Source organism: Procambarus clarkii, chromosome 20 (genome assembly GCF_040958095.1).
Source record: "Procambarus clarkii isolate CNS0578487 chromosome 20, FALCON_Pclarkii_2.0, whole genome shotgun sequence".
Classification (NCBI taxonomy): domain Eukaryota; kingdom Metazoa; phylum Arthropoda; class Malacostraca; order Decapoda; family Cambaridae; genus Procambarus; species Procambarus clarkii.
In genome coordinates this window covers 10,539,786-10,611,874 of record NC_091169.1, presented here as the reverse complement: position 1 = coordinate 10,611,874, position 72,089 = coordinate 10,539,786, and the positions used below count along the sequence as shown (strand labels likewise).

General features: G+C 41.7%; 1 protein-coding gene across 1 annotated transcript; it reads right to left on the bottom strand.

Annotated features, from left to right (window-relative positions):
- Positions 1-42,109: 42,109 nt before the first annotated feature.
- On the bottom strand, positions 42,110-42,940 carry LOC138366692 (uncharacterized). The gene has a single exon (XM_069327960.1). The coding sequence runs from the start codon at positions 42,938-42,940 to the stop codon at positions 42,110-42,112; it is 831 nt and encodes a 276-aa protein (XP_069184061.1).
- Positions 42,941-72,089: the final 29,149 nt, after the last annotated feature.

Sequence of the window (72,089 nt, the reverse complement as noted above, 5' to 3'; positions counted from 1 at the left end):
GGGTGTGAGACCTGGCATTAGTTACATGTCAGACCTGAGGGTATGTTCTCGCTAGGGGGTCTTGAGGAAAATGAGGTGAGAGGCAATGAGACGTAATATTTTTTGTAAACTAGTGGGTGGACCTCCTCACCCCCACCCTCCCCCCTTCCCTACCTTGCATCCAGAGCGTTAAGAAGCGGCGGCATATACCCACCACATAGGCCTGAGGAGTTTTGCCACATGGCACATGCCCACATGGCACATAGTGGGTCACCTCTTTGAAGGCCGAGGCGGGACTGCGGTGAATGACAGCAATACCCTCTACCATACCCACTCCAGCCCCAACCACTTGACACCCCTCAGAGGTGTATAGGAAGCACATACCACCACCATCACAACCACATAGCACCACCACATAGTGGGGCGAGCGTTTGGGCGGGCTGACCATTTGATCGGTGGGCTGTAGCCTGGTCTTGTGTTTTGAATGGGTAGTCTGTCCTATCTCACAGCAGGCAGAACTTAAACATTATGTCGCGGGGAATATTCACATGGCCCCTGTGTCACACGTCTCATAGCTGATGGGGTGGGGCGCTCCTTGATGTTTGTCATCTGACTGACTGAGGAAACTGACCACATTACCTCCCACCATATCCTGCCCCTACGCTTAGCACCGTTTATAAGCCGCCTCATACGTTGTGGCATTTCATGCATCTCTGTATTCATAACAAATAATGACTGTAGCCTGAGGTATAAATCTTTTAATTGCGCTTAGACTCTTCAATTTTCTTCTATCAAATCAATGCCATCATCTAAATAGTATTTAGCATCACTCAGTAAACACAGTAAAAGCAGTCAGTCAATCACTCAGCATGGGCCAACAACAAGCTGACTGTGTATACAAAGATCCAGGTTTACAGAGCCTGTGTCCTGAGCACTCTCCTATATGGCAGTGAGTCTTGGACACTCCGCGCCCATCAGGAAAGACAGCTGAATGCCTACCACATGCTCTATTCCCGACACATCTTGGACATCACCTGGCAGGACAAGGTAAAACCCAACAGCGTCCTTGGAAGAGCTAGTATCACCAGCATGTACACAATGCTGAAGCAGAGACGAATGCGCTGGCTCGGGCACGTGGTGCGAATGGGGGATGGAAGGATCTCCTGTATGGAGAGCTGACACAGGAAAAGCGGCCAACAGGCAAACCCCAGCTACGGTATCAAGGCATATGCAAGAGGGACCTGAGAGCCATGGACGGCGATCTTGCTACGTGGGAAACACTGGCCGCAGACCGTTCAGCCTGGTGGCAGTCTGTTCATAGAGGTCTCTCCAAGTTCGAGGAGTCACTTGCAAAGAAATCGGAGGCTAAGAGATAGAGAAGGAAAGCCGGTAGCCAGGAAGACAGACCAGAATCAGATTTAGTTTGTGCTCATTGTGGGATGAACTGCCACTCTCGGATTGGCTTCATCACTCACACCAGACGCTGCACCAGGATTGACAACCAGAGCGCAACTCCTTAGTCTCCCGAGACTTAATTATTAGGAGGCCTAATACTATATATATGTTCAGAAAACGCCTACAGAGTATGGACTCGTATTATTGTGGGGCCTATGCTATGTTTTTCGTCTATTAGCTATGTCGCTTGAAGTTAAGAGTTGCACTACATAAATTTGAAACATTGTTTGAGTACGGCGAATATGATATGAATGACAGAAAGATAATTAAATTTTGAAATGTCTAACTGCAAAAATAGTATTTTGCATAGATGGGCAGGAAAATGCCTATCACCGTGTGATGAGACCTAATATTACTAAGCGGTAAGTATGGCTTTTTGGATGTTTGCTATAATATCTTTTAATTTTAATATTGTATTATTATTATTATTATTATTTTTATTATTATTTGTCTGTGTTGCTCATATGGTTTTATTTATATTATTCTTGAATTGATATGATAGAGGATCTACAGTAGATCTCCCTGCAATGAAGCACCAGTGCGAGTACTGACCCCGTCATCTAGAATATTGTGTTTCCAACGTTATATATTTGGATATAAAACTAGAATGAAAACTTTTATTAGTAATAAAATAATAAAATGTATAAAATCTATATTCTTTAACCCTTGGTGAGGTTAGGTTTGGGATGGTTAGTTTTTTTGACATTTGAAGAATAATAACATGTATGATTATTAATAAACATCGAATATAATACAAATAAGCAAGATACTAGTTGAACAAAATATCATTGCATAGATTGTGACGTAACCTACTACTAAAGTGTTGAACTGCTAAGAGATTCTCATAACCATGCTAATGAGAGGATAAACAAATCCTTCATTGGAACTGCTTTGTGACGTCATGCCCCCAGCTAAGGCAGCGTTTCCAGTTGGTGGAACAAACGCTATGGAGTTGATGATGTATCAATTTAGGATCATAAGAACATAAAAATGAAGGTAACTACAGAAGGCCTATTTTACCCATACGAGGTAGCTCTTATTTATATCCTCCCACTCACGTATACACTGAACGAATATTTTGATAGTGTATAGATGGATTTATGTTACATTGAGGGGTGTGTGGATATTTTTAGGAGAATTAATAAGGTGTACAAGGATTAGCATTGATGGAGGGTTTTAAAAAATTAAATATTCAAGTGCTGATACAGCTGGTTTTTGAAAATTATATATTTTAGGAAAATAAGTATGATGTGGGGAATCTTGGATGGAGACTTCAACAGGACGTTGAGTAACGATCTTTGCATTTTTGAACTGGGAGGAAAAATATGTGAGCTGGGAGCATAGCGAATCTTTTTTCATGTCTTTAAATTAGCCTCCTCTATATGTATTGAACGAATAAGCTATTCCATAGTTAGGTGAATAGAGAATGAATGGGTTTTCTGCATGTTTATATAGGTGACATGTTTGAATGGTTTAAGTAGATGCAAAGGGATGACGATAGGGTATAATTAATCATTAAATAAATTTTATAGTTTATTTGGGGAATGATATGGGTAAATACAGGTGTGTACATTGTGCTATTTCCAGGCTTCTCATCCATGGCCATTTCTGCAGTTTCAACTAATAGGGACAGTTGATGTTTTGGTTTAAAATTGGCTGTAAGTAAATGGGAGATCATGTTTGGTCCACTACAATGGCCTTCTGCAGTTTATCTAGTAGGGGCAGTGGATGTTTTGGTTCACATGGACTGGAAACAAATAGGGGTTCCTGTATGGTCCCCTACAAAAGACTTGTGTTGTTTAATTTATTATGTTCAATATGCAATCTTAGCTAGAAATGATCTATAAAAATAGGAAACAATATGATTTGGGTTTAAATATGCAATTACTGAAAACGGGCTTAATGTGGGAAGATTGGGCTAAATACACTATCACAGAAAATGGGCTTATTGTGGGTAGATGATGGATGAAGTCATTAATCATTAAGCTTGACGGAAGGCGGCTCTTTAATTCCCTTGATATAATTATTGAAAATGGGAATAATTATGAAAATGGGGTTAAACACGTTATTACAGAAAACGGAACTTGTTGATTGAATACTGACTGGTTGATGATGATTACATTGACCATTAAGGATTAACTGTGCCTGTGCGGGTCACCGAGGTAGCTGTATTTCGGGATGACGGGAGGTGGTCGTTTAATCTCTACGGAGAAATATACTACACCAAATCATGGCTGTTTAATCTCCACGAAAAAAACACCTAGGCCAAATACCGGCCATCGAGTCCCACGGAACTTTTTCCGTACACAAAATCGCTGCCATCACCGATGTTACTAAAACACGTACGCCAAATCATGGCCAGTGGGAAAAGCAAAACGGCTGGGATTTGGTGTACTTTCCACTATTAGCGAGTGAGGTACCCGACACCTATAGTGCGGCAGGCGAGCAAAGATAACCCTACTCTCAAAGTGACGACAGCTTTACTTATCAAGACTAATGAAGCCACTCAACCCATGATAAAGATGATCTTCAAAACAGCAGAACAGGCCCCGGAAGTTGTAAAGAACGGGTTCAAGTGCTATGAAATCACCTCTTCCTTTAAACCATATCGCCAAGGAAAATATTTACAACGTGATACAGTGCTACAAATGTTTCAGCTATGAAAACTTCTCCAATAAATGCCCAGAACAAACGGCTAAGTGCGGCTCATGCTCTGGCACTCACAACTAAAAGGACTGTGCCACCACCACTAAGAAATGCGCAAACTGTGGAGACCAGCACCCCGCCACCTACTACCTCTGCACAAAAAGGAAGGAGGAACTTTTTATGACCTAGTGCTCCCCAGTATTGCTGGAAAACATAGCCTGGCCAAATATCATATAAGTCTAGGATATACAAAGGCTAGCAAAGATTATTCCATTTTACTGGGGCATATAACATAGGTCACCGTAAAATAATAACAAAACTACAAGTCTCTACCCTATCACATTCTGTCATATTATCTAGCTTCTTAAAGCTTTGCATGGTCATCAACAGGCCTCAAAACTGTATATACTTAGCACTAGCCTGACACCGAGGCTCTATCCTGGTGCAGTGGGACACTAGTGCCTAATATGTTGATATTACCAATACAGGATTGTTGTGTCACAATCATTAACAAATGAGGTTGAGGAATCAATATCATACACAGCACAATGACATCACTTAAGATCCTCAGGTACCCACCTCAATAATACATATAAAAGCACCTACCACCTGGCATAAATGATGTACGTCGGTAGAAATGATCAATGTTAAACACTACTGCATAATCTTAAATATTCTAGCTGTCAATTAACACAAATAAGGCCACTAAACCAGAACCGGGCACGACACATATTCACCTGAAGTGGGAAGATCAAAGAGTACTGACCACTCAGGGGGGCCAGACAGGCCGGGCGTGACACTGTATCCACTTCTACTAGTCAGTTGACTCTCCTCTTTCAAATATCACAAGCTCATATACAGACAATTATCACTCAAGAACTTCTAATTCATACAATAACTCAACAAGGGTTATAATGCACAACCTTACTTAACTCCTCAACTGCTTGGCTTCCAAATGTGACCCTCCCCCCCCCAAGTGCGCAGGAAATAAATTCTCTGGAAAAAAATTATTTTTTTTGTTTTGAAAGTGCAAAAACCCTTCCCTGGTTATGGGTATAGTAACAGAAGGTCGAAATTGTACGTACTTTGGCTGCTATGGAGTTCGTAAGTTCGCTCATGACATCATCATTCCCTAGTCATCCGTGGCGTACGCCCTACCATGACATATATGAACCATGGTACGCCCTACCATGACATATGTTGCACATATTTCCCTTGCATCATGCTAATTTATGTATATATATGCAATCTATTTACACACTATACACTATCACACACTATATACATTCACCATCAACACACTCAGAACTCTGCGAGTATCAGCTGCCACTCCCTCACTCCGCCAACATCCAGTCTCTCCCTCACTCCTCCAACATCTTACTCGCCAACATTGCTCCTCCCACCATACTGTTATTGTTTTTATTACACTATTTACACATGTTATGTATACCTATCTACATGTTTTATTCACCAGAACTATGAAAGTAAGCTGGTATTGTGTCCAAACTTTACAGTGGCCACCATACACTGCATGAGAAATCACATAGCAGCCAGCAGACGACGCTACGATTACGTCACCTCCCTCGCCAAAATAGCTCTTCCCAATATACTCCTGTTTCTGGTATTACACTATATACACACATTGTATATACCCATGTACAAATGTGTTCACCATAGCGAACGACTAAACTAGTATGATGAGCAAAACAAGAGTGGCTGCCACAGACACACACACACAGTCATTTCTCTCCCTCCCTCCCTCCTTCACAATTCCAACTCCCACAATACTACACACATATGTACAAGGATATATATACACCTTTTGTATATACCCATGTACATATATGTTCACCATAGCGAACCACTAAGCTGGTATGATGAGCAAAACAAGAGTGGCTGCCACATACACACAGTGAGGCTACCTCGATTCTCTCCCTCCCTCCCTCATCATAATTCCTCCTCCCACAATACTACGCACAGTGCTTACTATCACCACAATCCTGCTGTTATCACAATACTGGTCAATACTGGTTTTTTTTTTTTATCTTTATTTGTATTTGTTCTCAACACTTTTTATTCTTTATGCTCAATTAGTATTAAGTTCTAGATATTAATGTTTTTCTTGCCCGAAACGCATTGCGTAATAGTGGCTTTAGGCATTGTATGTACTAGCTCTATCTATATATCAATCCATTAATGTAACATCACTTGTATGTATATACCTTACCTGAATAAACATCTGAATCTGAATCTGAATAAATCCTGTAAATGAATAATTGACCACAAGATTATTTTGTAAAAGAACTTAGGAAGTCGTTTGAAGATTCTTAGATGGACGAAATAATGCTGTGGTGCATTATTTCGATTTTGAACATTGTACACAGGCATTATTACACTCAGGCTCTTCTGTAATACTATTATGGCTAAATAATACAAGTTATATATATATTTTGACATTATTAGGCGATGCTGTGGTCACAAGCTGAACAGCAGTGCTATGAGCTCATGCTGTGAGTACCAGCCTTGGTTGCTCATTCAGTACTGAGGCTCTCACACCCGGGAATGTGGCCCACGATTTTTTTTAAGATGGCGTCTGTTTACAAGAGCCCTGAGGAAGCTGATGTGAATCCCGTGTAACCGCGGGAGTTTTGAATGGAATGTGAAAAATACAAATACCCGGAGGCGCGTTGTGCAAACCAGACGAGGGCCTTCAGGTGCGTTGTTACGCAGTTTAAGGGTTAATAATACATATCAATAAATCAATACATAAAATATTATATCATGATATATAGGTATGTCAATAGGGAATCCATATTAGCAAAGCATGGTAACACTTGCTGGAGACGGTACACAAGGGGGGGAGGGGAGGGAAAGGGGGGGGGGGGTTAACGGAAGATTTCAAGATGATACCGGTCAGCCACTATACATATGTATACATGAAATAAAGAAAAGCATCATATGCCAACATAAGTATCAAAACCTTGCCTCTGTGGTATACATCTCACAGTACTAGAATATAATTTACTGACATGACAAGAGGACAATCCAATGAAAAGTACTGAAATAGGATATTTCACTGTATACATGCTAATCAGACATCAGATACCTAAATGTAAACATTCTACATCATGACATACTGTCCTATGCAGCAATACGTAGCATTCCTTACTATTAACACATAATGGTGTTTTCCAAGCTACATGACATTAGGCTTCTGCTATTCACTTGCTAACTTGCCAGGAATATGATGTATGTGGAGATTAAATTCCTGCAAATACAACGACCACCTCAAAATTTTCTGATTAGGAATTTAAATTTTGTCAATGAATATTAACGGGTTATGGTCAGTATACACATCAACCTTATTCCCCTGGAGATATACCTCAAACTTCTTGCATGCCAACACAAGAGTATAAACCTCCTTTTTAACAACAGAGTCATTCCTCTCTGTACTAGAGAACTTTCTTGAAAAATAGTATACAGGATGCTTAACATTATCACATCCAACTTGGAGTAGGAGAGCACCTGCATCCAAATCGGAAGCATCTATATTGATTACAAAAGGCTTATTAAAATTAGGACTAGCAAGGACTGGGAATGAAGATATTTTTTAACCCATCAAAGGCTTCTTGACGCTGGGTAGTCCACTTAAATTTACTTCTCTGCTGCAACAAATCAGTCAAAGGTGACGCTTCTATAGAGAAGTTTTTAGAGTATCTACGGTAGTAGGCACTCATCCCTAAAATCACTGAACTTGTTTCTTGTTAGTCAAGATAGGATAATTAACAATGTCATTAATTTTATCATGTAAAGGTATCACCCTACCTTGACCAACCTCGTGCCCTAGATAGACAATTGTACCTCTGGACAAATTTCATTTCTGGGGGTTAACAGTAAGATTGGCCTTATGCAACTTGCCAAACAACAATTTTAAAACCTGTAACTGGTTCTGTCAGAAATCACTAAATAAAACAATGTCTTCTAAATAAGCACCGCAATTGGAAATATCCTGCAACAGAAAATTCATCAACCACTGGAAAGTTGCTGGGGCATTCTTAAGACCAAAGGGTCTCAAAGACATTATACTATAAACAGCCATCAGGTGTTATAAAAGCTGAAACTTCACTAGCTCGAATTGTCAAGGGCACTTGATGATAACCTTTTGACAAATCGAGTTTTGATGTAAATTAACAGTGACCAATCTGGTCAATACAATCCTCAAGCAATGATAATGGAAATGTATCTACTGCAGTTACCTTATTCAATCGCCTGTAGTCAGTACAAAGGCGCCACTTCCCATCCGGTTTAGGAACTAGTAAGCATAGCAAACACCAGGAACTTTGACTGGGCTTAACTAGAATATTATCAAGGAGGAACTCCAGTTCCTTCCTGATAATATCACTCTTTTCCGGTGATATTCTATACAAGTATCATGTATCACAAAGTATCTATACAAGCATGCAAATAGGGGTGGTGTCTGTGAGCTGAATATCATAGCTAATGACATGGGTCTGGATAGGTACTTCTCCAAACATATTAACATGCGTGTGCAGTAAGGTTCTCAACTCTCTCTGTTTCTCCTCATCCAAGTGTCCCAACATCTCCTCAAAACTAGAATGAGAAAGGGTAGGATTTGACAAGTCATCAGTTATATTGTTCTCAGGGGTGACTGTGTCCTGTACCACACATAACACTGGCCGGGAGTCTTGAAACGCTGTCAATCTGTTAATGTGTATTACTAAAACTTTGGAAGGGTCCTGCAGACTTTTAATTTTATAAGTTAACTCAGAGCGTCTGCAAATAACTTCAAAGGGACCTTCAAAATGATGTGCTAACGCAGCCACCACTCTGGATTTCAAAACGAGAACAAGATTACCTGGCTGGAAACATCTCAACTTCACCCTAAACGTCTTGCCATGGTGTTGTTTAATCTTAAACTGCGACTTATTAAGATACTCACTCGCCACGTCTTGGTACTTCTTCAACTTGGACTGGATTTTACTCAACAACCGACTTCCATCAGGTAAAGGAACGTTTCCCATCATCCTCTCACGCAGCAACTAGTTCGGGCCTCTCACTTGATGTCCGAAAACTAATTGGAAAGGAGGACACCCAAACGAATGCTGTAACCCATTACGAGCTGCAAATAATATAAAGGGTAAGTCCTTGTCCCAATTTCGTCTGGAGTCTTCGCCAACAGTCCGTAACATCTGCTTCATGGTCTGGTGAAATCTCTCCAAGACACCTTGAGTCTGTGGATGATAAGTACTGGACACACGATGTTATATATTGTACTTCACACAAAATCGTTGGAACTCTGCAGAACGGAAGTTACTACCGTTATCCGACTGGATCGCTCGAGGTGGTCCAAACAAGGTACAAAACTTTATCAAATGATGGATGACATCTTTGCTCTTATATTACGTACAGGGTCAGCCTCTGGGAACTTGGATGTGGCACACAGTAAGGTTATCAAAAATACATGATCTGACTTGATCCTATTCAAAGGGCCTACACAATCAACAATGATGTGGGAAAAAGGTTCACTTGGAACTACAATTGGATGCAGGGGAGCTTTAGGTACACTTTGACTAGGTTCACCCACCATTTGACAGGTTACAATGTTTGCCATATCCTTCTTAAGACTGAGCCAATAGAAATACCTAGTTACCTGATATAACATTCGACTGATCCCTTGGTGACCACTTAATGGATCGTCGTGGGCAGCTGAGAAGACTTGTTCACGGTATGCCTTAGGGACCACAAGCTGGGTAACACTCCCACAGTCTTCTGAAGAGGGAAACATCTTCGATCTCTATCATCTCATCAGCATCTGATCTTGGAGGAAATATCCAACATCATCTGCCAAAGCATCCTCCTCCTTAACAGCTTCAGAAAAACATGCATGTAAATTAGGGTCACTGTTGAAGTTGGGCTAAAGTGTGAGATTTTACACAAAAAAATTGGGGGAGAGGTAGTAACAGGAGGTACAACTTCATAACATGACACAACTCCCTCAACTCCACTAACCTCATCCAAACGAGCTATAAAAGTGTCTGCCAATTTGATTTCCTGTTCCAGCCTGCGCAATCACCAGATCTCAAGTCGCCAAGTCGTTGGAGGTTTTCCATCCCTCCGGTTGTAGGGTTGGAAACATCACTCTGGGACTTGGCGACTTGAGATCTGGTGATTGCGCAGGCTGGATACACTTCAGGAGCAATCTCACTCGTTTCTGAGAGAACTCTACCTGGGTCACTGAACATGATGGGGAGATGACTGTTTATCAAGGTGCCAACAATGTCATTTCCTATAATTATATCGGCACCATGTATGGGTAAGGTATCGCACACACATACAGAACATAGCCCAGAAATATAGGGAGGATTTAATGTATACCTGCATAAGGAGAACACATTGCACTACCCTAACTATACCCTGTACAAGCATTACTTCGTCCAGGTCAACCTTCTTGACCTTGGAAAATATACTGGAAGTAATCAACGTTGTCCCTAAACATAACTATAGGAACCCACGTTAGCATGTGGTGAGGGGATGGTTACTAGTTACGACATATATATATATATATATATATATATATATATATATATATATATATATATATATATATATATATATATATATATATATATAATATATATATATATATATATATAATATATATATATATATATATATATATATATATATATATATATATATATATATATAATATATATATATATATATATATATATATATATATATATATATATATATATATATATATATATATATATATATATATATATATATATATATATATGTCGTACCTAGTAGCCAGAACGCACTTCTCAGCCTACTATGCAAGGCCCGATTTGCCTAATAGGCCAAGTTTTCATGAATTAATTGCTTTTCGACTACCTAACCTACCTAACCTAACCTAACTTTTTCGACTACCTAACCAAACCTAACCTATAAAGATAGGTTAGGTTAGGTTAGGTAGGGTTGGTTGGGTTCGGTCATATATCTAAGTTAATTTTAACTCCAATAAAAAAAAAATTGACCTCGTACATAATGAAATGGGTAGCTTTATCATTTAATAAGAAAAAAATTAGAGAAAATATATTAATTCAGGAAAACTTGGCTTATTAGGCAAATCGGGCCTTGCATAGTAGGCCAAAAAGTGCGTTCTGGCTACTAGGTACGACATTATATATATATATATATATATATATATATATATATATATATATATATATATATATATATATATATATATATGTATATATATATATATATATATATATATATATATATATATATATATATATATATATATATATATATATACTGAAAACTCACACCCCAAGAAGTGACTCGAACCCATACTGCCAGGAGCAACGCAACTGGTATGTACAGGACGCCTTAATCCACTTGACCATCACGACCAGACAAAAGGGAGTGATAGCAGAAGTTATTTGAACCACTTCCTCGCCGGCACTCAGATGGTAATCTTGGGCATAGCATTTTATCAAATCACCTCATTCTTTGGGGCACACGTGAGGAACACAAATGTGAACAAGCCTGAATGGTCCCCAGGACTATATGCAACTGAAAACTCACACCCCAGAAGTGACTCGAACCCATACTGCCAGGAGCAACGCAACTGGTATGTACAGGACGCCTTAATCCACTTGACCATCACGACTGGACAAAATGAAGTTATAGCCGAAGCTATTTGAACCACTTCCCCGCCGTCACTCGGATGGTAATCTTGGGCATAGCATTTTATCAAATTACCTCATTCTTTGGGGCACACATGAGAAACACAAATGCGAACAAGCCTGAATGTATATATATATATCTCAGTCGCATTTGTGTTCCTCACGTTCTGTAACTCTCTGATCAGATGCACACTTGAGACCTCTAAACTTTTATCTTAGTGCCACTGCATTGAGTTCAAATGCTTGCAAAATCCGCTTTTTAACTGTGGGGTAGTGAAAGCTGTCTTCAAAAGGGAGCGAGGCAAAAATCTCTTGTGCCTTCCCACGCAACTGACCTTGCATAATGGTCACCCAAGACTCCTCTGGTAATTTCAAACTATTAGCTAATTTTGAAAAATGCAAGAAAAATAATTTGGGGTTCTTCTCATCAAATTGGGGTAATTCAAACCCTTTAGGGAAGTAAAGTCCACTACTGTGACTACTACCTGAACTTCCCTTAGAACCCTTACTACTAATAGCGGCACCAAAAACTAGCTTTTTCTCCTCAATACCTAATTTGCGCCTCAGCCATTTGCTCTTTAATTCTAACTGTCTCTAACTATTTCTTTCTGCCTAGTTTCCTCTTCTCCTCTGAGTCTACCTAACTCTAACTCGGCTTCTCTCTGCCTAGTTTCCTCATCTCTGAGTCTAGCTACTTCTAACTCAGCTTCTCTTTGCCTAGTTACCTCTTCTCTTGAGTCTAGCTACATCTAACTCAGTTTCTCTTCTGAGTCTAGCTACCTCTGACTCAGCTTCTCTTTGCTCAGTGTTTTCTTCACACTTAAACCTCTCTAGTTCAACTTGCCTTAGCTGAAGTTCTAATTCCTGCCTTCTCAGTCTAGCAGTACTCTCAGCCTCGTCAGGGTTTTCCTCTAATACCTCATCACTCAACATGGCATCTTCTAGTAGATGCAAAAAAAATATTCACAATAATTTAGCTTTAGTTATTCTGGGTGCCACATCTAACTCTAGGGTTTTTCCCATACAAACCAACACTAATATAGTTAAGGTCTTAATCCTGTCCACTGATGGATTCTGCAAAATCTCTTTTACTACTTGCTCCATATTAATTAATTAATTAGACACTTTCTACAAAAAATACTATTACTAAAATAAGAATATACTAGATTAGCATGCCCCACAGACGCAAAACATGGAACACTTACCTCTGGCGTGCAGCGTTGCCAGTGCAGTATTAATTGGGGTCACATAGGACTGCCAGCTGAATCATACGGAGAGACACAAGTCATTAAAGCGTCTCCTACAAATGATACCAGAACATTCACTTCAAAGGCACAACAAACTAGAAGATAAGCATAGATCAGTCTAACTGAGTCATACGCAATATTAATCCTGAACACTAGGATTACAACAATAAAGGTCCTGAACACAGGAGTTACGTCATAATAATCCTGAACAACAGGAGTTACCTGATTGAGATCACGGAAAGGGCCCCCATATAATATTATGACCTAGTGCTCCACAGCATCGCTGGAAAACAGAGCCTGGCCAAATATCATACAAGTCTAGGGTATATGAAGGTTGGCAAAAAATATTCCAGTTTACTGAGGCATATAACATAGGTCACTGTAAAATAATAAGAAAACTACAAGTCACTACAATTTACATTCTATCACATTATCTAGCTTGTTAAAGCTTTGCATGATCATCAACAGGCCTGAAAACTGTATAACCGTGGCACTAGCTGACACGAGGCTCTATCCTGGTGCAGTGGGACACTAGTGCCTAATATGTTGATATTACCAGTACAGGATTGTTGTCACAATTATTAACAAATGTGGTTGAGGAATCAATATCATACACAGCACAATGACATCACTTAAGATCCTCAGGTACCCACCTCAATAATACATATAAAAGCACCTACCACCTGGCATAAATGGTGTACGTCGGTAGAAATTATCAATGTTAAACACTACTGCATAATCTTAAATATCCTAGCTGTCAATTAACACAAATAAGGCCACTAAAACAGAACCGGGTGCGACACACATCTGCCCGACTAGGAAGATCAAAGAGTAGTGACCGCTCAGGGGCCAGACAGGCTGGGCGCGACACTGTTCATATACAGACATTTATCACTCAATAACTTCTAATTCATACAATAACTCAACAAGGGTTATGATACACAACCCTACACAATAATATATATCCATAAATCAGTACACTAAAGATTATATCATGATATATAAATATGTTAACAGGGAATTCATATTAGCAAGACATGGTAACACTGGTTGGAGACGGTACGGAAGGGGGGGGGAGGGGAATGGGGGGGGGTTAAGGGAGGACTTCAAGACTAGATGGCTGACGTTACCGGTCAGCCGTTATACATAAGTATACATGAAATAAAGAAAAGCATCATATACCAACATAAGTATCAAAACCTTGCCTCTGTGGTATACCTCTCACAGTACTAGGATATAATTTACAGACATGACAAGAGAACAATGCAATGAACAATACTGAAATGGATATCTCACAGTATACATGCTAGTCAGACATCAGATACTGAAGCGTAAACATTCTACATTATGATATACATATCATGTCCTATACAGCAATATGTAGCATTTCATGCTATAAGCACATAATGGAGTTTTCCAAGCTACATGATATTAGGCTTCTGCTATTCACTACACTTCCAATATATATCCACAAATACATGGCAAATTCCTTTGATACTGAAATATAATATGCATAGGTATATTAGACATACATTGCCAATACACAATTTATACTAGTATATTGTCGAAAGAAGATTGGATAAATATAATAATATTCGTGATACTAGGCTAATCAGCCAGGATATCACTATACAACTATACAGTTTGAACACATCATACACCAGCCACAGTATGATCAAACTAGTGTACGTGTGGTCATAACAGCTGAAGAAAATTAAAGAGAAAACCACCACGCCACCTACCACCCAGAGTCAAGTCGCCATTACCTTAGACCTTGGACTTGACCAGTTCCTGAGCCTTCCTTCTACAATCCAGATGCAAACTACGACCGTTCCAGCCCTACCAATCAGTGGCTCCTCCTAAGAGATCATCCGGCCTCCATACAGAACCTAAGGACCAACCAGCACCCTCACAGTCCCTTGCCACACATACAGGCATTATCCCTGGTCTTATTCGACTAGTGGAGAGGCTTGCCGGACCAGATAATCAATGATTCGTCAAAGCACTCAACGTACTGTACATAGCCATCAGCCTGGACCTCATCACCGCCCCGGATGCAAGACTTACTGTCTCCACTATCACTTTGGAGACTGCTACCAGGACTACCATGAGGTCGATCTCAACACAGACTCTAGAACCACCCAATACCCGGGTGGCACAGAGGTATTTTCCTCTCCAGCTCCTAACACTTCTACCATCACCATCTCAGCAGACGTGCTAACAGATGTGCTGTCTACAAATACTAACAGCACCACCAACGCTCCTGAAATAGCTTCTACCAATAATCCATGACACCTGAGCCTACCTCAGGCTGCGAGACGAAAGACAAAACCACCAACTACGAATGTTACGGACTCCCCAGACTAGGAAATCTTAAAAGGAACTCCGCCGCTGCAGCACAAATACGACACCTACTCGGTACAAGACTTCCTCATGGAGGCCATCTCACCATACTCCAACGACAGCATAGCCATATCAACTTACAGCAAGGCCCAGCCAAACACAGAGCCAAAGTAGCGGAAGGAAGATCCACTGCGATGTGGTATGAAAAAGCCATTGGGTACTACTTTTCTCAAGCCTGGCAAAAAGATATCCAGAGACATTGCAGTAGCCATACACAGACTCAGACTTGGTTACAAGTGCTGCTGGGAGGTAATAAACCCAATAGTTAAAGAGTGTAATATCTGTGGAACAGATGCAGAGGCACCACTATTGCATTACTTACTGGAATGTGAAGCAACTGAAGCCCTGCACATCAAACTGAACATAAATCCAACGAGAGCAGCTGCACAAGATGCAAATTCCACAGAGACTACAATGATTAGAAAAGCAGTTCACGAATGGGACATACTAATGAACATTCTGCATCTACATCCGCCACCAAGATAATGTTATAAAAACAAGACTAAAACCAGTTCACTAAAACAGAAGCAAAAAAGAAACAGGGAAAAAGAAGGAAACCCCATCTCCATTTAAAAACTGACCCAAATATCACAGTAACAAGGTTATGACGAATAACCAAACTCAATTACGGACTCACGGACTCACGGCCCGTGCTACATGGACATTTCGTTCTGAGTAGCTAAATCTAATACAACAACAACAACAACAACAGCTCAAAGAAAGAAAAAACAGAAGACCTAGAGGTCTACACTAACCCACCAGCTCCATAACTGGTACAATCAGCACCATCCCCAGATCTCCAGTATCAGCTATTGATACAGATAATGGCTCCAAAGAACCTCCACTTACGGGCTCACCACAGCCCATGCTGCTTGAAACTTTTTGTTATGAGCAGCTGAATTTAAAACAATAACAACAGCAACTCTGCTTCAGTTACACGGCTTGATATTGGTCCAGACGGATCGAAACTTCGACATTTCTTCATTTTCTGATGTATTCACCTAGTTGTGCTTGTGGTGGTTGAGCTCTGCTCTTTCGGCCCGCCTCTCAACTGTCAATCAACTGTTTCTAAATACTACTACTATTTTTTTTCACATCACAAAAACAAACACACACACACACACACATTCTGGGGCCTCGTAGCCTGGTGGATAGCGCGCAGGACTCAGTAAATAGGTACCTGGGCAGTAAATAGGTACCTGGGAGTTAGTCAGCTGTCACGGGCTGCTTCCTGGGGTGTGTGTGTGTGTGTGTGTGTGTTTGGTGTGGGAAAAAAAAAAGTAGTTAGTAAACAGTTGATTGACAGTTGAGAGGCGGGCCGAAAGAGCAAAGCTCAACCCCCGCAAAAACACAACTAGTAAACACACACACACACACACACAGTCTTGGGTCAGCTTTGATTGTGAGCAGACGTGTAGGGTCAGCGGTCGCGTTAACCGAGGGAACAATAGGGTTCAAGGGAGCGGGTGTACTGTGCAGTGAGAATCGGGACCGTGTAAATTGAACAGTGGCATTGTTATGCAACACATTGATCACATCTCGTGGTGAATTATCTTAGTGAATTTAGAGAAGATAGCTAGTGAATATCGACTTCTTGAAGAAGCAGCAGTCGCATCAGCCGGGATACAAGTGGAGACCTGAAGACCTCACAGGATTACCGACGACACGCCGTGTATTCACCTAGAGTGCTTGCGGGGGGCTGGCTGGTAAGTGTCTCTCATAAGTCTCCAACAGTGTACAAGGTTTATATAATATCATGTCATATAGACACTATTGCATTCCATTCAATAATACAATCGTGGTAGACAGGTAACAGGGACAGCAACTGTGAGCTCACTGGGAACCCAGATAAGCAGCTAATCCTCCCCCACCCGCCGTAATCTGAAGACTACACCTCACCCTTCTCTTAACCCACCTTCTCATTATCCCACCACACTCCCCCCCCACCACCACTCCCACTCTCCCAAAACACTCCCCCCCCCCCACCACACCCACTCACACTAGGACTATTCTTGCTCTCTTTCTCTTGACAAGGGCAACATGGCAGGTGGACGCAACAGGGACACAGGGAACAGCCAAATTGATCAAACGAGGGACATGTTAACCCAAGTTCTGGAGGGATTCAGGAAGGAGATGCAGGAAATGAGGATTACAATTAACAACCTGCAAAGTGAGCTGACATCAGCAAGAGAGGAGATCAAATCCCACACAGAAAAAAATAAAAAGACCGAGCATCAGATTATCATCCAAAGGGAAGGTGGGAATGTTACATTGGAAGGAAATGCCTCTGTACCTGAAACATTTGCAGACATACTGAAAAAGAGCTCAGAAGCAATGGACACAGTGAGGGAGGTAGCGATGCAAGCAGCCACCTCACAGGAAGCAGCAAGATGCACCACTCAGCTGCTGGAGAGAAAAAGATCAGTGGTAGTTGTAGGCATAAAAGAACAGGAAGGATCCAACAGGCAAGAATGGAATAGCAAGGATAGAGAGGCAGTACAGGGGCTACTGAAGGGGTTACAGATGGAAGGGGCTGAACGAAACATTGAGAAGGTTTTCAGGTTGGGCTGGTACAACAAGGACAGAAACCGACTTGTAAAGGTGGTGTTTACAAACGAAACCACGAAGGAGGACATTCTCGAAAGGAAGAGTCGACTGCAGCATGTGGAGGGATACAAGAAAGTATTCCTGCAGAGGGACAGGACGAAGGAGGAGAGAGCCAGGGCAGCAGAGGCAAGGAGGAAGCACAGGGAGGGAGAAGCAAACCAGGAAATCACAGCCCCCAACACAACAGTCCTAGAGACAAGAGGCGAACCCAAAACCAGCATCCCAGCAACACCAGAGGGGAGGGCAACCCCACCACTCCCCTCTGCATAGAAACCATCCCTTCCCCTCACCCTACCTGCCCCCACCCAACCCTCCCACCCCATTCTTACCCTGTCATCCCTTCCCCATTCCCATCATGTCCCCCCTCCCACCTTTCCCCCCTCCCCCTTCATCCCATACCCTCCCTATCCCTCCTCCCCCCTCACCCCGTATGCTCCATGTCCCCCTTATCTCCTTAACCCACACCCTACCTGTCCCCCCTTCCATGAAACCCCCACCCCTCACCCCAAACTCCCCTGAAACCCTGCAAACCACCTCACAGATCATCTCACCCACTGAAAAGCTTCCCACACCAGCAGAATGCTCGCCAAGAAAGGGACAAGAAAATGAACTGAAGAAAGTGAGCTTCAAGGTAATGTTCACTAACATAGATGGAATTACTAATAAAACAAGTGAACTCAGAGAATGGGCACTAGAAGAAAACCCAGACATAATAGCACTCACAGAAACAAAGCTAACAAACACCATAACAAACGCAGTGTTTCCACAGGGCTACTATGTAGTGAGGAAAGAGAGAGAAGGGAGAGGAGGAGGTGGTGTAGCTTTGCTACTAAGAGAAGGTTGGAGTTTCGAAGAGATGGTAATTCAGAACTGTGAAGGTTTCAGTGACTACATATCAGGCACCATAGCAACTGGAGGACAGAAAATTATAGTAGTAGTCATATATAACCCCCCACCGAATGTCAGAAGACCCAGACAGGAATATGATAGAAACAACTTGGCCACCATCAATATAATAGAGAGAGCAGCTTCTGTGGCTAGCAGGAACGGATCCAGGCTACAAATCATGGGAGACTTTAACCATGGAAAGATAGATTGGGGGAACAGAGACCCACATGGAGGCTCAGATACATGGAGAGCTAAGCTGCTGGATGTGGCAACAAGAAACTTTCTAAGTCAACACGTCAAGGGACCGACAAGAACGAGAGGAGGGGATGAACCAGCCTTGCTTGATCTGATATTTACCCTAAATGAGTCGGATATAAGGGAAGTTAAGTTGGAAGCCCCCTTGGGAATGAGTGATCATAGTGTATTGAGCTTTGAGTACCTGGTTGAGCTAGGAATTATCACCCCCAAAAAAGAACTGGGAAACAAAGGGCTGGCGTACCGAAAGGGAAACTACGAGGAGATGAATAAATTCCTATGGGATATACATTGGGACACAGAACTCGGAACTAAGTCTGTACAAGACATGATGGACTATGTCACCCAAAAATGTCAGGAGGCTGTAAGCAGGTTTGTCCCAGCCCAACAGGAAAAAACAGAGAAGCAAAGGAAGAATCCGTGGTTTAATAGGGAATGTATGAAAGCAAAGGAGCTGAACAAAAGGGCATGGAGGAACTTCCGTAATAACAGAACACCAGAAAGTAGAGAGAGATACCAGAGAACCAGGAACGAGTATGTTAGTGTGAGAAGAGCAGCTGAGAAAAGGTATGAAAATGATATAGCTAATAAAGCCAAGACCGAACCAAAGCTACTACACAGTCACATCAGGAGAAAGACAACAGTGAAGGAACAGGTGATGAAACTTAGGGTGGGCGAGGACAGGTACACAGAGAATGACAAAGAGATGTGTGAAGAACTCAACAAAAGGTTCCAGGAGGTCTTTACAATAGAACAGGGAGAAGTCACGGTGCTAGGAGAGGTGGCAGCAAACCAGGTGACCTTGGAAAGGTTCGAAATTACAAGAGATGAGGTCAAGAAGCACCTATTGGAGCTGGATGTGAGAAAAGCTGTTGGGCCGGATGGAATCTCACCAGGGGTATTGAAAGAGTGTGCAGGAGCACTTATCTTGCCACTCTCCATAGTGTATAGTAGGTCACTGGAAACGGGAGACCTACCAGAAGTATGGAAGACTGCTAATGTAGTACCAATATTTAAAAAGGGTGACAGACAAGAGGCACTGAACTACAGGCCAGTGTCCTTAACTTGTATACCATGCAAGGTGATGGAGAAGATTGTGAGAAAAAACCTAGTAACACATCTGGAGAGAAGAGACTTCGTGACAACCCATCAACATGGGTTCAGGGAGGGTAAATCTTGCCTTACAGGCTTGATAGAATTCTATGATCAGGTGACAAAGATTAAGCAAGAAAGAGAAGGATGGGCGGACTGCATTTTTTTGGACTGTCGGAAAGCCTTTGACACAGTACCCCATAAAAGGTTGATGCATAAGCTGGAGAAACAGGCAGGAGTAACTGGTAGGGCGCTCCAGTGGATAAGGGAGTACCTAAGCAATAGGAAGCAGAGAGTTATAGTGAGGGGTGAGACCTCAGAATGGCGGGAAGTCACCAGTGGAGTCCCACAGGGCTCAGTGCTTGGACCTATCCTGTTTCTGATAGACGTAAATGATCTCCCAGAGGGTATAGACTCATTCCTCTCAATGTTTGCTGACGACGCCAAAATTATGAGAAGGATTAAGACAGAGGAGGACAGCTTGAGGCTTCAAGAAGACCTGGACAAGCTGCAGGAATGGTCGAACAAATGGATGTTAGAGTTTAACCCAAGCAAATGTAATGTAATGAAGATAGGAGTAGGAAGCAGGAGACCAGATACAAGGTATCACTTGGGAGATGAAATACTTCAAGAGTCAGAGAGAGAGAAAGACCTGGGGGTTGATATCACGCCAGACCTGTCCCCTGAAGCTCATATCAAGAGGATAACATCAGCAGCATATGCCAGGTTGGCTAACATAAGAACGGCCTTTAGAAACTTGTGTAAGGAATCTTTCAGAACATTATATACCACATATGTCAGACCAATCCTGGAGTATGCGGCTCCAGCATGGAGTCCATATCTAGTCAAGCATAAGAGTAAAGTGGAAAAGGTTCAAAGGTTTGCCACCTGACTAGTACCCGAGCTGAGAGGTATGAGCTACGAGGAGAGACTACGGGAATTGAACCTCACTTCGTTGGAAGACAGATGAGTTAGGGGGGACATGATCACCACATTCAAGATTCTCAAGGGAATCGACAGGGTTGATAAAGATAGGCTATTTAACACAAGGGGCACACGCACTAGGGGACACAGGTGGAAACTGAGTGCCCAAATGAGCCACAGAGATATTAGAAAGAACTTTTTTAGTGTCAGAGTGGTTGACAAATGGAATGCATTAGGAAGCAATGTGGTGGAGGCTGACTCCATACACAGTTTCAAGTGTAGATATGATAGAGCCCAATAGGCTCAGGAACCTGTACAGTTGTTGATTGACGGTTGAGAGGCGGGACCAAAGAGCCAGAGCTCAACCCCCGCAAGCACAACTAGGTGAGTACAGAGGGGGCGAGGGGGCCTCGTAGCCTGGTGGATAGCGCGCAGGACTCGTAATTCTGTGGCGCGGGTTCGATTCCCGCACGAGGCAGAAACAAATGGGCAAAGTTTCTTTCACCCTGAATGCCCCTGTTACCTAGCAGTAAATAGGTACCTGGGAGTTAGTTAGCTGTCACGGGCTGCTTCCTGGGGTGTGTGTTTGTGGTGTGGAAAAAAAGTAGTTAGTAAACAGTTGATTGACAGTTGAGAGGAGGGCCGAAAGAGCAAAGCTCAACCCCCGCAAACACAACTAGGTGAATACACACACCAGGAAGCAGCCCATGTCAGCTGACCAACTCCCAGGTACCTATTTACTGCTAGGGAGCCGGTCGGCCGAGCGGAAAACACGCTGGACTTGTGATCCTGTGGTCCTGGGTTCGATCCCAGGCGCCGGCGAGAATCATTGGGCAAAGTTTCTTTCACCCTATGCCCCTGTTACCTAGCAGTAAAATAGGTACCTGGGTGTTAGTCAGCTGTCACGGGCTGCTTCCTTGGGGGTGGAGGCCTGGTCGAGGACCGGCCCGCGGAGACACTAAAAAAGCCCCGAAATCATCTCAAGATAACCTCAAGATAGGTAACAAGGGCATAGGGTGAAAGAAACTCCGCCCAATGATTCTCGCCGGCGCCTGGGATCGAACCCGGGACCACAGGATCACAAATCCAGCGTGTTGTCCGCTCGACCGGCCGGCCCCCGGCCGAGCGGGGGCCGGGGAGCTCCCGTGTGGCTTGATCATCACTGTAACCCTTAATTAAGAACATAAGAACATAAGAACATAAGAACAAAGGTAACTGCAGAAGGCCTATTGGCCCATACGAGGCAGCTCCTATTCTATAACCACCCAATCCCACTCATATACTTGTCCAACCCGTGCTTGAAACAATCGAGGGACCCCACCTCCACAATGTTACGCGGCAATTGGTTCCACAAATCAACAACCCTGTTACTGAACCAGTATTTACCCAAGTCTTTCCTAAATCTAAACTTATCCAATTTATACCCATTGTTTCGTGTTCTGTCCTGTGTTGATACTTTTAATACCCTATTAATATCCCCCCGGTTATGTCCATTCATCCACTTGTAAACCTCTATCATGTCACCCCTAACTCTTCGCCTTTCCAGTGAATGCAACTTAAGCTTTGTTAATCTTTCTTCATATGAAAGATTTCTAATTTGGGGAATTAACTTAGTCATCCTACGCTGGACACGTTCAAGTGAATTTATATCCATTCTATAATATGGCGACCAAAACTGAACTGCATAATCTAAATGGGGCCTAACTAGAGCAAGATATAGCTTGAGAACCACACCAGGTATCTTGTTACTAACGCTGCGATTAATAAATCCAAGTGTCCGATTTGCCTTATTACGAACATTTATGCATTGATCCTTTTGTTTTAAATTCTTACTAATCATAACTCCCAGATCCCTTTCGCAATCCGACTTCGCAATCACAACACCATCTAGCTCGTATCTTCTAACTCTATCATCATTACCTAACCTCAGAACTTTACATTTATCAGCATTAAACTGCATCTGCCAATCCTTTGACCATTTCAAAACCCTATCTAGATCAACTTGAAGTGATAGTGAGTCCTCCTCCGAATTAATTTCCCTACCGATTTTCGTATCATCGGCAAATTTGCAAATGTTGCTACTCAAACCTGAATCTAAATCATTTATATATATTATAAACAACAGAGGTCCCAGGACAGAGCCTTGAGGCACTCCACTTACAACATTTTCCCACTCTGACTTGATTCCATTTATACTAACTCTCTGTTTCCTTTGGTATAGCCATGCCCTAATCCAGCTTAATATAGCACCCCCAATACCATGAGACTCTATCTTTTTAATCAGTCTTTCATGTGGCACTGTATCAAAAGCTGTGCTAAAGTCAAGGTATACAACATCGCAATCCTTACCACTATCAACTGCCTCAACAATGCTAGAATAAAAAGATAACAAATTTGTTAAACATGAACGGCCATTTATAAAACCATGTTGCGACTCAATTATTAATTTATGTTTTTCAAGATGAAGACGAATTTTATTTGCTATTATAGATTCGAGTAACTTTCCCACAATAGACGTTAGGCTAATTGGTCGATAGTTAGACGCAAGTGATCTATCTCCTTTCTTAAAAACTGGTATCACATTAGCAACTTTCCAAAACTCTGGCACTCTGCCTGACTCTATTGATTTATTAAATATGGTTGACAGTGGGTCACAAAGCTCCTCTCCTCTTAAGTGGCAATCTGTAATGTAAAGCCTATATCACCCATTCATTGATACATCCTCATGTCCTCCTTCGTTGTAGCCTTGTATCACTCGTATGATCCTCTATGTTATAGCCCCTTATATTACTCGTATGATCCTCTATGTTATAGCCCCTTATATTACTCGTATGATCCTCTATGTTATAGCCCCTTATATTACTCGTATGATCCTCTATGTTATAGCCCCTTATATTACTCGTATGATCCTCTATGTTATAGCCCCTTATATTACTCGTATGATCCTCTATGTTATAGCCCCTTATATTACTCGTATGATCCTCTATGTTATAGCCCCTTATATTACTCGTATGATCCTCTATGTTATAGCCCCTTATATTACTCGTATGATCCTCTATGTTATAGCCCCTTATATTACTCGTATGATCCTCTATGTTATAGCCCCTTATATTACTCGTATGATCCTCTATGTTATAGCCCCTTATATTACTCGTATGATCCTCTATGTTATAGCCCCTTATATCACTCGTATGATCCTCTACGTTATAGCCCCTTATATCACTCGTATGATCCTCTACGTTATAGCCCCTTATATTACTCGTATGATCCTCTACGTTGTAACACTTTATGCTCCTCTATATTGTAACCCCTGTATGCTCCTCTTTATTGTAACCCCTGTATGCTCCCTTTATTGTAACCCCTGTATGCTCCTCTATATTGTAACCCCTGTATGCTCCTCTTTATTGTAACCCCTGTATGCTCCTCTTTATTGTAACCCCTGTATGCTCCTCTATATTGTAACCCCTGTATGCTCCCTCTTTATTGTAACCCCTGTATGCTCCCCTTTATTGTAACCCCTGTATGCTCCCTTTATTGTAACCCCTGTATGCTCCCCTTTATTGTAACCCCTGTATGCTCCCCTGTATTGTAACCCCTGTATGCTCCCTCTTTATTGTAACCCCTGTATGCTCCTCTTTATTGTAACCCCTGTATGCTCCCCTTTATTGTAACCCCTGTATGCTCCCCTGTATTGTAACCCCTGTATGCTCCCCTGTATTGTAACCCCTGTATGCTCCCCTGTATTGTAACCCCTGTATTGTAACCCCTGTATGCTCCCCTGTATTGTAACAAATCTTAGTGTAAACTTTAGAAGTCAACCCTCTTTTAGCCCTTTCATTGTAACACTTTTCTTTAGCCGTTGTGTGATTCCTTCATTATAAATCGTGTGTGAGAAAGAGGTACTTGAGGAGTGAGGGTTAGGGATAAAGCGAGGGCCGGAGGTGGAGGAGGAGGAATAAGAGGAACATGAAGGTCGTGGGGAAGAGGCGGAAGGAAAGGCAGGAAGATAAGACGGTAGAGGTGAGTGTGTGATAAGAGGTTCACAGCAGCCTTGTAAGTATCAGGCGGGGTCTATAATGTACTGCAGGTGTCGGGACGTCTCAGGGCCGCCTTATCACAGTGACGAGGGTATACTCAGGTGGGCAGGTGCTGTATCTTGCTTCCCGTTATGTCTCAATCTAATGTTACGTGGCGGATACACACACATATATATATATATATATATATATATATATATATATATATATATATATATATATATATATATATTATATATATATATATATATATAAGAACATAAGAACAAAGGCAACTGCAGAAGGCCTATTGGCCCATACGAGGCAGCTCCTATTTATAACCACCCAATCCCACTCATATACATGTCCAACCCATGCTTGAAACAATCGAGGGACCCCACCTCCACAATGTTACGCGGCAATTGGTTCCACAAATCAACAACCCTGTTACTGAACCAGTATTTACCCAAGTCTTTCCTAAATCTAAACTTATCCAATTTATATCCATTGTTTCGTGTTCTGTCTTGTGTTGATACTTTTAATACCCTATTAATATCCCCCCGGTTATGTCCATTCACCCACTTGTAAACCTCTATCATGTCAACCCTAACTCTTCGCCTTTCCAGTGAATGCAACTTAAGCTTTGTTAATCTTTCTTCATATGAAAGATTTCTAATTTGGGGAATTAACTTAGTCATCCTACGATGGACACGTTCAAGGGAATTTATATCCATTCTATAATACGGCGACCAAAACTGAACTGCATAATCTAAATGGGGCCTAACTAGAGCAAGATATAGCTTGAGAACCACACCAGGTGTCTTGTTACTAAAGCTGCTATTAATAAATCCAAGTGTCCGATTTGCCTTATTACGAACATTTATGCATTGATCCTTTTGTTTTAAATTCTTACTAATCATAACTCCCAGATCCCTTTCGCAATTCGACTTCGCAATCTCAACACCATCTAGCTCGTATCTTGTAACCCTATCATCATTACCTAACCTCAGAACTTTACATTTATCAGCTTTAAACTGCATCTGCCAATCCTTCGACCATTTCAAAACCCTATCTAGATCAACTTGAAGTGATAGTGAGTCCTCCTCCGAATTAATTTCCTTACCGATTTTCGTATCATCGGCAAATTTGCAAATGTTGCTACTCAAACCTGAATCTAAATCATTTATATATATTATAAACAACAGAGGTCCCAGGACAGAGCCTTGAGGCACCCCACTTACAACATTTTCCCACTCTGACTTGACTCCATATACTAACTCTCTGTTTTCTTTGGTATAGCCATGCCCTAATCCAGCTTAATATAGCACCCCCAATACCATGAGACTATCTTTTTAATCAGTCTTTCATGTGGCACTGTATCAAAAGCTTTGCTAAAGTCAAGGTACACAACATCGCAATCCTTACCACTATCAACTGCCTCAACAATGCTAGAATAAAAAGATAACAAATTTGTTAAACATGAACGGCCATTTATAAAACCATGTTGCGACTTAATTATTAATTTATGTTTTTCAAGATGAAGACGAATTATATTTGCTATTATAGATTCGAGTAACTTTCCCACAATAGACTTACCACTTGATAGTGGTAAGGATTGTGATGTTGTGTACCTTGACTTTAGCAAAGCTTTTGATACAGTGCCACATGAAAGACTGATTAAAAAGATAGAGGCTCATGGTATTGGGGGTGCTATATTAAGCTGGATTAGGGCATGGCTATACCAAAGAAAACAGAGTTAGTATATGGAGTCAAGTCAGAGTGGGAAAATGTTGTAAGTGGGGTGCCTCAAGGCTCTGTCCTGGGACCTCTGTTGTTTATAATATATATAAATGATTTAGATTCAGGTTTGAGTAGCAACAATTGCAAATTTGCCGATGATACGAAAATCGGTAGGGAAATTCGTACAACTGGTTAGAAATGTTAAAAAAGAGATAAGGAAAGCAAAAAGAAACTATGAAGTTCGCATAGCAGGGCAAGCAAAGACAAATCCTAAAGGGTTTTTTCAGTTATATCGTACTAAGACTAGGGAAAGGATAGGTCCATTAAAAACTGAGACAGGTCAAATAACAGATAGTGATGAAGAGATGAGTAGTATTTTTAATAAATATTTTGTATCTGTATTTACTAAAGAGGAACTTAACAATATGCCTTCAGCCGAACAAGTCTATGTGGGTGGGGACGAGGACAGGTTGACGAGTTTAACAGTTACCAGGGAGGATGTTCTTAAACAAATAGTAAAACTCAAACCAAACAAATCCCCAGGGCCGGATGAAGTGTTTGCCAGGGTGCTTAAAGAATGCAAAGAGGAGCTTTGTGACCCACTGTCAACCATATTTAATAAATCAATAGAGTCAGGCAGAGTGCCAGAGTTTTGGAAAGTTGCTAATGTGATACCAGTTTTTAAGAAAGGAGATAGATCACTTGCGTCTAACTATCGACCAATTAGCCTAACGTCTATTGTGGGAAAGTTACTCGAATCTATAATAGCAAATAAAATTCGTCTTCATCTTGAAAAACATAAATTAATAATTGAGTCGCAACATGGTTTTATAAATGGCCGTTCATGTTTAACAATTTTGTTATCTTTTTATTCTAGCATTATTGAGGCAGTTGATAGTGGTAAGGATTGCGATGTTGTATACCTTGACTTTAGCAAAGCTTTTGATACAGTGCCACATGAAAGACTGATTAAAAAGATAGAGTCTCATGGTATTGGGGGTGCTATATTAAGCTGGATTAGGGCATGGCTATACCAAAGGAAACAGAGAGTTAGTATAAATGGAATCAAGTCAGAGTGGGAAAATGTTGTAAGTGGAGTGCCTCAAGGCTCTGTCCTGGGACCTCTGTTGTTTATAATATATATAAATGATTTAGATTCAGGTTTGAGTAGCAACATTTGCAAATTTGCCGATGATACGAAAATCGGTAGGGAAATTAATTCGGAGGAGGACTCACTATCACTTCAAGTTGATCTACATAGGGTTTTGAAATGGTCAAAGGATTGGCAGATGCAGTTTAATGCTGATAAATGTAAAGTTCTGAGGTTAGGTAATGATGATAGAGTTACAAGATACGAGCTAGATGGTGTTGTGATTGCGAAGTCGGATTGCGAAAGGGATCTGGGAGTTATGATTAGTAAGAATTTAAAACAAAAGGATCAATGCATAAATGTTCGTAATAAGGCAAATCGGACACTTGGATTTATTAATCGCAGCGTTAGTAACAAGACACCTGGTGTGGTTCTCAAGCTATATCTTGCTCTAGTTAGGCCCCATTTAGATTATGCAGTTCAGTTTTGGTCGCCATATTATAGAATGGATATAAATTCACTTGAACGTGTCCAGCGTAGGATGACTAAGTTAATTCCCCAAATTAGAAATCTTTCATATGAAGAAAGATTAACAAAGCTTAAGTTGCATTCACTGGAAAGGCGAAGAGTTAGGGGTGACATGATAGAGGTTTACAAGTGGATGAATGGACATAACCGGGGGGATATTAATAGGGTATTAAAAGTATCAACACAGGACAGAACACGAAACAATGGGTATGAATTGGATAAGTTTAGATTTAGGAAAGACTTGGGTAAATACTGGTTCAGTAACAGGGTTGTTGATTTGTGGAACCAATTGCCGCGTAACATTGTGGAGGTGGGGTCCCTCGATTGTTTCAAGCACGGGTTGGACAAGTATATGAGTGGGATTGGGTGGTTATAGAATAGGAGCTGCCTCGTATGGGCCAATAGGCCTTCTGCAGTTACCTTTGTTCTTATGTTCTTAATTAATTCGGAGGAGGACTTACTATCACTTCAAGTTGATCTAGATAGGGTTTTGAAATGGTCAAAGGATTGGCAGATGCAGTTTATTGCTGATAAATGTAAAGTTCTGAGGCTAGGTAATGATGATAGAGTTACAAGATACGAGCTAGATGGTGTTGAGATTGCGAAAGGGATCTGGGAGTTATGATTAGTAAGAATTTAAAACAAAAGGATCAGTGCATAAATGTTCGTAATAAGGCAAATCGGACACTTGGATTTATTAATCGCAGCGTTAGTAACAAGACACCTGGTGTGGTTCTCAAGCTATATCTTGCTCTAGTTAGGCCCCATTTAGATTATGCAGTTCAGTTTTGGTCGCCATATTATAGAATGGATATAAATTCACTTGAACGTGTCCAGCGCAGGATGACTAAGTTAATTCCCCAAATTAGAAATCTTTCATATGAAGAAAGATTAACAAAGCTTAAGTTGCATTCACTGGAAAGGCGAAGAGTTAGGGGTGACATGATAGAGGTTTACAAGTGGGTGAATGGACATAACAAAGGGTATTAAAATATTAAAAGGGTATTAAAAGTATCAACACAAGACAGAACACGAAACAATGGGTATAAATTGGATAAGTTTAGATTTAGGAAAGACTTGGGTAAATGATGAGTCACAATAACGTGGCTGAAGTATGTTGACCAGACCACACACTAGAAGTTGAAGGGAGGACGACGTTTCAGTCCGTCCTGGACCATTCTCAAGTCGATTGTATCACAATCGACTTGAGAATGGTCCAGGACGGACCGAAACGTCGTCGTCCCTTCAACTTCTAGTTTGTGGTCTGGTCAACTTGGGTAAATACTGGTTCAGTAACAGGGTTGTTGATTTGTGGAACCAATTACCGCATAACGTGGTGGAGGTGGGGTCCCTCGATTGTTTCAAGCGCGGGTTGGACAAGTATATGAGTGGGATTGGGTGGTTATAAATAGGAGCTGCCTCGTATGGGCCAATAGGCCTTCTGCAGTTGCCTTTATTCTTATGTTCTTATAGACGTTAGGCTAATTTATTCGATAGTTAGATGCAAGTGATCTATCTCCTTTCTTAAAAACTGGTATCACATTAGCAACATTCCAAAACTCTGGCACTCTGCCTGACTCTATTGATTTATTAAATATGGTTGACAGTGGGTCACAAAGCTTCTCTTTGCATTCTTTAAGCACCCTGGCAAACACTTCATCCGGCCCTGGGGATTTGTTTGGTTTGAGTTTTACTATTTGTTTAAGAACATCCTCCCTGGTAACTGCTAAACTCGTCAACCTGTCCTCGTCCCCACCCACATAGACTTGTTCGGCTGAAGGCATATTGTTAAGTTCCTCTTTAGTAAATACAGATAAGAAATATTTATTAAAAATACTACTCATCTCTTCATCACTATCTGTTATTTGACCTGTCTCAGTTTTTAATGGACCTATCCTTTCCCTAGTCTTAGTACGATATAACTGAAAAAACCCTTTAGAATTTGTCTTTGCTTGCCCTGCTATGCGAACTTCATAGTTTCCTTTTGCTTTCCTTATCTATTTCTTAACATTTCTAACCAGTAGTACGAATTCCTGTTCTAAAGTGACCTCCCCATTTTTAATCCTTTTGTACCAAGCTCTCTTTTTACCTATATATTAATTCTTCAAATTCTTTGTTATCCACTTTGGGTCATTAGTATTCGATCTATTCAATTTGTATGGTATACTACGTTCCTGTGCTTTGTTTAGAATATTCGTAAATAAGTTATATATTGAATCCACATCGAAATCCTCATTTACGTCACCTATCGCTGGGTTCATGTCTCGCTCCAAGACCGGCCCCCACCCCATACCCAAGACTTTCCAATCAATTTGACCCAAAAAATTTCTTAGGCTATTAAAATCAGCTTTTCGAAAATCTGGCACTTTAACAGAATTTTCTCCTACAGGTCTATGCCATTCTATGCTAAATCTGATTTCTTTGTGATCACTGTTCCCTAGCTCACTCCCTATTTCGATGTCATTAATTTGTGTTTCCCTGTTAGTTAACACTAAATCTAAAATATTATTTTCCCGTGTTGGTTCCTTAATGTGTTGCGCAAGAAAGCAATCGTCAATTAATTCTAGAAAATCTTCTGCTTCACTATTCCCTGTTTTGTTCAACCAGTTTATTCCACTAAAATTAAAGTCACCCATGACGTAAATACTGTTAGATCTAGATGCCCTAGATATTTCATCCCATAGATGCTTTGCTTCCATTCTGTCTAAATTTGGTGGCCTATATATAACTCCTATTATAATATTATTTGCTTTTTCGTATAATTCTATCCAAATAGTTTCTGTGTGTGGCTCAGTTTTGATTCCCTCTTTGAGACTACATTTCAAATTGTCCCTAACATATATGGCTACTCCCCCTCCTCGTCTAATATATCTATCTGTGTGAAATAGTTTAAATCCATTTATTTGATATTCAGCTAATAGTTCTCTATTTTCTACATTCATCCACGTTTCGGTAAGTGCAATAATATCTATTTTTTCTGTGCAGACAAGAGCATATATTTCGTTAATTTTATTTCTTAAACTTTTACTGTTAGTGTAATATACCCTAAGTGAATTGTTATTTTGAGGCCCTTCTCTTTCCCTGATCATTTTGCCAATTCCTTTCTCCCACAAACACATACTTTTATTATCTCCTTCCTCCAAATCAATTCCCATACCTCTATCTACTAACAGTTTAAACCCAAACAAACACCTCTAACCACTTCTTCCAACGAGTTCGCAACAGCAACAACCCCAGCTCTCGATAGATGCACCCCATCACGAGCATACATTTCATTTCTTCCATAGAAGTGTTCCCAGTTGTCTATGAAAGATATTGCATTTGATTTGCAATATCTTTCCAGCCGGCAATTGACACCAATTGCCCTCGACATCCATTCATTTCCCACTCCCGTTCTTGGAAGAATGCCACATATGATCGGGATTCCTCCCTTGCTCTTAACTAATTCAATTGCTGTCCTGAATCCCTGTATTAGTTCCTCACTCCTAACTCGTCCAACATCATTACCCCCTGCACTAATACAAATAATGGGTTTGTTCCCATTTCCTGTCATAATATCATTCATGTTTCCAACAATATCACCAATTCCAGCTCCCAGATAGCAAACCCTTAACCTGTTCCCCCTATCTCTGGCACAAAACGTTCTGTCTAAATACCTCACCTGGGAATCTCCCACAACCAAAATTCGCTTCGATTCTCCCTTTTCCTTTCGAGCAGTTTGAGGGACCTGCGCTTCAATGCTCCTCATTACTTTGTCTTTGCCACCTCATTGAACAACAGGTTCAACACAGCACTCGTCCTCTAATACGTCAAATGCGTTAAAAGTCCTTAGGTGTAGGCTATTAGTTGTCGGTTTTGCCAAGGTCTTCTTAAGACCCCTGTCTTTCACAACTTGCCAAGACGAGGACTTCTTAATACTGGTCCCGTCAGTCCTTCTTAATGAGGTCCCGTCAACACTGGCCTCCTCCTTCGTTTCCTCCCGAAGTCTCAGCCGTCGTACCTCCTCCTTCGTTTCCTCCCGAAGTCTCAGCCGTCGTACCTCCTCCCGCAGGGAATCAATCTCTGCTCTCAGAGCTCCTACCAGACTCACCAAATCCTTCACTAATCCTTCCACTATTGCAATAATAATGTTATTAGAATCGGAGCTCCAGCTAACACAACCTCTCATTGTGACTGCACCTGACTGACTGATTATATATATATATATATATATTATATATATATATGCAAACAAGCCTGAATGGTCCCCAGGACTATATACAACTGAAAACTCACACCCCAGAAGTGACTCGAACCCATACTCCCAGGTGCAACGCAACTGGTATGTACAGGGACGCCTTAATCCGCTTGACCATCATGACCGGACATAAGGAAGTGATAGCCGAGGCTATTTGAACCACTTCCCCGCCGGCACTCGGATGGTAATCTTGGGCATAGCATTTTATCAAATCACCTCATTCTTTGGGGCACACGTGAGGAACACAAATGCAAACAAGCCTGAATGGTCCCCAGGACTATATACAACTGAAAACTCACACCCCAGAAGTGACTCGAACCCATACTCCCAGGAGCAACGCAACTGGTATGTACAGGGACGCCTTAATCCGCTTGACCATCGTGTGCCCCAAAGAATGAGGTGATTTGATAAAATGCTATGCCCAAGATTACCATCTAAGTGCCGGCGGGGAAGTGGTTCAAATAGCCTCGGCTATCACTTCCTTATGTCCGGTCGTGATGGTCAAGCGGATTAAGGCGTTCCTGTACATACCAGTTGCGTTGCTCCTGGGAGTATGGGTTCGAGTCACTTCTGGGGTGTGAGTTTTCAGTTGTATATAGTCCTGGGGACCATTCAGGCTTGTTTGCATATATATATATAATATATATATATATTATATATATATATATATATATATATATATTATATACATATATATATACATACATATATATACATATATATATATATATATATATATATATATATATATATATATATATATATATGTCTCATTGAATTTGACCGCATATTCTGTATTTACTATCTTCTGATGTAGGGCTTCTATCCCTCTAACTATTTTCTTAGCATCAGAGCTTAGCTGAAAGAGGAGTTTTCCAAAACTCATTTTCGTAATTTCAAGGTGAAGAAAAAAGTGAATTACTATAGAATGCATTACACTTATCCATACAATTTGCACAACGTTTCGAAACTCCATGGTTCATTCTCAAGTGAAACGAATTTACAGAACTGGTTGATTTATTCCCGCACTGGGTCAGGTGATAAGACAATAAGGTAAAAACGTGGGGGATACATAAGGGATAAATGGGGGATGAAGCATATAAGAACATAAGAATAAAGTTAACTGCGGAAGGCCTATTGGCCCATACGAGGCAGCTCCTATCTACATACAAAGATTAATCAAGTGTAATTGGCCTGTTATGTTGAACAGTGTCTTCTGTGTTCGCATCGTTATGTTCTGGTCTTGTCCTTACTCTCATGGTGGGTAGATTAAATAGTTCCGTGATTTGAGTGTTCATGGTAGGTTGTTCTATTCTTATGTGAATTGCTTCAAGAATTTGTAATCTTCTTGCATCTTGGGTTTTGTCTATTATACAGGTATTTTTGTTCAACATTTCTCTTGTTAGGGTGATGTCATGGGCTTGTCTCACGTGATTCCTGGGGGCACCGGATTGAAGATGGCATGTCAAACGCCTCGTCAGCTTGGTCGACGTCATACCTATGTACTTAGATTGAAGGTTACATCCTTCGTGGGGGTAAGTGTACATGTATACAACGCTTGACTGCTGTAAAGGGTTCTCCGTCGGCTTCGGGCTGTTTTTGATAAGGAGTTTGGAAGTCTTCTTGGTTTTATAGAATATTATCAGGTTTATGTTTTGGTTAGGAGTAATGCTTTTTACTCCTTTACGGATTATTTCTTTCATTATTCTTTCCTCTTTTATATGTTCACTGTGCATGGTTGATTTGTAATATAATTTTATTGGAGGTATTGTGGTTTCTGTTCTAGGTTCAGGATTATACCATCGGTCCAAGTGTCTTCTTATAGCAGCGTTTATTTCTGCGTTGCTATATCCGTTGTTCACCAATACCTGAGTTATTCTTTCAAACTCTCTACTCACGTTGCTCCATTCGGAATAGTGGGTAAGCGCTCGACGAATATAAGCATTGAGAACACTGGCTTTGTATCTTTGGGGCACTCACTTCTACCGTTCAGGCATAATCCTAAGTTGGTGGGCTTGGTATATACGTTGGTGCTTAAAGAGATTCCTGTATTTGTTATTAGTACATCCAAGAATGGCAGACTGTTATTTTCACTATTTTCATGTGTAAATCGGAGTACTGACTCTCTCTCTCTCTAGATGGCTTTTAAGATCAATTAGTTCATCTGAGTCTTTTACTATGATGAATATGTCATCTGCATAACGGCAATACAGTTGGTTTTTGTCTGCTACTGAAGACTCTGTCTTCGATGGTTCCCATATAAAAATTAGCAAATTAAACTCCTAAGGGGAAGCCCATTGCTACTCCGTCTATTTGTAGATACATGTCTCCTTGTGGACTGATGAAAGGGGCTTCCTTTGTACATGCTTGGAGAAGACTCTTCAAGTGTGGCTCAGGTATGTCTAATTTGGGAGCTCTCGTCTCTGTATACTCTGTCCAGGATCATTCCTATGGTTGTTTCGACTGGGACGTTGGTAAATAGGGATTCAACGTCCAGGGAAGAAATGACTTCATCAGGCTGAGTAGATTTGATTAGTTCCAGGAAATCTGCTGATAATTGTTGTACATATTAGCCAGAACTCACTTCTTGGCCTACTATGCAAGGCCCGATTTGCCTAATAGGCCGAGTGATTTTCTTTATTTTCATCTAATTGTTTCAAATTACTTTATTTGAAATATTATCATTATATTATATTAGGAACATAAATTATTGACTTAGTTATGTTAGTTTAGGTTAGGTTAAGATAGGTTTGGTTAGGTTAGGTAGGGTAGGTTAGGTTCGGTTATATATCTATGTCAGTTTTGTGGGGAAAACTCCAGGCAGCTATTCACTTTTTTAAATTGACTTTAATAAGATAAATTTTATCTTATTTATTTTATTTGTAAGTAAGAAATTAATTGAGTGAACTGTATGTACTTGATTAAACTGCCTGAAATTATCTCACATAGTTGGGGGACAATTTGTAGCTTAAACCACTTTGAGATGCTCATTCTTAAACCACAAATTGTTTACCATTCAATATATAATTATATCATACCACATATGGTGGTCTAATCTACTAGTAATAATTACTAATTATGAATACTAATACTACTATAACTAAAGAGGTCTTAGCTGTTCCTGTAGTAGGGGCCTGCTAAGGCTGTGTAATTGTAGCATCAAGATGGGTGTACTCACCTAATTGTACTCGCCTAATTGTGCTTGCGGGGGTTGAGCCTCTGAGCGTCACGTAATGGCGGCTGTGGAGGCTACAAGCCCTGGGATACAGCTAAGTAAATTATGTGTAAGGCTCAACTGTCTGCTCTGCTTCTTGCTACTCCAAATCACAATTTACCTGTATGGGATGCAAAGAATTAATAAAAGTTTCCTAAACATATAATTACAGGTATGACATGGAATATGAGGTTGTTAAATGGGGTACACGTACTTCTTGTTTTGGGGTTTTCATGCTTATAACCGGCTATGTTTTAAATGATAAAAATGTGTACACAAATTAATCAAATACAGTATACTTGGTAAGCCGGATACAGGATTCCTCTAGTTGTAGTAGTGGTGTTGTCGTGGTAGCTTTCTTGGGACAGAGTAAGTCTATCCAAGGTGACAAGTATCACAACACACAGGAGCACTCACTTTGTTTTTGTTGTGTGTGGAGACGCTGCCTCCCTCTGTTCTGTGGTTCTACTTCTGAACTTAAATTTACATTAACAAGGGAGTCAAGCTATATTTTGATGTTAGTAATTATATTCAGTCTTATTGAATGCTTTTTTATTATATTTAGACACGAGACTGCTACATAAACAGTATTTAGATAATGTAAATATGCGGGTTGTCTTTGACGTCACGGAGTCACCCATTCTCTATTCTCAAGGGGATACTATGTTATTAAGTGTGTCGGCTTTCCGACATAATTACGGGGAGGAAGAACACGGGTTGAAGTCCCGGAAAGGACTGCGATCACTTTATTCTTCTCCTTCTGAATTATGATGTTGCTTTAATTTGAGTTTACATTGTTGTGCTGCAGTGCTTTGGGGAAGTATGTCCCGTACTGGCCTATCGGGTGCTGGAAGTCGTTGAACGTCTTCTTTTCTTGCCCGTTCTAAAGGAACTAATTTCTCTAATGTTTTGAGAGTAGTGTTGCCTCGGCATTTTACTGTCACTATTCTCAAGATGCCCTGGCTGTCTGGAGGAACAGAGACTATTTGACCTATAGGCCACTCTGAGTGTGGTCCATCACTATCCACCAGAACTATGTCACCAGGGTTCAAGTTATTTCTGTTATAGGGGTTGTTTGCCCCGTAATGATACTCCCTTAGAGCTGTAAGGTATTCTCGAGTCCATACGTCATTCCACCGACTTATCACCCCCGATAGATGTTTGAAACGTTGAACCAAATCACTCTCTTGGGCATATGAAGGATCCTCTGGTTTCTCGTCCGTAAGGGACACAAGGGTTTTGAGATGTCTCCCATACATCAGATGAGCTGGACTTAATGGTTCACGCTGCAAAACATCATCAGAGAGGTAGGTAAGTGGTCGGTTATTAACTCGTGCTTCTATCTCTATGACTACTGTTTGGAGCTCCTGTTGGTCAATCTTTTGGCGGTGTAGGGTTTTCCGTAGAGAACGTTTCACCGTACCAATCATGCGTTCATAGAAGCCGCCGTGCCATGGTACTCTGGGAGGTATGAATTTCCATTGGCACTGCCGTTGATTTAGGGCCGTGCGTACCTTTGGGTGTGTCCAGATTTTCCTCAGACATGCTTTTCCTGCCACTAAGTTGGACCCATTGTCTGAGATCATTAACTTAGGACAAAATCTACATGAAGCAAACCTGCGGAAAGCCTGTAAGAATGCTTCGGCACTCATATCGGGAGTCACTTCTAGATGGACTGCCCTCGTTGTGGCACAAGTAAAAAGACAGATATAGGCTTTTACTGGTTTCTTGTCTTTAGTGCCTGACAGTGTTAGTGCTCCTGTGAAATCTACTCCTGTTGTCTCGAAGGGACGAATATGTATGACTCGTTCCTTCGGAAGTGGAGGAGGGCCAGGATATGGACACACTCTGGCATCGTATCTCCGGCAAACAACACCAGGAATTTAATTATTGATTTTACTGTCTGCCTACCTTGGGGTAGCCAGTACTGTTGTCCTAAGTCCGTGAGAGTATCTAATACCCCACCATGCAGAGTGCAGTATTTGTGTATATGGAACACAATTAGTTTGCTTACTATGTGGTGGTAGGGAGCAATATTGGATTTTTTGCTTCCAGATCTATGTCAGCATGCTGTAAGCGTCCTCCGCATCTTATTAAGTTATAATTGTCAGTGTCTAACCAGAGACCCAGATCATTTTGTAGCTTCTTTGGAACATTGTCAAATTCTGTCCCGAATGTGTCTGTCTGAGCTCTTTTGACCCAGTACCTTAGGGCACTAGGAAATTTATGCTTGATTCCTATTTTCTTTAGAAAACCAAATACTACTTGGGTGACACCTATAAGTTTGTTCAGTTCAGAGTACCGAGTGGGATCAATTACCAAAGTCTGAGGTAGTTCTGGGCTCTCAGTGGGAACAATGACATTGGTCACAATGACTTGTGGCTTTTGTTCAGCCCTCGGGAGAGATAGTCAGCTGAATTATCTTTAGTGGGTACATATCTTAGTTTATACCCTGCTGACAACTCTCGTATTTCCTTAACGCGGTTACTCACGTAAGGATTCTTACTGTTATTGTTTTTTACCCACTGTAGCGCTGCCTCATTATCTGACCATACTACTGTATCTTTAAAGTGGATGTGGCATAAGCAGTATGCCTATGCACTCTGCACCAGGCTCGGATTCTTCGAACTCCATATTCATCAAGAACTGTAAAAAAACACTATCGCAGGCCCTCCACATTCTGTGGAGACAAAGCCTAGATACTGGTGTTATTCCTGATATACTAAAAAAGCAGAGAAAGCACCACTTCATAAAGGAGGAAATAAGGCAGAGGCAAAAAATTACAGACCGATAGCACTAACATCGCACATTATAAAATTTTTTGAGAGAGTGCTAAGAAGTAAGATCACAAAATACATGGAATCACAGCATCTCCATAACCCCCAAGGGCGCTCTTGCCTGTCGCAGTTGCTGGACCACTATGATATGGCATTAGATGCTAAAGGAAGACAAACAAAACGCTGATGTAATTTACACAGATTTCGCAAAAGCTTTTGATAAATGTGATCATGGCGTTATTGCACATAAAATGCGTTCAAAAGGAATTACCGGAAAAATAGGCAGATGGATCTACAATTTCCTGACCAACAGAACCCAATGTGTAATAGTCAACAAAATAAAATCCAGCCCATCAACCGTGAAGAGCTCAGTCCCCCCAGGGTACTGTGCTTGCTCCAGTACTTTTTCGCATCCTCATATCGGACATAGACAAGAACACAACCTATAGCACTGTATCATCCTTTGCAGATGACACTAGGATCTTCATGAGAGTAGGCAACATAGAGGACACGGCAAACCTCCAGTCAGATGTAGATTAGGTCGTTCTATGGGCTACAGAAAATAATATGGTGTTTAACGAAGATAAGTTCCAGCTCATGCGCTATGGAAAAAATGAAAATATAAAAACGGAAACCACGTACAAAACTCAGGCAAATCATGACATAGAACGAAAAGGCAATGTAAAGGATCTGGGTGTACTCATGTCGGAAGACCTTACCTTTAAAGAACACAATAAAGTAGCCATCACAACTGCAAGAAAAATGACAGGTTGGATAACAAGAACTTTTCACACTAGAGATGCTATACCGATGATGACACTTTTCAAAACGCTTGTGCTCTCTAGAGTGGAGTACTGCTGCACAATGACAGCCCCTTTCAAAGCTGGAGAAATTGCCGACCTGGAGAGTGTGCAGAGATCTTTTACTGCTAGAATTCAATCAGTAAAACACCTAAACTATTGGGACCGACTAAAGAGCCTAAATCTGCACTCCCTTGAGCGCAGGCAGGAGAGATATATAATAATTTACACGTGGAAAATGTTAGAGGGGCTGGTCCCAAACCTGCACACAGAAGTAACATCACATGAGACCAGAAGACATGGCAGGATGTGCAGAATACCCCCGTTGAAAAGCGGAGGTGCAACAGGTACTCTGAGAGAGAACTCTATCAACATCAGAGGCCCGAGACTGTTCAACACGCTTCCGCTACACATAAGGGGCATAACTGGCCGACCCCTCACAGTGTTCAAGAGAGAACTGGATAAGCACCTCCAAAGGATACCTGATCAACCAGGCTGTGACTCATATGTCAGGCTGCGAGCAGCCGAGTCCAACAGCCTGGTTGATCAGTCCAGCAACCAGGAGGCCTGGTCGACGACCAGGCCGCGGGGACGCTAAGCCCCGGAAGCACCTCAAGGTAACCTCAAGGTAAGGTGGCTTAAGGCCTTGATCATATAATGAGCCAATCTTACACCTAGCAGTAAGGCTGTTAATTCCAGTTGTGGCAGTGATCTTTTCTTTAAAGGTGCCACTCTGGCCTTTGATGTGAGCAAATTGGGTTGCCCATTTGAGACCAGGTAAGCTACTGTGCCATAAGCCTTTCCTGAGGCATCACAAAATACATGCAGCTAAATTGGTTCTTTTCATTTACTACTGTGTTCCGAGGGAACTTGACAGACTCTAGGATACTTAAATCTTTCACTAACCCTTGCCATTTTTCTTGTAAGGTAGGTGTTAGAAGATCATCCCAGCCTATCTTTTGTTGCCAACATTCCTGCATTATCAACTTCCCATTAACTAATATTGGACTTAATAGTTCTAATGGGTCGAAGGCTTTGCTGACTTGTGATAGCAATTTTCTTATTGTTAAGTTAGTGGTATCTGGCTGCACCGACTTGATTATCAGCTGATCTGTTGTTGTGTTCCATTCGACACCTAGTACCTTTGTCATCTCGGGTACTTGGTAGTCGGGAAATTCTGTTGCGATCAGTTGATTTAATTTGTCATTGTTAGAGACCCAAGATTGGAGAGGTATATTGGCTCCCATTAATTCTCGATTGGCCTCATGCTATATGTCCAACAGTTTACTCTCACTGTTGGTTGTTCCTTGAAAATTATCCACATACAGGTTTTTACTAATTTCCATCTTGTTCGGGCTATTGGACTTCTTCAAGTGCGTATCCAAGGTAGCTTGAAGCAGAAAAGGTGATGAGGTGGCCCCGAACTATACGGACGCAAACCGGTAAGTGATTAATTCACTGTTCGGATCGTTAGGATCCTTGATCCATAGGAACTTTGTGTAGTTCCGGTCTTCTTCTTGAAGACCTACCCTAAGGAAAACCTTGCTGATGCCGGCCGTATATGCACAAGTCCCAATACGGAACTTTAACAGCATGTCGTAAAGCCTTTGTGTCAGGCTAGGGCCAGTTTGAAGGCAGTCATTTAACGAAACACTACTCTGCCTCCTCTTAGCACTGCAATTAAATACTATTCGTAGTGGGGTAGTAGCAGAAATTTTCTTTACAGGGTGATGTGGCAGGTAGTGTCCTTCCTTTGGGTTATCATTTGTAACAACTTCGATAAATTTGTCATCGAGCTGCTTCTATATTACTTCATGGAACAACTTCAAATTCTCAGGTTGCCTTTGTAAGCGCAACACCTGTGATCTTAATTGGTTTTGTGCCATAAAATGGTTGACGGGTAGCTGAGGGTGATTCAGCTTCCATGGTAACCTGACCCAGTATTGATTATCTCTGTAGATAACTGAGTCCAGGTATTGTTTGTAAGTCCAGTCATCATCTGGGCTAGGTTGTTCAGTGACAATGCCGAGAGTTGCCAGGTCCCATAACTTATGTACAGGGGGATCAAGCTCATCCTCAGACATGTCTCTGAGTTGCAGTGGAGACTGGTCTCCTAGTCATGCAACCATTATTGGGTTGGCATGTTGGTGGTCTACAGGTGCGGGTTGTTTCAGCCGTAATACTGGGCCTGTTAGGAAATAGCCACCTGCAGATGGTAACACGTTCATACCGTGGTGATCTTCCTTTCCTTTGATAAACTTATCGTAGACATCTGATCCCATAAGGATTCCAATATTGGAAAGGTTGTCCGATGTGATTTTATCAGCCAAATGAATTCCCTTTTCTTCCAGGAATTTGGCTGTTGTTCCTAGACCATATACATACAGGTCTATTGGGAATCTTACTACAACCAGTGCTTGTACCTTTCGGACATAACCTCCTAAACGTACCTTGGGTTGTACTACCCTGAAGACTCGGGCTCCTGAGTCAGTCAGGAATCCTGACTGACTCAGGATTCTGAATGTTTTTTCGTGTCTCCTTTACAGGTGTAAGTTTCAGTGCATCTACCAACTCCTTTGATATAAAGGTCAGTTGGGACCCTTGATCAAATAATTCACGTACGGTGGCTTTGAACTTTCCATTTCTAATGATCAATTGTGCAGTAGGTAGACCTGATTTATGATCAGACCTTGTTGAGAAGACACTTATGTCAGGTAACACAGTACAAAGCTGTACTGAAGTGGTAGTTCCTTCCTCCTGTGGTTTGGCAGACTTTGTATTTGAGTCCCCACAAAGTGCTGTATGGTGTTGACCCTTATGGCACCCATTGCAGGTGCGTATTGGAGTTGTACAGGTGTTGGGATTATTTGCCCTTATACACTTGGTACATCTATGTAACTCCTTGAGTCGTTTTATGCGTGTAGCACGATCGGGGTAAAGTTTGCAATAGTATATGGAATGTGGTTGTCCACAGAACACACATGGTCTCCTGACGTTAACAGCATCTTGAGGAGTCACCGATTTGGGTGGCGTGTTAACTGTAGGTTTGGAGGGACCAACTGCATATGTGCCCACACTGCCTTGTTTCCACTTTGTGGAGGGGGAAGTTGTTTTAGCATTGTTTGGAGTACTGTTTGTTCTCTGTTGTTTACTATTAGTAGTAGACAAAGGTTTAGATGTCGCTTTTCCATCTGGGTTAACTCTTTGTCCTTCTATGATGGTGTGTAACCCTTTTGTAATCTCCGTTACTGTTAAAGAGGACTTACTGTATAATACAAACAGCTTGTCTAGTATGTCACTGGGTAATTTGCGTATCATATGGACTTGGATTATCCAGTCTGACTCATCCAAGTTCACTTTATTTTAAGTGCCTTGAGCAAGGACTCAAGCTCCATTCTAAAGGCTTGGAGTGAGACTGCTGTATTATTTGGAGGGTTAATGTCCAACAGCTTTTGGATTAGAAGTCTGATGGTCCTTTCTGGTTTAGCGTAATTATCCTTTAGGAGATGTATGGCATTGTTGGAAATTTCCAACACCGAATCCAACACTGTTGTATTCTCATTAATTATTACTAACTCTACTAGTTATTGTAGTAAGTAAAATTAACACCACGTAGAATTCTCATGTACTAATAATTTCATCTGTGCAGTAGGCTAGAATTCTCACGTCATCTGACGCCAGTATTGCGTCAGATTTTATTACAATAAACACATTATATCCAATGTATCTGAGAATTAAATTCGATTCTCTATAACCAAGGCATTCTGTATGATAATTAATTACAGATAAATTGACTTCCAACTAAGAGTCGAATAGAGCGTTAGAGTCATAGCGATTATCGAGTAATAAAAGTTAACGTCACAAGAGAATGCCATGGGGAGACATTAATTCCTCTCCCTTATACGTTTACTATCACTAAACTGGCAAATAATAATATTTCCCTCTTCTAAATAATAAACCCGTCCAGTCTCCAACATTTCAAGCATAAATGCGAGAAATATTAATGTTCGTGACAATAACTTGTTTAATGAACGCGGGACGCGGCGTGGGTGAGGAGGAGCAAGCCAGTACACGTGGAGGGAAGCTCTGAGGCAGACCTACCCGTATTGTGCTCACGAGGAGACGCCATTGCCCAGCCATCAGGGTAGACGTTATCCATCCTCAGATGAAAGTCGCCACTGTGAGGCGTGAACAACCTCGCAGATAATATCTTCAACTGGTGCTGGTGCAACATAAGGAACCTTTTTAATCTGGTTCCTGACTACACGTGACCGGCCAAGGAAGCGCGCCATTATCCAGGATAGGCTGAAGCCAGAGCCTGGGGACGCGAATTTCGGCAATCTTAAAACTTATACAGTGCCCATATTAGCTAAGTATCTTATCTTTATTTGATGCATCTGGTAAAGTGTAGTGTAGTAGCTGGGTGATTGACCGTGACGACGCATGATAACACCAAACCACAGGTGATTACTTATTATCACCTGTAACTCTTAAATTCTTGAATATAGAGATTCAGTAGTTTAATTAGTTGCTACTGTAAATATTTGTCTTGCAGCACGTGAGAAGAATTCTCCCTGCCACCTTCTCCCATGTTAATCCATCCCATTCGTCAGCCAGCCGAGCCCAGGGAATTAGAGGAAGCGTCGTGGCTTACATAAAGGAATCGTCTTTAAGCTAAGATTCTTTGTATTCATTCATGAACTTTCTGAATTACTTACATGCAGAATTCCTCAGGATTAACATGTGTTTATTGTGACTATCATTATTATACTTATAATCTATGTTCCCATTTATGGTAATGACATTAGTTTCACTATAATTCATAGGATTAGCTTATTATAATTTGGATTAGTGAACGAACCACACTAGTTCCTGGACGTACTGACTTCCAGTAATAACCCCCCAATGTAGGTGTTTGAGGGTTTGATTCATTTAATTATACAGCCCATTAATTATTTCTATGATCATATTCTCTAGTATTTTATCCATAGTTACTGGTTTCATCTAGGAATTATCTAATGATCAGAAATTCTCAGTTTCCCTCTTTACTATAAAAGCGGGTGGTCCTTCGTAATTTAATTTACTACATTAATATTTAAATAATCAGATTCAAGCCCCAAATGTCCCACATTATGGTCCTTATCGAACCGGATAGGCATTAAATTTATAATTAAAATATTAATCATTAATAACTAATCCTTGTGTAATAGAAGCTAGACTAACTATTTAATTAATTGTGTCAACTAACATTGTAACACATCAGTTAGCCTAGATCACACTAACATATTGCTACTTTCACCTCATGTATAAGGTAGCTTTAGTGGGTCATAGCCAATTACCCACAACACTTAGACCTATACCTCACACAGAGGTGAGAATCTTTAGGTCACCAGGAGCAACAGCTCATAACTTTTATAATAACCCCACCCTAACACCTACGTTAGAGTGGCCTCACCATCTAACCATTATATACTTAGGTGGTAATGACATCCACCCCACTCGTCATCCAGCCGAGGTGATCAAACACCTCAAAGCCATAATTTCTTCTTTCAAGCTCATCAGTGAATCGGTCGTATTCACATTAGTGGAACCTCGCCAACCAAGTCAAGATAATCGTTGGGGAGTAACCCCAGAATACTACCAGAGAGCTGCTAAGTACATAAATTTCAGGCTGAAAAAACGAGTGAGATTGGATGCCACATATATCCAATTTACAGCCAGAACCTGACCAGAGATGGTGTACACTTGTCAGGGGAATCTAGGTTGCATGTGGTTGACAAGTTAATTAACACCATCAACCATCACAAACGGCTGTGGCTAGCAAGCCAAACTTAACTGTACATAATTGTTTCACCTGTGTGTGCAAGAGCACTCTTATAAAACAAAAAACCCCAAAATACAGCACAACTATACTCACCTTACTGCACCACAATAATCTTTACCCATGTTAGTAGGTAGAATTTAGGCTGAGACTGTGCTGAATTTGGTACAAGCCCAGACTAAATAACTTTATAGTTCTTAGTTAGGAATTATTACGACTAGACCTAAGTTAGTCAGTGTTGTATGTATTATATTATTTGTGCTGACCCTATACAGGGTGGGATTAAATTTTGAGATAACTCTGATTAGAGTGTCTCCATAATATTTCTCTTGTATGCATTATTTTGTGTATCTATTTTGTGTATTGCTGGATAATCTCCATTAACTCTGATGGTGATATAGAAGAGCTAACCGGACGAGAACTAATGGTGAAGTTCAGACAGTGCACAAAATATCTAGCTATTTGTTGTTAGGTAGGTAGGTACATTCAACCTCAAGTGAGGAAAAACATAAAGTAGCCACCTTAAATTAGGCTACATTTAATGTTACTTGTTCACTAATGAACAAGTACCCAAGCTTCATTAGTAATACATATATTGACACTGTGAAGTTTGAACCTAAGCCCAACATGGCTACTCCTGAGCAATTGAGGAGAACCTACATTAGCCTTAAAGGTCATTTGACCAGATTAATTAATAAGGCTGAGGGCTTAACTAAAGATACTCCCATTGACTCTTATCATTTAGAGACATCAGTTAGAGTGGCTGATCTGAAATTTGATCAAGTCAAATCTGCAGGTCAATCTTACCTTGATCTACTAAATACTGTAGAAACTGATCCTGATGAAGCAAGTCAAATTGTAGACGACATCTCCCAATATGAAGATGAGACTCAGGATATAATTATCAGGCTATCTAAATTAGCAAAACAATCTGGATCCAATACCAGTAACACAGGGTCTCACTTCAATAATCAACTACCAGAGGTTCGTTTACCTACTCTAGACTTGCCTACATTTTCAGGATTAGATACAGAAAATTGGGACAATTTTTGGACTTCCTTTGAAGTTCACATCCATAAGAAACCGTCTCTAGACAAAGTTTCTAAATTTTCATACCTACTTAGTCTTCTCACAGGAGAGGCTAAAAATGTCATACATAACCTTACTCTTAATGAGAGTAATTATGAGGAAGCTATAAAACTCCTGAAGTTGAACTATTGCAACAAAGAGTTAAGTATAGCTACCCTCTATTATCAATTGCTAGATCTGAATGCACCAAATAGTAGACCAGAGTCACTTCAAAGCTTCAGACTAGAAGTAGAGTCTCTAGTAAAGGCCTTAGGTACTAAAGTTAATATACCTGCTTCAGAATGGTCTATCAAGCTACTATTACAGAGGAAATTACCTCGAAATGTCTTGACAGAGCTCTGCTCACATTATAATACCGAGTTTCTCACTCTTGACCAAATTTTCGAGGGATTGAGGATCACAGTTAACAGGTTGAAGACTCATGATAAAATTAAACCTGAGTCTAAACCAACTAGTACTGATATTTCAGTCAAACCTAAACAGACTCAAAGTAAGTCTAATAAACATAAATCCAAACCTGCTCCATCCACTGGGAAAAGAAGTGGAAATGTAGGTACATATTCAGTGTCTTCTTCAGAGATAACCAATGACTTGTCTACTAAAGAGACTAAGTCTATTAACCAGAGAAAGTGTCTGTTCTGCAATCAGGGACACACCATTTATCAATGCTCTGTTTATCCTACTTATAATGTTAGGGTTAAAAGGTTACAAGAATTGCACAAGTGCACCAAGTGCATGGGCTCTCATGATCCCAAGAAATGTGCAGTGCAGCTACGTTCCTGCAACCGCTGTAACCAAGGTGTACACCACTACGCCTTATGTAGAAAATCTTCTACACCAACCATGACCACTGGAGTGAATTCTACGAATTCTACTGCAGTGCAATATTGCAAAGTGCATCACGAAGTGAATGTACTTGCTACTGAGTCAGGCAATAATACTACCTTGCCTACTGCTCAACTTAAACTAATAAACCGAAGATCTAGAATTAACACTAGAGGTCTTTTTGACCAAGGTTCACAGAAAACCTTCATTACACAACAATTGGTAGATGAATTAAATTTAAAACCTGCCAAAAGTGTGAGGTTAAATATTTCTGGTTTCTTGTCAAATAGTGGACCTCGTGACTACAAGGTAGTTAAAGTATTAGTAAGATTAGGATCTTCTACTAGTCCAATCCAAGCGGTAGTAGTGGATAAGATTCCTACAGACCTGCAGGTCACAGGATTAGCTCGCACTGCGAGACACCTTAAACGAAACCGCATGAGGCTAGCAGATTATAAAATAAATTCTGACTGCCTCACGGATATTGGAATACTAATAGGCGCGGATCATTATTACAAGTTTATAACTGGATGCACTAGGCAACATGGTATGAATTTGTTGTCGTCCGCAGGAGGCAAATTGCTCACAGGACCAGTGCTTTTCAGACAAGGTCCAGCGTCCACAAACCAACAATCCAATAATGTAATTGTGGCGTGACTAGGCTTAGAACAGTCACCCCTACGCTTCAGGGAAATATCTGAGGATATTGAGTCTGACCCACCAATACATCGTTTGTGGGATTTAGACACCTTAGGCATCATCCCTGAGCAACCAAGTCCTGATGATACGTGGACTTACCAGCAATACCTGGATACAGTTGTCTACTCAAATAAACAATACTGGGTAAGACTCCCATGGAAGTTGGATCATCCACAACTTCCAGTTAATTATTTTATGGCAGCCTCACAATTGCAGTCTCAATTAACACGACTGCAGAAGCAGCCAGACAAACTAAACATGTATCATCAACTTATCCAACAACAGCTTAACAATAAGTTCATTGAAGTTGTTGAACACGATGACCGAAAAACAGGTCATTATTTACCTCACCATACTGTGGTGAAAGACTCATTGACAACACCTATTCGTATTGTCTTTCACTGCAGTGCTAAAGTAAAGCCGAGCAGTGTGTCTTTAAATGAATGTCTCCAAACGGGACCTAGCCTAACACAAAGGCTACATGATGTGTTGTTACGATTTCGCACAGGCATTTTTGCCTATACAGCTGATATCAGCAAAGCCTTTCTCCGAGTAGGGTTACAGGAGGAAGATCGTGACTACACAAAATTCCTCTGGTTTAAGGATCCACTGGATCCTAACAGTGAAGTAATCACCTATCGTTTTGCCTCAGTATTATTTGGAGCTACGTCCTCACCGTTTCTTTTGCAAGCAACATTAGACACGCATTTGAGGAAATCAAACAGCCCATATAAGGCAGACATTAGCAACAACTTATATGTCGACAATTTCCAGGGGACAACTAATGATCAAGCTGATCTGGTAGAAATCTACCATGAGGCTAACCGTGAACTGTTAGGAGCCAATATGCCACTACAATCATGGGCCTCAAATAATAAACTGCTTAACCAGGTAATCGAGAAAGAATTTCCAGATTATCAGGTACCCAGTCAATTAAAGGTTCTAGGCGTGGAATGGAACACCAGCACTGACGAGATGAATGTCAAGTCAGTGCAAACTGATAATTCAACCCTTACCATGAGAACACTGCTCTCATTTGTCAGTCAACCATTTGACCCTTTAGGCCTACTTAGTCCTATATTAATAAAGGGCAAACTCCTAATGCAGGAGTGCGGGCAGAAACATATGGGATGGGACGATCCGTTACCAAGTGAGTTACAAGCCAAATGGCAAATACTCTCAACGGATTTTAATCAGTTAGGCGTTTTGAAATTTCCTCGTAATGCTTCAGGACCAAACTTACCCACCAATTTGCACGTTTTTTGCGATGCCTCTGGCAAAGCATATGGCGCAGTAGCCTATTTAGTCAATAGTGCACAATCAATTTTGCTCACATCTAAAGCAAGAGTTGCTCCCATTAAGAAGAGATCTTTACCTCAGATGGAGTTGACTGCATTGCTAGTGGGAGTAAGATTGGCCCATTGCCTGGCAAAAACACTCAATAATATCCACTTTGGTGAGATTGTAGTGTGGTCAGACAACGAGGCAGTCTTACAATGGGTAAGAAACAATAACAACAAAACCCCTTACGTCAGTAATCGCGTCAGGGAGATTCATGATTTATCTGCTGGATATAAATTTAGACATGTTCCTACTAAGGACAATCCTGCAAATTATTTATCTCGAGGATTAACATTAAAACAACTTGTCAAGTCTTCGCTGTGGTTCAATGGACCTTCATGGCTTGTTGGTGGTCAGTGGCCCAAACAAAAGCCACAAGTCATAGTGACCAATATCACCACTCCCATGAAAGAACCAGAACCTCAACGAACATTAGCCATTGATCCTCATCATTATTCTAATTTAAGCAAATTGTTACGAGTGACTGCACACGTGTTTGATTTCCTTGCTAAGGTAGGAATTCGACATAAATTTCCCAATCCTATCCTCTACTGGATCAAACGTGCACAACAAGAGACATATGGAAGTGAATATGAAAATCTTCCAGATAAATTAACTAAGTCTCTAGGCATCTGGTATGATGCCAACACTCATAACATACTACGATGTGGAGGACGTTTGCTACATGCAAAAATTGATTTGGACACAAAGAATCCAATTCTTCTACCTCGTCACCACTAAACTTCTTGTCTTACACCACCATCAATATGGTACCTTACATGGTTGAGTTTTAGATACTCTCACCGACCTTAGACAAAAGTACTGGCTTCCTCAAGGTCGTCAGACTGTTAAGACAATTATTAAATCTTGTGTAATCTGTAAGAGATATGACGCTAGAGTATGTCCTTACCCAGGACCTCCACCACTCCCAGAAGAGCGAGTGGTTCATCTTCGTCCTTTCGAAACCACTGGTGTTGATTATACAGGAGCCTTACTCCTCACTGGTAACCCAGATAATATACCAGTGAAGGTGTACATTTGTCTCTTTACGTGTGCTACAACCAGAGGCGTACACTTAAGAGGTCATTCCAGACATGAGTGCTGAAGCTTTCATTCAAGCTTTCCGCAGATTTGCTGCCCGCCGATCGTGTCCTAAATTAATGATATCGGACAACGGTTCTAATTTTGTGGCAGGAGAAAGTTGTTTGCGAGAAGTCTGGAACCACCCAGAAGTACAGTCAGTCCTACAGAGACGACAATGTCACTGGAAATTCATAGCACCGAGAGCCCCTTGGCAAGGTGGGTTCTATGAGCGAATGGTAGGCACAGTCAAGAAGTGTCTAAGGAAAACTTTGCACCGACAAAAGGTCAGTTACTTGGAACTCCAAACTATTGTTGTGGAAATCGAGCCGCGAGTCAATAACCGCCCAATAACCTACCTGTCTGATGATTTCACCCAGAGAGAACCTCTGAGCCCCTCACACTTGATCCATGGAGGTCTACTGAGTCCTCTCATCCCTTTAGCCGAGGAGGACCCTGTAGACCCGTCACATGTGACCAGAGGTGACTTGGTGGAAAGCTACCAGCATCTCTCCAGAGTTATTAACAGGTGGAATGAGGTGTGGACTCGAGAGTACCTCACAGCTCTACGAGAGTACCACTACGGAGCTTCGAGTCCTTACAATAAGGTGCAATTAAAACCAGGAGACCTAGTACTAGTCAACAGTGATGGACCAAGGTCAGAGTGGCCTATAGGCAAAATTGTTGCCATTCATCCAGATCATCAAGGTGTCCTAAGAGTAGTTAAAGTTTTATGCCGAGGCAACACTACTCTAAAAACTTTAGAGAAGCTGGTTCCCCTTGAACTGACTGAGCAAGAATATCAGCCAGATCCAGTTTCTCCAATAATTTCCGAGGGTAATATTTCTGATCCTCCAAGCAACCGCCCCACTAGAGCTGCTGCTCAACAATGTAGGCGGAATTTGCAAGCCTATTACAACTCTGAACAAGAGTAATTTCCTTCCCATCCCACTTAGATAACTATGATGATACTACGATGAGATATCACGTAACCAAACATTACACGTCACTATGACCCAGGATATCACATCACCGTAGATTCTGTTAGTTTAAATTGTGTGAGTTAAAATCTATAAATATTGTGTAGGCTATAAGCAACATGTTTCATTTGACATGTAAATAGCAAGACTCAAGTTCTTGCGAGTCCTTGATAAATCCGGGACGTTCGTTATGTGTGTACTAACATACTAACATATTAACATACTAATGTACTAATCTTGATATCAACTTCGGGATAGGTCAGTACTCCACAGTACACTACGACCCTAGAATCCTCCCCCCGGAGTTATGTTGGAAATTTCCAACACCGAATCCAACACTGTTGTATTCTCTTTAATTATTACTAACTCTACTAATTATTGTATTAAGTAAAATTAACACCACGTAGAATTCTCATGTACTAATAATTTCATCTGTGCAGTAGGCTAGAATTCTCACGTCATCCGACGCCAGTATTGCGTCAGATTTTATTACAATAAACACATTATATCCAATGTATCTGAGAATTAAATTCGATTCTCTATAACCAAGGCATTCTGTATGATAATTAATTACAGATAAATTGACTTCCAACTAAGAGCCGAATAGAGCGTTAGAGTCATAGCGATTATCGAGTAATAAAAGTTAACGTCACGAATGAATGCCATGGGGAGACATTAATTCCTCTCCCTTATACGTTTACTATCACTAAACTGGCAAATAATAATATTTCCCTCTTCTAAATAATAAACCCGTCCAGTCTCCAACATTTCAAGCATAAATGCGAGAAATATTAATGTTCATGACAATAACTTGTTTAATGAACGCGGGACGCGGCATGGGTGAGGAGGAGCAAGCCAGTACACGTGGAGGGAAGCTCTGAGGCAGACCTACCCGTATTGTGCTCATGAGGAGACGCCATTGCCCAGCCATCAGGGTAGACGTTATCCATCCTCAGATGAAAGTCGCCACTGTGAGGCGTGAACAACCTCGCAGATAATATCTTCAACTGGTGCTGGTGCAACATAAGGAACCTTTTTAATCTGGTTCCTGACTACACATGACCGGCCAAGGAAGCACGCCATTATCCAGGATAGGCTGAAGCCAGAGCCTGGGGACGCGAATTTCGGCAATCTTAAAACTTATACAGTGCCCATATTAGCTAAGTATCTTATCTTTATTTGATGCATCTGGTAAAGTGTAGTGTAGTAGCTGGGTGATTGACCGTGACGACGCATGATAACACCAAACCACAGGTGATTACTTATTATCACCTGTAACTCTTAAATTCTTGAATATAGAGATTCAGTAGTTTAATTAGTTGCTACTGTAAATATTTGTCTTGCAGCACGTGAGAAGAATTCTCCCTGCCGCCTTCTCCCATGTTAATCCATCCCATTCGTCAGCCAGCCGAGCCCAGGGAATTAGAGGAAGCGTCGTGGCTTACATAAAGGAATCGTCTTTAAGCTAAGATTCTTTGTATTCATTCATGAACTTTCTGAATTACTTACATGCAGAATTCCTCAGGATTAACATGTGTTTATTGTGACTATCATTATTATACTTATAATCTATGTTCCCATTTATGGTAATGACATTAGTTTCACTATAATTCATAGGATTAGCTTATTATAATTTGGATTAGTGAACGAACCACACTAGTTCCTGGACGTACTGACTTCCAGTAATAACCCCCCAATGTAGGTGTTTGAGGGTTTGATTCATTTAATTATACAGCCCATTAATTATTTCTATGATCATATTCTCTAGTATTTTATCCATAGTTACTGGTTTCATCTAGGAATTATCTAATGATCAGAAATTCTCAGTTTCCCTCTTTACTATAAAAGCGGGTGGTCCTTCGTAATTTAATTTACTACATTAATATTTAAATAATCAGATTCAAGCCCCAAATGTCCCACAGGCATTGTCATAACCGTCATCTGTGCGAATCAGATTACAGACCACCTGAAACGCTTCATCCTTTAAGACACTCTGTAAATATTTAAACTTTGTCGTCTTTGGTACATTGGCATTAGAATCCACAGAATCGACAAATTTGCTCCAGAAATTGTCCCAACTCTCATCCTCTGTACCAGAAAAAGTTGGGAGACTAAGTGAAGGCAATTTGACTTCTGGTGCTGTCTGGTTCTGGGAAGTTGTGGCTGCAATATTTGTATTGGCCTTATGTGTGTTTATTATATCGTCAAAGCGTTGTAACTTTGCAAGCATTGCATCTTCATAATCTGAGTTTTCTTGTATTACATCGTTCATTGCATCTTCAGTGATACTGGTGAGGTTAAGTACATCTTGATATTTTATCATTTGTTGCAACACATGCTGATATTTGATATGTGCAAACTTATAATAGTTTTCCAGTGCTGCATAATTAACTGGAGTTTGTTTACTTAAGTCTTCACATTTGTTAATCTGCCGTGTTAAGTGACCCTTCATGCCAGTGAGGGTTGCTTTTACATTTTTGGCAGTAGACATCTTGGAAGTACTTGCTAGTCGTGTAGGACTATTGCCAGGACAATTTCTGGCACTTGAATTAGTAGAGCCACTAGTTTCCGAACTAGAGCTACTTATCATTTAAAATATACACTTTATAATCATACACTCTATAATTTGAGTGGTAAGCCTGCATCAATGCTGGAATTCCTCAAGTTAGCCCTTCTTTATCACTCTTGGTTGGTACAGAGACACAGGTTAACACTCAAAGGTGAAATGATTATAGTTATGGTAATATCATGTTGACAACACAACTCGGGTTGTCATGAATACTGCATAAAATTATGTACTTGCTAGGTTGTAATATGTGTTCAACTCTAGACAAGTGTAAAATTCTTACCCTTACACCAGGTTAGCACAATAAATTAGACTAGGTTGTTGTACAATACCAGCCTAAAATGTCCTACCCTTGTGCAAGAAATAGTTGTAAATAATGTGGCATGCAGTAATTGTTACAGTAATGGTGCAATATTAAAGTAATGTTTATATAAACTTATAATTAACTTATAAATAAAGTAGTCTCTTATCAAACTCTTCTTGTGAAAAAATACACAAATGTTCTTTGGTACAGGCCTCAGAACAATAATAGTACTTGTTGTAAGTTCTGTTTGCTATGAGATTGAAAAAGTTAGGCTAGAAAAATGCAAAATATATAGCAGTGTCTTCCTGCTATAATTAATGTATATGTAATAATGCATTATTGCACTAATGTTATGTATATCAGGATCTAGTATCTGGTTCGAAGGACCAAACAATGTGGGGAAAACTCCAGGCAGCTAATCTCTTTTTAAATTGACATTAATAAAATAAAGTTTATCTTATTTATTTTCTTAGTAAGAAATTAATTGAGTGAACTGTATGTACTTGATTAAACTGACTGAAATTATCTCACATAGTTGGGGGGACAATTTGTAGCTTAAACCACTTTGAGATGCTCATTCTTAAACCACAAATTGTTTACCATTCAATATATAATTATATCATACCACATATGGTGGTCTAATCTACTAGTAATAATTACTAATTATGAATACTAATACTACTATAACTAAAGAGGTCTTAGCTGTTCCTGTAGTAGGGGCCTGCTAAGGCTGTGTAATTGTAGCATCAAGATGGGTGTGGCGCTGTGCCTCTGAGTGCCACGTAATGGCGGCTGTGGAGGCTACAAGCCCTGGCATACAGCTAAGTAAATTATGTGTAAGGCTCAACTGTCTGCTCTGCTTCTTGCTACTCCAAATCACAATTTACCTGTATGGGATGCAAAGAATTAATAAAAGTTTCCTAAACATATAATTACAGGTATGACATGGAATATGAGGTTGTTAAATGGGGTACACATACTTCTTGTTTTGGGGTTTTCATGCTAATAACCGGCTATGTTTTAAATGATAAAAATGTGTACACAAATTAATCAAATACAGTATACTTGGTAAGCCGGATACAGGATTCCTCTAGTTGTAGTAGTGGTGTTGTCGTGGTAGCTTTCTTGGGACAGAGTAAGTCTATCCAAGGTGACAAGTATCACAACACACAGGAGCACTCACTTTGTTTTTGTTGTGTGTGGAGACGCTGCCTCCCTCTGTTCTGTGGTTCTACTTCTGAACTTAAAATTACATTAACACAGGAGTCAAGCTATATTTTGGTGTTAGTAATTATATTCAGTCTTATTGAATACTTTTTTATTAAATTTAGACACCAGACTGCTATATAAACAGTACTTAGATAATGTAAATATACGGGTTGTCTCTGACGTCACGGAGTCACCCATTCTCTATTCTCAAAGGGATTCTAGGTTATATATTTATATATACAAGGTTCGTCAACATGTGCCTGGCTGGTGATATACCTGAGGTCATCAGGCCTCTTTTTTTTGGTGCCTCCCTCTGTGCTCTCAAAAAAGAAGGAGGAAGGAATCAGGCCAATCGCTGTTGGCAACACTCTCCGATGCCTGATTGCCAAGGCTGCTACGAGGGTTGTCAGCCAGCTAGCGGCTGAATTGCTGAAACCAATCCAGCTAGGATTTGGAATCCCCCAAGGCTGTGAAGCGGCTGCCCATGCAGCACGAGCATACATCACCAACATTTCTGATGAAAAGGCCCTGCTCAAACTGGACTTTAAGAATGCCTTCAACATGGTAAGAAGAGATGCAGTACTTTGTGCCGTGCATCGCCATTTCCGGCCCCTCTACCCGTTCATACTATCATGCTACAGTGGTGAGTCAAAACGGCTCTTTGGTGAACATGAAATCAGATCATGTGAAGGTGTTCAGCAAGGTGATCCTCTTGCTCCCCTTCTTTTCTGCTTAGTCTTAAAAGAAATCACCGAAAGCTTGTCCAGCGAGTTCAACATCTGGTTTTTGGATGATGGCACTATAGTTGGCACCATAGACCACCTCTTGTCAGATATCAGGAAAATAAGGGAGCAAGAAGTAAGCCTGGGTCTCGTCCTGAACCCTTCCAAGTGTGAAGTAGTCTCCTCCAACCCAGACATCGTAGCTAGAATAAGGTCTGCCTTGCCTGGAGCCAAATGTCATTAGGGCCGAGAACAGCACCCTCCTTGGAGCCCCCCCTCGGGTCTAACGCCATTGAGGAGATACTCGACAAGAAAATCGCAGACCTTAGGAGGATGGAAGACAGAATAGGTGACATCGATGCCCACGATGCTTTTTATCTCCTCACCAAATGCCTATCCCTTCCGAGGCTAACCTACTTTCTGAAGTGCGATCTTACGACAACCGAAAGCTTGAAGAGTATGACCTCTTTCTGAAGACCATGCTGGGAAAAGTTGTTAACCTCTCCCTCAACGAATGCCAGTGGAAACAAGCCACTCTTCCTGTCAAGCTCGGTGGCTTGGGTGTCCGCACCGCCACCCAAATTGCTGTCCCAGCCTTCCTGTCTTCCTCCTCAGCATCAGATGACCTGGTTATGGAAATTCTACCTGACACCCTGAGTGATGTAGCGGGGATACAGGACCCCCACTACACGGAATGCGACACAAAATGGGGTGCCATGACAGACCCAGCACTCAGACCAGCCATGCCGAAAGCCAAGAAACAATCCAGTTGGGACAGCCCCATTGTAGACAAAGTAGCCACAGCTTTGCTGGAGGCAGCAACAACCCCCAGTGATCGCGCACGCCTCAACGCTGTGCAGGCTCTCCTTGCAGGGGACTTCTTTCTGGCAGTCCCCATGTCTGCAACAGGCACACGTCTTGATCCGCAGGAGCTCCGTATTGCAGTCGCTCTCTGCCTTGCTGCCCCTATCCACACTGTTCACAGGTTTATTTGCGGCGAGGCAGATGCTGACGAATACGGATTGCATGGCCTGCACTGTGGAAAATCGGGTGGTTGGCACACTAGATACGACGAAGTCAACGCCATCATTAAAAGAAGTCTTGCCTCTGCTCATTGTCCAGCGGAGAGAGAGAGCCCCGCAACCTACTGAACCGTGACTCTGTGGAAGGGTGGCAGGCAGTTGGCATGGGACTATACTTGCGTATCCACCCTGGCAACGACATACATCACCCTCTCTGTTGGCACAGCAGGAGCCGCAGCGACACACACAGAAAAACAAGTCAGTCAAGTACAGGCAATTAGATCAATGGTACAACTTCGTTCCAATAGGGTCTGAGACCCTAGGCCCATGGGGTGAGAGTGCAAGAAGGTTTCTTAAGGATCTTGGTTCCAAGCTCATTGACACCACAAGAGACCCTAGAGCGGCAAGTTTTCTCTTTCAGCGCCTCAGTGTCGTGATCCAGAGGGGGAATACCCGCTGCATCCTCGGTTCTTGCCCGGTGTCGGAGGAGTTCGAGGAAATCTACAGCCTCTAGGAAGCGAACTTTTTCTTGTGTCCTCTTAATGTTCATTTTTTGTATAAAATCAGATATGTAACTGTATAACCTTGCATAATAAAGTGTACACCATAATAAAAAAAAAGGGGGGGGGGGGTGGTAGGAGAAGCGAACACTCTTTCGTATTCAGAGTAAAATTGCAAGTTTTTCCCTGAATGCTTTGTGTTCCCTTCTCTGAGGCTGTGGGTCCCTATAATTGCACCAGTGGTGGTACCCCCTTATATATATATATATATATATATATATATATATATATATATATATATATATATATATATATATATTAGTATAAACCAGGACAAGTAACGGCCGGTACTTGTCCGGGGGCTTTTTCGTTACCAGGGTGACTTGTCATTTGCTTTTTTCGACGGCCGGAACTTGCACCCCCCCGGTTTCACGAACTTTTTCGATGGCCGGTACTTGTCTCGTGTGTTTTTTGTTACCTCAGCGACCCTTGCACAGGCATCGCCAATGGTCTATGATGTCATCGGGTAGCCAGGCCGGTCCTTGGCATACCCAAATTTCGTTACCCCAGTGACCCATGCACAGGCATCGCTAATGGTCAATGACGTCACCAGCTATCCGCTCAGAGTTCCTGCACAGGCACGATCAAGGGGATTAAAAAGCCGTCCTATGAGTCTTGTGTTTTGTGATACAACAGTAACCCTGAAACCTAATGTATAATACCATCAACCCTAGTCTATTTAAAATTTCCTATTTACTTCCAACTATCGTCCATTACATGTATCAAAGGGGGAGCAACACAGAGCATGAACTACCATGTATCTCAGCATTCATCCCTGTAACTGAACCAGTATTTACCCAGGTCTTTTTTCCTAAATGTAAAACCCGTTTCTCCAGCTTATACACCAGCCTCTTATGGGGTTCTGTGTCAAAGGCTTTCCGACAGTCAGTCCGCCCATCCTTCTCTTTCTTGCTTAATCTTTGTCACCATATCATAGAATTCTGTTAAGCCAGTCAGGCAAGATTTACCCTTCCTGAACTCATGTTGATGGGTTGTCACGAAGTCCCTTTTCTCCAGATATGTTACTAGGTTTTTTCTTACGACGATCTTCTCCATCACCTTGCATGGTATACAAGTTAAGGACACTTATAGTCCAAAACGCCCAACTAGCCCACTTGGCTAACACCTTCAAGTCGACCCCAGTACTTTTCCGCTGTCTCGGCTTCACTGCCTTCCATTGCCGGTCCCTGGTTGGTCGTCACCTTCCAGCCCAGCCGACTAAAAGATGGGAAACTACGATTAATGGGAGGGTCAACTGGTATAGTTCGGTACCTGGATCGTAGATGGCGCCGAGGTCCGTCACAATAGGTAATACCCTGTTGGTTTACCTCGATGATCTCATAATCATGTCCAAGGATGTACCAACCCACCTTCAAAATTTAGAACGTGTTCTTCAGAAACTATCTGAAGCTAATCTGAAAATTAAACTTAGCAAATGAGCCTTCATGATGAGAGAGATAAAGTTTCTAGGCCATAATGTCACCTCACAATGCATCACCACTCTTGACTCAAAGATAGGCGCTGTGAAAAACTATCCTGCCCCTCATAATGTTGAGGCTGTACAAAAGTTCATAGGCCTAGCAAGATTCTACCGTCATTTCATCGCTGGCTACTCAGTGATTGCATCTCCTCTCACTCACCTCCTTAAGAAAGATGTCCCGTTCTAGTGCACAGCTGTTCAGGAGAGAGCATTTAAAACACTCAAAGAGAGGTTGATATCTGCTCCCATTCTCACGTTCCCAGACTTTTCCAAACTGTTTGTCTTAGTCACCGACGCCAGTAATATTGGGTTAGGAGCCGTACTAACACAAACTAGCAAAGAAAAGAACATGCCATTGCATTTGCAAGTCGAGTCCTCTCCAAAACAGAAAAGAATTACTCGACAACAGAACGTGAAGCTTTAACTGTGGTGTGGGCTCTCAAACATTTCAGAGACATCATCTACAACTACTCCGTCCATGTACTGAAGGACCACCAAGCCATTATTCCCTTGTTCAAAGAAAATAACCCAATAGGTAAGTTTGCCCGTTGGTCGCTCACAATACAAGAGTTCCCACCCACGTTTGGATACTTACGTGGCAGACATAATGTAGTTGCCGATGTCCTCTCCCGCTACGTCGCTCCTGTTCAAGTTGAATACCCTTTATTAGACTTGCTGCAAGATGTGGAAATAGCACAACAACAAGACCCAATGTGGGCACCGATGATAAGCTTTCTAATGAAACCAAACATGACTCTTACAGTCACACCTCCCGTGCCGCTCAAGGAACTAATACTCTTAAATCACGTTCTCCACTGCAAGGTTAAACTTGGCTCTCCTGCTAGAATGATACATCAAGTTGTTATTCCTGGGTCGATAGTACCTACCGTGTTGAAACTTGTCCATGACGCCCCACAGAATGCGCATCCTGGCAAGGACCGCATCATAAAGCAGGCTCGTCTCAAGTACTACTGGCCCAAGAGGGCAAAACAGATTGAACATCAAGTGGATCAATGTTTAACCTGCCTAGCTCACAGAGGCAATGTTGCTGGTCCGAACCCGATTCAGGCTTACCCTACGACTAATGCACCTTGGAATCTTGTGTAGCGAGTAGATTATCCCAATAATATACTCGCTCCAAACTCATTAGCCTAATGAGAGAAGCAAAGCTCTTCTTAGTACTAATTATGGAACACAAACCTTTCCCTACTCCTGCCAACCTTTGGAGAACTATTGTGAGATTTTTTTTTCTTTGACAATTATCAAAAGAATTAATTCCTATTAATATTACGTTAATCGTAACTACCTCGCAAGAGAGGCAGACCTTAAACAGCAAGAGCTGCCAGTGGCAGATATTTAATCTTAAAGCCTAAGATCATAGGACCGCGGGAGCAAACCACCAGGCGAAACCACACGGGTAACACCTGTCACATAAGTCGCTGGCTCCTCCTAGTTGACAACTAATAAAGGGTAGCCGACGGATTCTCACTTCGTATTTATAGAAGTGTGGTGCTGTGCACTGGACTCGAGCTTTAGATACAGACTTGATATGAACATAAGCAGGCAAAGCATTGCAGAACATGAAATGTGGGGCAGTAAAATTGGAAGGTTTGACGTAAACGACTGTTTTCTATAACATAATTTATTCACAAAACAAACTAAAACTACTACAACAAAGAATTTACGTTACTTTACTGTCACTCCAGTGGCACATTCAAGAACAGCTAATCAACAGCCTGATGGACCCACGGTATCCTTATCCCGTCGTCGCTGACTGACTAATGATACTAACTGAACAAAGTGGTGCCCACTGGTGACGCAAGCTTGCAATCAATATTGTCACGGCTTCACGGTGAACAAATACTATAATCACAAAACTTGACTGGCGCTCACTGCTCTCAACGAGGTACCAAGTAACAAGGCGGTGAGGTCTAGCCCTAGCTTCGGTAGGGGAAGGACGTGGTGAATCGGCGCTCCGGCTGTTGGTGGTGTTTACCAATTTGGCCGGTTGAGGGCGGGTGTGTCTCTGCCTGCCTGTGCTGACGTGGAGTTAACGATGGGGGTCCCTCTCCCCCCTGTACTGCGGGCTCAGTCTGTGGGCCTCGAATTTTCCGGCCGGGCTGGGTACCCAGAGATAGCGCTGGTGTGTGAATTGCTTCATGTCCCTGTGTTAAACATTTATGGGGTCGAGCTGGTGACAGCTCGTTGAGCGATATTAAAGTTTACCGAGGAATTGGCATATCGCGACTTTCTCCGTCGTTACGAGGGGCGGACATTGCCCCTGCCGGATGGTGCGGGCACTGTGTCACTATCTGATCGGAGTGGTGCCCTCACGTACGTCAGTGTGCATGGGGCTCCGTTGGAGTTTCCAGAGAGTCTGCTACGGCGGTACTTCGGCCGGTATGGCGCAGTGGTTAGTGTGCGGGTGAACGTGGTGTCTTCCAGTCCACTTAAGGGTGTGAGGGCCAACATTCGCACCCTGGGCATGAGGCTCCGGGAAGATATTCCGTCCTCTGTGCGGCTTATGGGCTACAACGTTCGGGTGTTTTACGCCCGCCAGCCTCGGACGTGTTATCGTTGTGGCCTCTTGGGCCATCAGGCTGCTGACTGTTCTGTGCCTGCCGTTGCACCCATGAACCTCTTCAGTGAGGAGGATTTTCCACCGCTTCCTGTGGAGGAGGATTCAGTGGATGTGGACGTCTTTTCAGCCGCGGATGTGCCCCGTGTATCGCCTGGTGCGCCCCCTGTTGTTGTCGCCTCTCCTCAAGAGGTTGTGGCGTCGCAGGGTGATCGTCCTGCTCCGACTAGTGTCCCTGGGGTTCTTCAGACTGCCTGCTGCTCGATTCCCCCGTCTTCCAGTTCGTCCTCTGCTGCGTCTGACCCTGTCTCTGCACCCTTGCCAGCTGTTCCGGCTTTGCTGGGTGATGGGGTGGATCCAGCGCTTCCTCCTGTGCCTGGCCTGGTGGCCCATGTGGTTGAGGATGCTGCCGTTCTGCGACGTGCGTCGGTTCTACCAGCTTGTGTTGCGCGTGTCTCTGAGTCGGCCTCCGGGTCTGATGATGTGCGGCCAGAGCCTAAGCATTCCCGGCTTTCGTCTTCAGCTTGGGCTGACGTTGGCGATTTCGACGCTTGTGGATCTGCCGGCAACGGAGGGGTGGCTCCGGTTGCGTTGCAGACTATGGTGGTGGCGGAGGTGCATTTGCCTGAGGGTGCCAGTGACGGTGTTTCAGCCTCCACTTCAGATTTGGTGTCTGCGGTTCCTGCTTCGGGTGCGTCGCCTGCCTCGGATGGCTCCGGTTCTTCGTGGGGGGTGGTTCCCCCTGCTGCGGTTCGTGGTGAGCGGGGTGGCCTGGTGATGGTGTTGAAAAAGACTGCTCGCTCTGGGGGTTCTGTAACCCCTTCCTCGGTCCCCGTTTCATCGACTGCGGTCTCGACGCCTCTTCTGTCTCCGGCCATCTCTTCAGTGTCTCCTGCGGTCTCGGTTGGGACGTTACCATCTCGTTGCTTGTCCCCTGCTCCTGTGCGTACGGCGACGCGGCCGTCCCGACAGCCGTCGTACGCTTCATCGGTGTCATCTGCTACCTCGAAGGACGTGGTTTGCGCTCCCCAGCCTCGTTATGCGACTTGCGTCGGTGACCTTCAGGAGTGGCCGTTTCCACCTGATCTGGAGGTTCCCGAGTTTATGCTGGGCCCACGGCGGCAGGGAGATCGCCCCCCCACCGACTTGGAGTATTTGATTTGGGAGGCCTATAAGCGACGGTATCCATGGGATTCGTTCCCTGATAAATATCTTCCTGTCTCTGAGATATGTATTTCTCGCTCATGATTCCTTTGTGTATTGTGGTGCATGGTTGTGGGGTGCGTGTCGGGTGTGTGTGTGTGTGGGGTGGGGCAGGTTTGTTTCCCGGTTCCTGCGTGCTCCGGTTTGTGGTTATGGGTTTGTGTGGCTTGTGTGTGTGTCCGGTTCCTGTGCGGTCCGGGGTTTGATTGGTGGGTGTCTGGTTGTGGATGTCGTGTGCTTATGTTGTGCTTTGTGGTTCTATGTTTTTTTTTTATGTTGCTGCTTGTGCGCTTGTTTGTGTAGTGTTGAGTGCCCTTCAGGCTGTTGGCGTGACCCGGTCTGGGTTTATGCTTTTTGTCGAGTTTTGCCATTGTGCTTTTCTTTGTTTGTTGTATATTTGTTCCTTTCTAGTTGTTATTTTTATTATTATTATTATTATTGTTATTATTGTTATTATTATTATTATTGTTATTGTTATTATAATTATTTTCGTTTTGTGTTGGTGCCTCTCCGTGTGGGTTTGAGGTGCTGATAGCCTTGTTCTGAAGATTTCATATTTTGGTGTGTTATTTCTGCATTGTATTCCACTGTGTTTTAACTTGCTTGTTGTGATTTGTTTGTAATTAGTATTGTTTGTGGTCGGCCCTTCCGGTCGGCGTTTTTGTGTTTAGTACATTTGTTCCTTTATGTTTTTGCACGTTTGCGCTTTGTTATTTTGGTCTGTTCTGTTATTGTTTACTTTTATTGTACTTATAAGCATGCTTGCATGTAAAAATAAATATAAAAAAAAAAGTAACAAGGTGGTTAATCCAAGAATGATAACCCCTTCTTAAAAAAAAAATCTTACGTTAACACTTGTCTCTCAGGACAATCAATAACAAAAGTTACTCAATTACAACTTGAAAGTCAAGCATTCGGTGAGTAATTCCCAATTTATTACTGAATACAACAGCCTATTAATTCAGACGAGTATTGATAAAGCCTACTGTCTCTCAACTGACAGTTCACTTCCGGTCTTACGACAAGATTACCTTAACGAGGGTAGACTACTGTACCACACACAAGGTTATAAGACACTCCGTGTAAACAACAACATCAACACCTGGTGAATTAACTGAGTGGCGGTTACAAATTCTCCTTAATTAGCTACGAGTGCTTAATCCCTCTGTCCGCAGACAGATCCGATCAGACCAACGAATTACAGCAGCTTAATTACAGCACAATTGACTCCGATCATAACAGACCGGTCAACCCCTTACGTTAATCAATCAATTAACAACAGCTCGTTAAATCGTTAACACTACGTTAGTCTTCACTTGACAATTCCTCCATTCCTTCACTGTGACTGTTGCCTTTACACGTCTCTACGTTAATCACAACAATGTTCTACAAAAGAAGTGACCTCGTTAAGTAAATCGTGACCCCCGGTGACGTTAAATGACTTTAATTCTCAAGGAATCCTTCACAGTACACAACGCATTCCACCAAGGACAAACTTGTCTACACACGGTACAACACAGTACATCCTTGCCACTCCCGGCAAAACTTGCAAATAACTTCCCCAGTAAATTATCCACCAATAATTCACACTACCACAACACAACAGTAAAATAAACGCTGACCAATATAATAATGGAAATTATTTATAACCAAGGGAAACCTCCCTGTTACCACTTTCACTGCTGAAAAAGGGAATCAAATTACAGCAAATTACATACACGGCACATAGAGAAAATGGAAACAAATAAAACTCATTTTACTCCTCCACTGAATGTGTCTCTAGGTGTCCTCACACACGTCAACCTCACAGTTGGGCTCAACCTTAACTTGGTGATGGTAAACAGGGTAAACTTACACGTCTCCAATTCCGATTCACCTCACTGTGTGGTCGACTGGGACAGAGGACATACGGAACACTGGGGGCGAAACCAGCTACAGAGCTTTATTACCCAAAATGGATACAGTGTACTTACATCAATCTCGCGGGCCCGCCACACACACTCACATACATACACGTCAACCTCACTCCCACTGCTGCTGCTGGATGATGACGTAGGCGTCCTCACACGTGGTCAGTTAGACCACGGGGTTAGCTCCACACACAGAGACCAGGGAGCGCGAACACGCCGGCTTAGGGCAGCCCAGGGGTGCGCGCACAACAGATTACACAGCTGGGATGCGGTACCACGCCCATCCACTTGACACGGTACCCCAGGATACGACGGTACACGGTGTTACACGGCACGACGGTACACGAAACAGAATCCTTCACTGTTCACTGCTAATTCCTCGGAATTACGAATTTAAGGTTGCTCTCATAGCACTGAAACCTTCTCTAAAATCGTCTCACTGCTGTACCTTCAAGCTAAGATACGATAGATGGCGGATGACGATAACTCCAGCCGATATTAATAGCCTCACTCAGTCCAGTTGCTCTGAGATGGCGTCTCACAATCACATGGCTTAGATGTCCCAGTTCACACTTGTTCGGTGCATGCACCTTTCCGAACTACCGGATTCTTCCGGACGGCACATGGAAAGATAGCAAGACGATAGGCGTGACTTAAGTAACGTTGCAGGTGGTATTTCACGATGCTTGGCCATTTGCACGAGAAGTACATCCTCCTCTGGCAACGTTCTTGGTAAGAATGATTTTTTCCCGCCAAAACGGCCCCGGGATACCATGCGGCACCCCTCAGCGTCTTGACCAATCACGGCTCAGCATTCCTGAAGCCCAAGCACCTTGGTCAATGGCGTCCCTTGCCTCACGACGCTACCCCCTCTCTCACGAAGTGGACACGTGATGGGGATGTAGTCTATACCCGTTAAGCCCCCAAACCTCCCTCTTTACACTTGACTTGTATAAAAATTTCCCTGAAATCAACTCCCTCCTGTAATTTCCTTCACAGACCTGATACAGCGATCAGAATGACATCAATGGCTAGCAAATGCCATGGGCTGTCCAACGACACCCAACACGACTGTGGAAAAGTTATATTCAGAAAGTTGAATCACGGTGCACATCACTGGTGCACTGTGCAATTTCGTACTTCATCCAGTGCTCGAGAGAGCAGGAAAATATGTCTCCTGACAGCTATGAAGTGTTGCCCGGGCATATAAGCAGCAGAGTAGCGAGTAATAACCACGGGAGACATCTCCCGTTACGCAGGGTGCAGTTGCACCTCCACAGATCTCCAGTACTGGTAATGGCTCAAAAGGGCAACCACTTACGGGCTATTCATGCCCGTGCCACCTTTTGGATGGCTGAATCTTCATCTTGGACACATTCATGGGAGACATCTCCCGGTACGCAAGATGCAGTCGCACCTCCACAGATCTCCAGTATCATCTATTGATACTGGTGATGGCTCAAAAGGGCCACCTCTTACGAGCCATTCATGCCCGTGCCACCTTTTGGGTGGCTTCATCTTCATCTTAACACATTAACATGGGAGACATCTCCCGTCTTGCAGGGTGCATTCGCACCTCCACAGATCTCCAGTATCAGCTATTGATACTGATAATGGCTCAAAAGGGCCACCACTTACGGGCTATTCATGCCCGTGCCACTTTTTGGGTGGCTTAATCTTCATCAATCAATCAATCGAGTAATAACCAGTCTACTTTCAAGTGTAGTTTAGAACAGACACTTGTGAGAAAATGTACCTCTCTAACTTTTATTTAAACTTTGCTTTTGACCCTTACCTCTTTTTTCCTAGCTAGTTATTGATAAGTGATTTTTCTAGTAATTGGTACATTTTTCGATTCGATTTCTTTCTGAATAAGCAAATTCATAAGCAGTTTTATGTGCAAAGCAACGCTTTATATCTGAACAGAGGAATCTCGGTTGCTCTGTTCATTATTTCATGGGGTGGCCGTGGACATATAAAACAAATACCTTTGTTTTACTATTTATTTTATTGAAATATGTGTTTGTATATATATATATATATATATACAAACACATATATATATTTTATATATATGTATATATATATATATACATATATATATATATATATATATTATATATATATATATATATATATATATATATATATATATATATATATGTTTGTATATATATATATATATATATATATATATATATATATATATATATATATATATATATATATATATATATATATATATATATATATATAGTGGATTAAGGTGTCAAGTGGATTAAGGCGTCTTGTACATACCAGTTGCGTTGCTTCTGGGAGTATGGGTTCGAGTCACTTCTGGGGTGTGAGTTTTCAGTTGCATATTGTCCTGGGGACCATTCAGGCTTGTTCGCATATATATATATATATATATATATATATATATATATATATATATATATATATATATATATATATATATATATATATATATATATATATATATATATATATATATATATATATATATATTTTCTCTTAGTGTGTGTGTTTATTGTCACCATACTTTACGTAACAATAGAACCGTTACACGTGTTTCTATGGACTTGCTAACGAACTTTGCTGTAACTTCTAAAGGAAATAAACATCTCCTAGTTATGGTAGATAATTTTCCTAGATACTGCAAACTGGTTCCAATTCCAAACAAAAGTGCAGGAACAATAGCTAGTGCATTTCATGATAACATAATTTGTAGGTATGGTCCACCTAGGGTAATACTTTCTGACAACGGCGCGGAATTCAATAATTCCATTCTGGAACAACTGGCTAAACTGTATAACATCAAAATGTGCAATATAATGCCTTGTCAACCGGCTAGCAATGATCTTTCTGAAAGAACAAATAAGAAAGTTCTTGACGCGCTCAGAGTAACAGTCAATCGGGACAGTCACAAATGGGATGAACTTATTCCAATCATCCAAAGTTCGATAAACTCCTCTGTCAACTCCTCCATAGGAGACACACCTCACTTTGTGCTGTTTGGGACAGACATGAAATTCCCTAACACTCTCCTGTCCTCCACTTGGGCTGGACGGTAGAGCGACGGTCTCGCTTCATGCAGGTCGGCGTTCAATCCCCGACCTTCCAAGTGGTTGGGCACCATTCCTCTTCCCCCCGTCATATCTCTAATCCTTATCCTGACCCCTTCCAAGTGCTATATAGTCGTAATAGCTTGGTGCTTTTCCCTTGATAATTCCCTTCCTTTCTCCTATCCTCGCCACTTGTGCCACTCAACAACTATGATGATTATGTTAAAGTCAAACAAAGAGACACTCAATTGGTGTTCCAGAGAGTCAAGGAACACCTATCTAAAGCTACTGACGATTTCACTCGGTTACAAAACGCTCATACTAAACCTACAAAAAGAGGACCTGGATCTTTAGTAATGATTCTCAACTAGCAAAGAGATGGTCCCATGTACAAGCTGACTCAGAAGTTTCTTGGACCTTACAGAGTTCTTGAGCATATCACAGGTAACTAGTACAAGCTGGAAAACCTAGCTACAGGTGAACATGTAAATGAATATCCCAATCACATGAAATTAGCCCGCCTGACTGTTGACGATGACAACCCAGTACCCATACATGACAACGTAATGACTGGCCCTACCACTGTGACACCCACTCCGGTCGCAGACATGAACAATGGTACCACGACACCTGTTACTCACACTTACAACCTTCAGTCCAGACCAGTTATTTCGACAGTACACCACCAACAGTCTGATGATGCACGCTCGTGTGACTGTGGTATTCCAGTCTGTAAAGGACAATGGATGCGTTATATCGGCTCCCCACTACCTGTCAGTATGTAGCAGAGGATGACAACGTTCGTGAAGAACTAGCACTTATCATTCATAGTTTTTGTCTAGCTGTGAGGGTAATGTTTACAATATTATAAACTAAGTAACCAACTTATGCCTACTACCTTCTATTCCTTTTCCACTCGCTCTAGTTCATATTTTTCCGACAGAATGTACTGATTGTGTACTAAACCATTCATGTGTGTTAGACACTTTTATTCAACATTCCCACAGCTCATGCGTTGAGATTTCCTGAGAAAGTTAAACCGATTAATGCCTTTCTCAGTGTTTTTTACATCTATTCTCTTTCCTCTCCTCAAATGTATGAAATTTTGATACCTATTCAGTTAACCTTAGTTCATACTTTCAATCTTATCACGTCTCTTACATTCCCTCTTAAGTCCTCGTATTTCTGCCACGTCCCTGCGCTCCATATTTTAGTGGAATGTCACTTATACTATGTACTATATCGTGCCTATGTTAGTGTCTACTGTTTATACCTTGCTTAACAGGTAACACCGAGGCTGAGCATCACGATCCTTGTGCACAACTTATGGTCCACTGCCTCTACGTCCTACGATTACTCTGCCTCTATCTGCAGATGGCCTTCCTGCCTCCAGTATGCGCAGACGTTTAGCTAGTTAGTCATGATGCTCCTTGGATACCTTAGTTTTTATAATTATATTTCTGCTATATATTCGGTGTTCATGCATGTCCGAGACGGTGTTGGACGTCTCAAAGCTTGTTTAAGACCACTGTAGATAAATAATGCTGTACATAAATGTTAGTTAGGTACACAACCAAGAAGTTCCTCAAGCAGATCGTCGAGGACGCCGATGATAACATGCCGAGCGGTTTTGGACGCATATTGGAGGCAGTTGGACGCACATTGGTCACACATGTGGTGACCATTAATAGCCTCATATCAACTGCATATATCGACTGCATAGTCAACAACGGAGTCAGCAGAACTGCAGATAAAGCATCAGGCGAAAACACCGCCCAAGATCAGACCCTCATAAGCCTTCGTTCTGCATACGCACTAACTGTATAGCAACACGTGGCCCAGCAGAGAGTATTTATAACTTTAAAATATAACAAAAAAAGCCACAGGTGTTTGGTTCTCCGTTCCTTCCCGCTACTAAGAAAGCTTGAACCACAACCAAAACAGCTGTTAATATTCCCACCACTTCTCCACACTACCCAACACTTCTCGCCTCTCATCTTCGCACTACTCCTCCACACTACACAACACTGCTCACTTCTCCTCTTCCCACCACTCCTCGATACTACACAACACTGATCGCCTCTCCTCTTCCCACCACTCTTTTGAAAAGAAGTTCCTGTAAAATAGTCTAATAGAGGGTACAAGTGTTGTGTTAGTTGACTCTTCAGAGGTTGCATGGCGTTTCACCTTTCTTTTTATGATGTCTTCAACAAAACCGTTAGAGAAGCCGTTGTTACATGTTAGAGAAGCCGTATATAAAATCACGCACGTATATGATTGGAACGTTGTGTCAAAATTTTAAAGGAATCGGTGGAGAACTTTTGGAGATTACATGCCTTTCATAGATGAGGCATGCATACAGTAGGTATATAAAAATACTCGCCTATTCGAATGCAACGTTGTGTGGAAATTTCAAAGCAAATGGTAAAGAGGTTCCGAAGATTTCCTCCACATGAAAAACACTTGAAAAACATAGTTCTTCAGAAAATCATGTTTTTTCCCGTCACAGACGTGACATCTATATAGTAAGTATATAAAATCTGCTCGGATGCGAATGGAATGTTGTGTGAAAATTTCAAAGCAATCGGTGAAGAACTTTCGGAGATTAGCGATTTTGAACAAACGAACATTTCCATTTAAAAATATATATATATATATATATATATATATATATATATATATATATATATATATATATATATATATATATATATATATATATATATATATATATATATATATATGTATATACATATATATATATATATATATATATATATATATATATATATATATATATATATATATATATATATATATATATATATATATACGAAAAAGCTTGAATGGTCCCCAGGACTATATGTGAGTGAAAACTCACATCCCAGAAGTGACTCGAACCCATACTCCCAGGAGCAACGCAACTGGTAACTACAGGACGCCTTAATCCGCTTGACCATCATGACCGGACATAAGGAAGTGATAGCCGAAGCTATTTGAACCACTTCCCCGCCGGCATTCAGTCGCATATAGTCCTGGGGACCATTCAGGCTTGTTCACATTTGTGTTCCTCACGTGTGGATTGGTTACATTGGTTACATTTTCAAAGACTTTGATTTACACACACACACACAACTTTAACTGAATAGAGCTTAAACATCTTCGAGTTTTTTATACCTACATTTGGGTGAGGTGACATGTTACAATTGTTTTGGATGAGGTGAAAATAAACTTTTAACACAAGACAGGACACGAAACAACGGGTATTAAAGGTAGGTAACTGCAGAAGGCCTATTTTTATTGGCCCATATTTCTTGATGCTTCTATATTGGAGCGGAGTCTTGAAGTGGGTAGAATATAGTTGTGCATTAATTGGCTGTTGATGGCTGGTGTTGACTTCTTGATGTGTAGTGCCTCGCAGACGTCAAGCCGCCTGCTATCGCTGTATCTTTCGATGATTTCTGTGTTGTTTGCTAGGATTTCTCTGGTGATGGTTTGGTTGTGGGAAGAGACTATATGTTCCTTAACGGAGCCCTGTTGCTTATGCATCGTTAAACGCCTGGAAAGAGATGTTGTTGTCTTGTCTATATACTGAGTTTTTTGAAGCTTACAGTCCCCAAGAGGGCATTTGAAGGCATAGACGACGTTGGTCTCTTTTAAAGCGTTCTGCTTTGTGTCTGGAGAGTTTCTCATGAGTAGGCTGGCCGTTTTTTTGGTTTTATAGTAAATTGTCAGTTGTATCTTCTGATTTTTGTCTGTAGGGATAACGTTTCTACTAACAATATCTTTCAGGACCCTTTCCTCCGTTTTATGGGCTGTGGAAAAGAAGTTCCTCTAAAATAGTCTAATAGGGGGTATAGGTGTTGTGTTAGTTGTCTCTTCAGAGGTTGCATGGCGTTTCACTTTCCTTCTTATGATGTCTTCCACGAAACCATTGGAGAAGCCGTTGTTGACTAGGACCTGCCTTACCCTACAGAGTTCTTCGTCGACTTCCTCGACTCATCCACCTC

Excerpts from the sequence above, each read along its gene's own strand:
- LOC138366692 (XM_069327960.1), bottom strand. The coding sequence starts at position 42,940 with ATGATACGCAAATTACCCAGTGACATACTAGACAAGCTGTTTGTATTA.